Here is a 72,089-nt window from a genome sequence, read left to right on the forward strand (position 1 = left end):
GCTAAATAAAACAAGATAAAGTTTAAAGGGCAGCACAGTGGCTTAGTGGTTCTGCCTCACAGCACTGGGGTCATGAGTTTGATTCCTGACTATGGTCTTATCTGTGGAGTTTATATGTTCTCTCCGTGTTTGCTTGGGTTTCCTCACGGTGCTCCGGTTTCCTCCCACACTCCAAAAACAGACTAGTAGGTTAATTGGCTGCTATTAAATTGACTTAAGGCTATCTCAGCCTGTGTGTATGTATGTTAGGGAATTTAGACTGTAAGCTCCAATGGGGCAGGGACTGATGTGAGTTCTCTGTACAGCGCTGCAGAATTAGTGCCACTATATTAATAGCTGATTATGATGATTCCCCCACTCTGCAAGGGAGCAGTTCTTTTCAAACCCTTCCTTTTTACCCCTTTAGCCCTGTTTTTATTGCAGTGGTTATCTGACTCCGGGCCTCCACTCAATTTGTGCTTTTGCATGTGTTCTAAAACAGGCTCTTGTCTTAGTTATGTAATCGGTACTTATAAACCCTTATCGGATCCTTTGACTACCCTTCCCTTGTCTGTTGAAATGTCAGTACCAGTTCCTTGTTTACATTTTCTACAAAAACAGTTTGAATAAAATAAAAAAATCCTTTCATTAATATATATATCAATTTAAAAGAAACATAGCTAATTTCCCCAGCTTAATCACGCAGTTCAGTTGTACTACTGTATAAAATTGTATAAAAGGTTAGTTAAGAATGACCAAATTACTACTAACACTATCAAGTCACATCTGTATACGCTATCATGGGGCGTGTGCATACACAACTGTATGATGTGTGCCAGCCACAAATGCTACTGTAGTTGAACCGGATGCATCCAGCTCAACATGAATGTGAATACGCTTAGTTTATGTGGATCTTCTGTGTTCAGAGTGATAATGTGTCCTCCCCCTGCCTAAATTAGCCCCTGTATTCTTCTAATGCACAAGTATTTCAACATTAGACATGGAAATCACATGGCTTCAATAAGACTTTCTCATTGCTGTCAGGTAAGCTAGGGACAAGAAGAGGAGCCCTGAATTAGCCAGTTGTATATTATATTAGCTGGCCTGGAGTTACTATTGCATCCAAATTATATAGGACTGCACTGGCAATGGTAGAGACCTACTAAAGTGTCCCGAAAATAAACAGGAACATAAAACCCTACCCTGCTTCTTCCCCATATACTACATCATACGTTTTGTAAACGTATTTGGTGCCTTTACTCAGGAAATCTAAATAATTAAGTGGGGTGTAAATATCTGGGCCTGATCTATGTTTTTAAAAGTAACCTTTGTTAGAATCTCCAAAAAGTATAATTTTTGTCTGTGTTAACCTGTATATTGAACTTAAAATGAAAAGATACGTATTTAATATGAAAGCCATACCCCCCTCCTCCCTAAAAAAAAAATATATAAAATGTGTTGGGTTGATTAAACAATACGTTATTCCCAGTGAACCTTACATCTCACAAACATGTGGAGGTGGAAAACACATCTGGGGGTAAATGTATCAAGGTCCGATTTTGGATTCGAGCAGTGATGAATTACTATTGGGTGAGGATGATAACAGTGTAGATTGTAGCTGCTGGGATCTAGCTGAGTGTTACGGACTTACCTTATCCCCGCCGCTCCGTCCAGCCGCACTTCCGCATTCAGGACCATGTGACCGCACCCGGAGGCGGTCACATGACCACTACCTAGAGGCGGGGATTTTGAATCCCCTTCTGTATAAAAACCTCACTCTGACACTCGCTGAGTGTCAGAGCAACACTTACCTGTTCCTGGCTCCTGCTCTTCGTGGATTGCAGTGTCTTCCTGTTTCCTGTGTCTCCTGTGTGCTGATCTCTGCCTGTTTGACTTCCCTGGCTCTCTATTCCCTGTGTACCGACCCGGCTTGCTGACCATTCTCCTATTCTTGTGACCCGTGTACCGAACCTGGCTTGTTGACTCCGAGTTGCCTTCTGATTCTGCCTGACTCCATTCCTGTGTACCGAACCGGCTTGTTGACTCCGCTACCACCGCTTCACTCCGCTGTACTACATCTTGAGGCGAACCTGGGGACCGCGACCTGCGACTCCTGGCAGCGAAGCCCACCCCGCCTTGCGGCGGTTCTTGGTGAACACCAGGGAGATCGTTAGACTCCGCACCTCAGGTAAGCCAGCGCTAATCAAGATTAGTAATATAGTATCCAGAATCTGTTACAGTTTGCTCTGACCATGGATACCACAGCTAAAGATCTGTTGGAGCATTTAGTAGGAAGGATGGATAAACAAGAAGCTAACCAAGAGCAACTTTTAAAATTCCTCAATAGTCTATCCACTCGCTTGGATGTTGTCCAGAACACCCTAGTGGCTGGTGGATCACCTGGGCCGGCAGTGGCCCCTGTACCTCAGGCCGCAGCAGCAGCTTCTTCCTCGCAGCTACGGTTGCCTAACCCACCTAAGTTCGATGGAGACCCTAAAAATTGCAGAGGTTTTTTAAATCAATGCTCCATACAATTCGAGCTTCTACCTGGGAACTTCCCCTCCGGAAAAACGAAAGTGGCCTATGTGATTTCGTTATTGTCCGGTCAAGCTTTAGCATGGGCTTCCCCCTTGTGGGAGAGGGACGACCCCATTCTACATAACTTCAACCTCTTCTTGTCCACCTTCAAGAAAATATTTGATGAGCCAGGAAGGGTGTCCAATGCCGCTTCCGGCTTACTACGTCTCCGCCAGGGAAACCAGTCTGTGGGGCAGTATGCGGTCCTCTTCAGAACCATGGCCTCTGAACTTCGCTGGAACGATGAGGCTCTAGTAGCTACATTCTGGCAGGGCCTTTCAGACCGAATCAAAGACGAGTTGGTATCCCAGGAACTCCCTACGTCTTTGGACGACATTATCTCCCTCTGTGTCAAAGTTGATTTGCGTTTCAAGGAACGTAATTCTGAGAAGGAACAGTCGCGGCGTAGCATGATTCGCTTGGCCCCCAACTTCCAAACCCCTGTTCTTCCCCCTGAAGAGCCCATGCAACTTGGGAGGACCCGCTTATCAGCCGAAGAGAGGGAGAGGAGATTTCGGAACAAGCTGTGTTTATATTGTGGAGAGAGTGGCCATCTTCTGAGTTCTTGTCCCAAACGCTCGGGAAACGACAGGGCCTAACGAGTTCTGGAGCTGTGTCGTTGGGCCTCTTTTCTCAGTGTCAGTCAGTTCCCAATAGTAATGATTGCCTGTCTATTCCCATTTCCCTTCAGTTAGGACAAAAGACCTTCCCGCAGTCGGCTCTTCTAGATTCCGGAGCCGCAGGAAATTTCATTTCCGCCACAGTAGTTAAACAATTCGCTATTCCCACACAAGCCTTGGAACAACCCATCTCTCTGATGGCCATTGATGGGGGAAGAATCCCTGAGGGGTCCATCCTGGTACGCACTATTCCTCTTCTACTTCAGATAGGAGCACTTCATCGGGAGAAGATTTCTTTTTTAGTAATACAAAGATCTACCAACCCAGTCATCCTAGGACTTCCTTGGTTTCGTGCCCACTCTCCCACCTTGGACTGGAAATCTGGTCACATATTGTCCTGGGGACAGTCCTGCTTCTCTCGCTGCCTACAGAGAGTGGTTCCCCCGAATAGTCCCAGACGTACCCAAGAATTTCCTGTGACTCTCCTGCCTGAGCCATACCAAACCTTCTCTGATGTTTTCTGTCAACAAGAGGCCACTAGACTTCCCCCTCACAGAATCTGGGACTGTGGCATTGATCTGATACCTGGTAAACCCATTCCCAGGGGCCGTGTTTACCCCCTTTCCCTCCCGGAATCTAAGGCTATGGAGGAGTACATCCAAGAAAATCTAAACAGGGGCTTCATCCGCAAGTCTGCCTCCCCAGCTGGGGCTGGCTTCTTCTTCGTAAAAAAGAAAGATGGGGGCCTCCGCCCTTGCATTGATTACAGAGGCCTGAATGCCATTACCGTTAAAAATCGGTATCCACTGCTACTGATTTCTGAACTATTCGACCGGATCAAGGGTGCCACCATCTTTTCTAAACTTGACCTCAGAGGAGCGTATAACCTTATACGCATTAAGGAGGGGGATGAATGGAAGACGGCGTTTAACACCCGAGACGGCCACTTTGAATATCTGGTCATGCCTTTCGGGCTATGCAATGCCCCAGCCATATTTCAGAGCTTTATGAATGAGCTGTTTCAAGACCTCTTGTACCAATCTGTAGTCATCTACTTGGACGACATTCTCATCTTTTCTCAAGATCTAGCATCTCATCGTACTCATGTATTGGAGGTCCTCTCTCGTATCCGAAGAAATCAGTTATTTTGCAAATTGGAGAAATGCACCTTCGAGCAGAGACAAATTCCCTTCCTGGGATATATTATTTCGGGCACCGGTCTACAGATGGATCCCACAAAATTGAAAGCCATACTTGACTGGCCCCAACCTTCAGGCCTTAAAGCCACTCAACGCTTCCTAGGATTCTCCAACTATTATCGTCAATTTATCAAGGGGTACTCCTCTCTCGTGGCTCCCATCACAGCATTGACCCGCAAATCTGCTGATGCTGGTATTTGGTCCTCTGAGGCTATCCAAGCCTTTATATTATTAAAGTCTCTCTTTTCATCCGCACCCATTCTTCAACAGCCAGATTGTTCTCGTCCCTTTGTCCTGGAGGTAGACGCCTCTTCTGTTGGCACAGGAGCCGTACTATCACAGCGAGATCCTTCTGGAAAACTTCATCCCTGCGGATTCTTTTCCCGTCGCTTTTTACCTGCTGAGAGGAATTATGGGATTGGCGACAAAGAGCTCCTGGCCATCAAATTGGCTCTCTCCGAATGGAGACATTTACTAGAAGGAGCGCAATTCCCTATCACCATATATACCGACCATAAGAATTTGCTTTACTTACGCACTGCCCGATGTCTAAATCCTCGTCAAGCAAGGTGGTCCTTATTCTTCTCACGCTTTGATTTCAACATCACTTTTCACTCAGGATCTAAGAACACGAAGGCAGACGCCTTATCTCGCTCTTTTGATCCAGCTGACATGGAATCCTCGGAAGATAAGAAATTCATTGTAAATCCATGTCAAGTATTGGCAGCTACACATCTGAAAAAGGGTTGTCCTCCAGGCAAAACATTCATCTTGCCACATCTACGCACCCGGCTCCTTCACTGGGCTCATCACTCACTCTTCTCTGGGCATGCTGGCATTCGCAAGACCTGGGACTTATTGTCCCGAAGCTACTGGTGGCCTTCCTTGCTGGAGGATGTGAAGAGATTTGTTGCTGCTTGTTCCAAATGTGCTCAACACAAGACCTCTAGGAAGAAGCCTTATGGATGCTTGCTCCCATTACCCATTCCTGATTACCCTTGGTCACAGATCTCCATGGATTTTATCACGGACCTTCCCCCTTCCAAATCCTGTACTGTAGTGCTTGTGGTCACGGATCGCTTCTCTAAAACAGCCCACTTTATTGCTCTCAAAGGCCTTCCTTCTTCCTCCTCCTTAGCCGATATTTTTATTAAAGAAATATTTCGCCTCCATGGCTGTCCTCAACATATTGTCTCCGATAGGGGATCACAATTCATATCAAAATTTTGGCGGTCTTTTTGCAATAAATCCGGGATCAAGCTTGACTTCTCTTCCGCATATCATCCCCAGTCCAATGGGGCTACTGAGAGAACCAACCAAGAATTAGAGAAGTTTCTCAGAATATTTATCTCTAGTAACCAAGACAACTGGGTGGACCTTCTCCCTTGGGCCGAGTTCGCCCATAACAACCATTTTCATGAGGCCATCTCTAACTCCCCCTTTTTTGTTCTGTATGGCTGCCATCCTAGACTACCCACCTTCTCTCAAGTCTCATCTTCTGAAGTTCCAGCAGTGGACTCTCTGGTTCGTAACTTCTCTGATATTTGGGAACAAACCAAGACAAACTTAAAACAAGCAACTACTCGTTCCAAAAAATTCTACGATAAAAGGAGAAGAATGACTCCAAGTTTTGCAGTTGGTGACAGGGTATGGCTATCCACCCAGAACATTCGTTTAAAGGTTCCCAGTAAAAAATTTGCTCCCAAGTTTATTGGCCCATTTGCTATATCTGAGATTATTAATCCCGTAGCCTTTAGATTGAGTCTGCCTCCCTCCTTACGCATACCCAATGTCTTCCATGTCTCCTTGTTAAAACCGATGGTAACCAACAGATTCTCCACCTCATCCAGAACTCCTCCTCCTGCTGTGGATCGGGATCAAGTGGAATACGAGATTAAAACTATCCTAGATTCTCGTAAAGTTCAAGGTGCCATACAGTTCTTGGTGGATTGGAAGGGTTACGGCCCTGAGGAGCGCTCATGGGTAAGAGCCATTGACCTACATGCTCCCCGTCTACTTAAATCCTTCCATAAAAAATTTCCTTTGAAACCCTATTAGGTGTTCGGAGTCCACCTTTATGGCAGGGGGTACTGTTACGGACTTACCTTATCCCCGCCGCTCCGTCCAGCCGCACTTCCGCATTCAGGACCATGTGACCGCACCCGGAGGCGGTCACATGACCACTACCTAGAGGCGGGGATTTTGAATCCCCTTCTGTATAAAAACCTCACTCTGACACTCGCTGAGTGTCAGAGCAACACTTACCTGTTCCTGGCTCCTGCTCTTCGTGGATTGCAGTGTCTTCCTGTTTCCTGTGTCTCCTGTGTGCTGATCTCTGCCTGTTTGACTTCCCTGGCTCTCTATTCCCTGTGTACCGACCCGGCTTGCTGACCATTCTCCTATTCTTGTGACCCGTGTACCGAACCTGGCTTGTTGACTCCGAGTTGCCTTCTGATTCTGCCTGACTCCATTCCTGTGTACCGAACCGGCTTGTTGACTCCGCTACCACCGCTTCACTCCGCTGTACTACATCTTGAGGCGAACCTGGGGACCGCGACCTGCGACTCCTGGCAGCGAAGCCCACCCCGCCTTGCGGCGGTTCTTGGTGAACACCAGGGAGATCGTTAGACTCCGCACCTCAGGTAAGCCAGCGCTAATCAAGATTAGTAATATAGTATCCAGAATCTGTTACACTGAGAGAAGGGAGTTAGGTGATGCTGGTATGCTTGTTAATATTTTGTGTAGAATGCATGTTGGCAATATTATGTTTTTTTACAGTAAAATTTCTCCTTTATTAGACAAGTGTTTTTTCTTTAAAAAGTAAAAGCTTTTTTATTACATTTTTGTTTCCCTGACTTAAAATTACTATGCACTTAAACATAGGCTTTAGCAGATGACGCAGATGGATTAGTATCTTCATGACTGGTGCCAGCACCTGATTTGTGCTCCTTGTCTTTTGTGGACTGATGTGAATCCATATCGATGGCACAGAGCAATGTGACTGGAGAGAGACAAGAACACTGCTACCCTTGTTTCTGTGTGACCAGCTGAACTGAGACTGGAGAGTGACAAGAACAATGTGACTGGAGACTTATAAGAACACTGCCACCCCTCCTGTTTCTGTCTGAGCAACGGAACAGAGCAATGTCACTGGAGAGTGACAAGGACACTGCCCCCGTTCCTGTTTCTGTATGAGCAATGGCATAGAACAATGTGACTGGAGAGTGACAAGGACACTGCCAACTCTCCTGTTTCGGTATAAGTAATGTCACAGAGCAATGTGAATGGAGAGTGACAAGGACACTGCCACCCCTCCTGTTTCTGTATGAGCAATGGGATCCCTCCTGTTTTTGTATAAGCAATGGAACAGAGCAATGTGACTGGAGAGTGACAGGGACACTGCCCCCGTTCCTGTTTCTGTATGAGCAATGGATAGAGCAATGTGACGAGAGTGACAAGGACACTGCCACCCCTCTTGTTTCTGTATGAGCAATGGCATAGAGCAATGTCATTGGATAATTATAAGAACAATACCCCCCCTCCTGTTTCTGTATGAGGAATGGCACAGAGCAATGTCACTAGAGAGGAGACTTTAAGAAGAACAATGCCTTCCCTCCTGTTTCACTGTGAGCTATGGCACACAGCAATGTCACTAGAGACTGCCAGAACACTGCCACCCCTCCTCTTTCTGTTTTAGCTATGACGCTGGCCAACTACACTGGAGACTGCCAAGAACGCTGCTACACATTCTGTGTCTGTCTGTGAAATGTTGCCGGTTCTCCATGGAGGTCGGTACTTATAGAATCCAAAACTCACGAGATCCGATGATGCAACAATGATGTTTTGCCTCGTTTTCAGTTCCGAGGGCACGCGAAAGTTCGGGTGGGCTTGGTTTTCGGAAAACCGAGCCCGAGCATCTCTAGTTTGAGGATGAATTGGACGTTTCTGCGTTCACTGGCATATAGTCCATTTCTGAGCATGCACAGAGCAGTTTTATGCAAAATACAGCATGTATTGGCATTTGTGTTCCTTAATGAATCAGGCCATTGCTGTGTTGCAATATGCAGCGCACATGGTATATTATATTATCTTAAGATAAGCCCATCAATTCTATTGGTAGTATTAGACAGTAATATACAATACACAGTACTTACCCTTTGCCAATGTTTTCTCCTCTTGCTTTTCAAATCTACACCATTCTCTGCCTATAACTCCACCATACATTTAAGATTTATTTTTCACAATACTACCATTGCTTATTCATTCATCCCATGTGTGCTCTTTTATATGTTACCTCCTCTCAACCCCACTTCTCTAGTACCTTCCTCACTGTCCGCCACCCAGTTTATCCATTTCTTCACCATCTCCCTCCTCACAGCGATGTCCCTGTGGCATTCTCTATGACACTGAATTTGACATGTGGATGCTGCCTTCTACTGGTCACAACCAGCGTGACAGTGAGCCTGCAGCTCTCTCCCTACTTCATCACTTGAAAATCATCCACTGAGTTGAAGTAGGTAGAGTAGTAAAATCAATTAAAAAGTGTTAAAGCAATTGCTCAAATATCCAGATCATATTCTAGTACTAGCACAGCAGTTCTGGGATTGTTAATTTTTAATTCAGGTCGGTTAGCAGATATGCCTTTGGTAACAGCAAATATTTTGGAGTTTAGTTGTGCATTAATTTGCATGCATGAATAGAACATCACATGAGTACTTAGTTAAATAAGATCTCATAGTGAAAGACCTTGTGAGTAATATTAATTGTAACCTAATGTATGATGCTAAGTAGGACTATCACTCAACATACAGTTTTTTCTGGCCCTTTAAAACTGATATATTTTACATTTGGAGAGCCACAATTACACTTATAATGCAAGATAGTGTTAATTATGAAATTCAAAAAATGTGTATGATAATTATCCATATAGCTATAGCTCTATACCTAACAAAACGTATTATAATCATATATAGTGCTCATATAGTCCATTCATATTTAACCGTAATAAAAAAAGGTAAGCACAAGCTCTAATTGAGGAGCTAGTTAAGATGGACTTTAAATAATATGATTAGTAAATTTTATTCAAAGTAAAATTCACTGTTTTAACTCTTCCCAATGGGTCAGCTGCTGGGGTCAATTTCAGGGTGTTAAGATGGTGAACTTATGACACCAGTAGACACATTCGTAAAGTGGAAGACTTGGGAACTATGAAAAGGAGATATACAAAACTAGCTTTCAAGAGCCTTAAAGAAAGATGTGCTCACAGGTGCACCGTTCGTGAACAGGTGCAAATATTCAACTGTCTGGAGATCAGAGAGCTCCAATATACTGCGGTGTATCTATATCTAATTCATAACATTTCTCATTAGATGGAAGGTATGTCAAATATTTCCTTTCAGATTCCAAGACAGACTGTACCTACAGCCGTCTACTGGAATATATTATTGAGAACATGATATCCTTTGCAAAAACATATCATTTTATCGCACAACGAAATATATATGCATTTATATGCTATTGGTAGTTTTAGAAATCTTCAAAGTACAGATGTTATTGGGGCACTCCAGGATAGTGTAAAATTAAATTACATTTTAGCATAATTTTATGCAATTTTCATAGTAAAATGATGCCAATACACATACATGTATTGTGGGACTGAGACTGGCTCCTTAATTGGACTGTAATTCCAGAAAATAAAACAAAATAGGACATAAGGGGTTAATTGAAACTCTACTCTGCTACTGGCCGTCAGCTGTTGCAGATCTGGTGAAAGTAACCCTAAAAATATGCACAGACGTTATTGTAGCATAATCCAAAGGAAACTAAATAATGTGATTGATCCAAATGATTCATATTGTCCATAAAATTATTGCTTATCAAAATATTTTCAAAACCTTAAATTAATTCAGTAACCAAACTTAAGAAATATTATAAAATTAAAAAAATTATATAAATAAAAAATAATATACTAGTTCATGAAAATTCTGAGCATTTTTTTATTTGAGGATTAAAATCACCATGGGTCTCAGTAGTATTAAGTCTTGGCCCCCACTAATTATAGTTTTTACATGCTATATCACAGGCAAATACACTAGTTTTTCATGTTCACTTTTCAATTTTTTCTATTAAGAACAGACAGCAAAAGTTAAGGTAGAAAAGGTTTATCAATAAATGCATAAGGCCTCACACTATAGGGGGTAGATTTATCAAACCTTCTAAAAAGAAAAAATTGACGTCCATAGCAATCAACCAAACTCTACCTATCATTTATCTCGTACATTCTAGAAAATTATAGTTAGAATCTGATTGGTTGCTATGGCAACACCTCCATATTTTTTTTTAAACATTTTTTTTTAGAAGGATTGATAAATCTAACCCCAAGTGTTCATATACATCATGAATTTCTCAAGACAGTTCTTTGATAAGTAAAGTAAACCTTCGTCCCAGGCTTACTTTACTTCTAGTCACTGTCATAAACATGTCAACCCAATGCTGACCATACTTCCCAAGTTCCCCAACTTTATTGAGCCAGTCCTAATTTGAGGGCTCTGTCCCACCGTTCCTGCGAGGACGGCTTTATCCACGACAAGCTGGAAGATTAAGAGGTATGTCCCATACACTGTTGCTCTGCATAGCACTGGTGCAAGCACATTCAAAGGGTGTTTTTAGGGAAGGAGAGGGGTTGGCCGGGCAGCCCCGCGCGTAGGAAGTGATGGGCACTCCCACCCTGGGGGCATGACCGCCCCCTTCTTGGGTGTGTGCTGCCACTCCCACATTGACCCAACTCCCTAACATATAAAGTTGTGAGGAATGCCTAAACATCGTAAGTTCGTAGAAGTATCATAATATTGCACTCCTATATAAGCGTGTTATACTGTATGCAGCAACATCTCACACTGTGGTGGGAACTCCTGAGCTAATCCTTTACTACAGGGCGAGCAGTGCTTTCAAAAACTGTTAATAGCTTTGGTCACAGACTTAATTTGTGTGTGTTTTTGGTAGAGTGTGGTATTGGCTCCATTTCACCAATAGTGCTCTTTCTCATAAGCCAATTGCTTCCCTGTTTCAAAATAAATAGGAATTTGCATTCAGTCCATATAAAACAGGACTTATCAGTTTCTACAACATAGGTTCTCATGTTGGATGGAGTGTGCTTGGATGGAGTGTGCAACTCCACCCAAGACAACAGCACTTTTATTACGTGAGCAACAGATCTTTTTAGGCCAACAAACTGCATCATTTCAATTAAGAGTGAAAAATTTGCGTAGCAACAGGGACATTTTTTGTAAGTGTTGGACATTTACAAAAATAAAAATGATTGTGTCTCACTGAAGAATACTAAAGTTACGAGTTCAAAGCAATGCGCCATAGTTGTGATATTCGGTCACTAATTGGTGTCAGGTAAATAAAAATAATGCAAATATGAGGATAGATATAATGTGTTCATTGATAAATAACATTGAATAACTTATTTTACTGAACATTAATTAATGACAAAGATAGCATTACTTCCCTATAAATCTGCCATATTATAAAATCCAAACATTTATTATTAAAGACAGGTATTCTGCTATTTGTAGTTCATTAGACATGATTTTGAAAAAAAAAAATGAATTTCAGGCAGTAGTTGTATATCATCTTTATTTAATATTTATTATACAGTGTAACTTGATTTTAAAAAGCATGTTCTATACAACTGACATAAGAACATGCGATAACATGTACGCTAATTTCTAGTAATACTACCGATCGAATATTATTAAAATAATTAATTGTATACAATAATGAAGGTTCTGATAAAATTCAGATACTTTATAGAATAGTATTACATTAAATAGCAAATAGCAAAGAATTTCAAGATTTGGCAATGAAGCATCTAGACCAGCCAGACCGTTACCTACCAAACACATACCTGCCAACATTTCACATGGCCAAACAGGAGAGAGGAGAGAGAGATAGGAACAGAGGGGGTGGTGAGAGAGAGGGTTAGAGAGATGGGGAGACAGATATCTACTGGAGTGAAAATTATTTTGAAAATAAATCTAGGCTTTAAACTACTTTTAAGATTACATTTGCTATCAAGCACAATAAGTTAAAATGTGGTAACAAATAAATAAGAAAACATTTTAGGGGCCCGCTTTGTTCTTTAACACAACGCGAGCTCTGCATTATTACCGTTACAGAGATAATTATTAGCGGTACTATGGTAATAGCCGCACATTGTTACCGGTACTATGGTAATAGACGTGCATTATTACCATTACTAAGGTAAAAGACGCGCATTATTACTGGTACTACGGTAATAGCCACGCAGGGAATTGAATCTGCCCCTTAGTGTATCTAACTAATAAAGCTAATGTTTGTGCAATGTTTTATACACAACATTGACTATACATTTATTTTATGCAAGAGATTGCAAACCCACAGAAAACAGGGATACACTTGTCACATGAAATGTGTTCAGTAAATAGAATACACAGTGGCGCACGCAGGGGGGGTTTCTGGGTCTCTAGAAACCCCTCCCCTCCGCTAACAAAGTGCTCCTACATACGGCACTGTACTATACAGCAGCCGCGGCGCTGTCAAAGAAGCGTCCGTGGCGGTGCTGTATTGTATACAGCACCGCCGCGGATGCTTCTTTGACAGCGCTGCGGCTGCTGAATAGTACAGTGCTGCCGAAACGGAGCTGCTGCTTATGCATGGGCGCATGCGCAGCAGCTCTCTCGCTGTTTTTTTTTTTCTTTCGGTGGGCCCCTGATACACTCCTTACTCCATAATTGCGCCAGATACAGCCTACAGTTCAGTTAGCTTATTAACACTAATTATGTTATGCAGATTCATCAAGAATCTAAAGTCAATAAAAATTAAATGCAGAAGATTCCAAAGGTAAAATTGGCCATAGTCTCCTGCATACATCAACTAATGAACTGTATTACTGAGTTCAATTCTATACCAAAATATTTGTTACAGATTGTTGGCAAAAAAACACAAAACTTCAAAAACCTATACGAAAAAATACGTTTAGATCTCAAAGCAATAATAAGAATTATTTGGACTATATTGCACTATATCAAATATAAATACGTTCCTAGATTGTATTAGACCATATCAGTTGTGTTTTGTAATGCCTTTAGGAAACTGGAGCACTGGCCAATACAATTCAAAGGAATTTAGAGAAATTGCTTAAGAATCTTCTTACTGGGTGATGAAAAAAATCATTTTGATTACACGTTCCTCATTTCTAGCTGTTTCATGCTATATCCAAGCAAAAAACGATTCTGACATACTCCAATCTTGCATTGACTTTCTCATCACATTACGAATGACTATTCAATCCTGTTTTCAAAATTATTTTAAAAGTCCATATTTTAGTAAAAGTTCCGTAATGACTTTCACGAAATTCATATTATTATATTTAGATTTGTAGAAAAAATAAGTTCATAATTTATTACAGCTCAATGGATTCAACTGGATGTAAATCAAATTCCACTTGGAGGCTTTAGAAGCTTGTAGGCTCCTCCAAATATATCTTCATGATAACGCATTTCATTCTGTAAAACAAGAACAGGGAGCTTCAGATTTCCTGGGATTACTGTATGCTAAATCAACATTGGACAATTGTAAAGTGCATCAGATTCCTATCACATCCATCTTTATAAGGTGAAAGGAACTTTCTTGGTATGGAAGTAGGTGAACTATGTCTCTACAAGTGTAATAAATTAATAGTATCTGTAATGAGTGTAAAAGAGTTGTATTATGTTTTTTTCAGAGGTCAGGTCAGGTTGGGTAAGTATAATATAATGGTATCATTATCATGTCTAGTGGTCAGGTCACTTTGGATAGATGCAGTGCCTTATGTTCATGTCTAAGTGATTAGGTAACGTTGGGTAGATGTAGTGTTCTAGGTCTGTATAGCGAGCAATATATTTGTACTATGATAATATACTTTGGGCAGGTCATGCTGAGTAGGTTAAACAGCCCATGTTTGTATAGTATAATATAATTGTAATAGTAATATGCCCAGTGGGTAGGTCATGTTGGGTAGGGGTATTGTTGTGTCCTATGCCTTTAAATTATATTCATAAGGTCTCACTTTTGGTTACTGAAAGTTCACTCCGTAACATGCAGCATACCTTTAGCTGAGAGAAACAGTCTTCTGCTTTTTCCTCGCTTAACCCTTTCTTCTTTGCAATAATCCATTTCAGTGTTTCTGCCACATCTCTGGCCATATCCAAATTCCCACATACATATAAATGTCCTTCTTCTCGAAATATAGTCTTGTACACTACATCTTCAAGATTCTTTTTCAGAATGTCCTGCACATATGTCTGGATATAAAAGACAGATTGAGAATTCAAAAGAATGCAGTTTAATCGTCTTGTTTCAGTATAGTAACATGTATCTGATGTATTACACTGTATTTCTAAAATACATTAGATTATATATCAAGGAAATATAGGGCTAGATTTACTAAGCTGCGGGTTTGAAAAAGTGGGGATGTTGCCTATAGCAACCAATCAGATATTAGCTTTCATTTATTGAGTACCTTCTACAAAATGACAGAGCTCTATCGCTTACCATCCAGCCAGGTCGCTGCAGTATTTGTCCAAAAGTGTATGAAAATAATATTGTGATCTGTGAGGTGGTTAAAATTGACTGCAAATGACTTGAAATTAGTGTTATTGAGGTTAATAATAATGTAGGAACAAAAAAGAGCAAAAAATATGTGATTTTAGCATATTTTAGGATTTCTTCTAAAAGATCCAAAACCAATACACACGAGGGCGGTTTTGCCAAAACACAAAGCTAATCCAGATTCAAAACCAAAACCAAAACCAGTTCACGGGTGTCAGGGAGCATCTCTAATTCATACATGTAATAGTCATGGGTATGACTTACATCAATTATATAATGGAAGCCTTTACTGGTATTATGAATATAAAAAGCAAAGAGACAGAATGTTTTTTATGATAGTATATTTATCTGTGATATCTAAACATATAATCTACAACAAAAAAAAGGTTTGTTGTACCATACACAATTGCTGGTATGATATAATCATTTTATTTATTGATTCAAGTTTGTGTGTTGACATGGCATGGGTTGAAGTTTGAGAGAAATATACAAGCATCTAGTGAACAAGTTTTATATATCCTTATGCATAGTTGTTCTGGGGAAAAAAAGACAGTACAGTTCACTTTCCTTAATAGTTTCCAATACGACAACTTTTAACCAGTAAACAATGGTCTGTTTCTGTATATTGCACTTGTATTTGCAATGCATTTTCCTAATCTGATTGAAGAACTTGATGTTAAACATGTCTTATCATTGCATTTTGCCTAGCTTCGATTAAATGGGAGATAAGTGGGTGAAATATATGGGTAGATCACTATGTCCTTAGTAAGATGGGCTATGAATTTCTCCTAGTTTAGTTGTGCTTTAAGAATAATTGAGCAAGTCATGATATATAGTAAATTTGCTGTTGCTCTATTACTTAGTACCCAGCAGGACTGGTGAAAGGCATTCAGCTGAAACACATACATTATATAATTTACTTCTCACCTTTGCTTGTCCTGGCTGCCGGGAATAAGCAGTGAATACATCTTTAAAAACTCCTTTGCTTTTCATGTACTCCTTCTCCTCTTTGTAGATTTCATCCACTTCTGATTGTTGGCAACCAGATAGCAATATCATAGAACCAACCTTTGTGCCTATAATGAAATCATTATTATTAACAAGCAATTTATATGAGGGAAGAGTCTATGTCATTCATATAACTTGTCCATATGGCACTAACTTTTTTTTTTTAGTAACATTATGCAATAGCCTGCAAAGTCTATGTCTAATAATTTAATTATCAGATAGAGCAGACAAGGAGGAATTTCCATCAATGTGTAAAAACTTGGGTACAGTTCCTGGGCGTTAAACCTTGGCAGCGCAACCACTTTTCTTAAGATTTTGTGTAGCATTCAGTACAATAAAGGTAGTTCCATCTGTCCTTTGCAACATGTGAAACTATTTTATGGTTGTACTGCTGAAAGTGTGTGAGACAGTTGTGACCTCTAAGGATTTTTTTTGTAGTCCCCAACTTTTTAAAATATTACCATTATTGATACAGGTGGTTCAAAGTAGTAGGAGGTTGGACTTTTCGTACAGTGCACCTCGTCAGATATTTCCACTTCTCTAGAAACTTGTAATAATTATGTATTATGCCTAATCACTGATTGTTATTTTCCCCTTAAATTCATGAAAGACAATGTATATATTGTATGTAACCTTTCAAAGTGTGCTTTGCCTACTGACCTAGGTGAGCTGTGCAATTGACAAAGAGTCTTTTGAAATTAGCCAGGCCGAGGGACAGATAAGCATCTCTTAGGAGTTTGTGTATACCTAGGATATGGACCTGACCAGCCGGGCAGAACAAGCAGATGTGAGAATCATGCCCTCCGAGATGCCAGACATATATTTCGGGGACAGATATCTCACTTCGAAAGCCCTGTGTCATTCTGGGAATCAACCTGTCCTGACATTGACAGATTAGAATAAATTCCAAAGGTGGGGGTGAGAGCAGTGTGAGAAGTTAAATCAGTTGCGTTACCTAGTAAAATTGTTAATTTTGGTTTAGGAGATCTATCTAGATTGAAGTGTGCCATCTTTCCCAAAGTGTACTCCTCTCATGCCAAGTCATAAACTAGTAAGTAAGTTAGTGACTATGGTTTTATTTCCTATTTTATTTATGAAACTTATTTGTGCAACTTATTTTATATGTCTTGTTATTAACTGTTTTGTAATTAAGCCTTGTAAACATTTTTGGGATTAAATACATTTAATCTAGCATATTCTCTGTGATTCTTTGTGAACTTACAAAGCCAAGTGAGGCTCATGCTACATGTGTATGTGATTTAATTGTGTAATATTAAGTGGTTTTGGTGAATGTAAGGACTCCATAGTAAATACTTTGTGTTGGCAGAAAAGGTATATTCATTGGTATGTTACCAAGGTAACTCCAGTCACGGCCAGCTGTTTCAGATTGCTGTATCTGAGACAGGCTGGGCATTTGTGACAAAGCCTATCCAAGTTTTTAGTCTGTGGGAGAGTACTGAGAGAAGAGGATAGATCATGCACCAGCTAGGTCAGTGATGAGCAACTGGTGGCCCGAGTGTTGCATGTGGCTCCCTGAGGTTTTATCTGGGCCCTCAGCATCTTTCTGCCTTGATGTCAGGTTTGTTTGCTATAAATTGTGACACTTCTTGAAAATACTTTCTGATAATTTATTACAGACATGTGTCTCTTTATTTCATTAAATGTATTGTTTTAACTTATTACTGAGATTAAGGGTAACGTGTGGCCCTTTTGTAGGATAAAGCACCACCTATGAGGCCCCTCAAGTGTATCAGGATGTCCATCAGTGATCTAGGTACATAAGGTGCTCTTTGCAAATTAGGTCTACTAACATGTGTTTATCTGTTATATTCTTTCTTGCTGTATGAATGACTGTGTTTAAATGGTTCTTGGCAATGACCAAGCATTGACTCCTTTTCAATCTAATAGTCAAATTCACAGAGAGCATCCCTCAATGTTTCCCCTTTGTACAATCCAGGAACAATCAGGGTACGATGCAAGTTCTTTTGCGTGTCGTATCTTGTGTGAAATAGCTGTGTGCACGATCAGAAGCTAACCATATGTCAGTGAAGCAATTGCATGTAAATTATGTCTGACAGCCTGCGACTTGAAAGGTTGAACAGTGGAGGGAAGAGGTGGATGTAGGCGGTGTACAGTAAGGACATGCCCAGGGTGTGCAGACTCAGATATGACTGATTCAAGGTCTGGGTTTAAGTACATTTTTTTAACCATATCATTTGCACCAGCTACAATTCAGGTGTAATTGCCAACTGATTGTGATGACTGTCATGGCATAGTCTTTGTATTACAAATTACACGCATGCAAAGAAAATGTATATGCAAGGAAGATAGATTATATAAACGCATTGTATGTAAAGTATGCATTAAGGACATCCTGATTTATATATTTAATGAAAAAAAATATTTTAAATCACCTATTTTTATTAATGATTATAGTATTATGAGTTGGTCATTTCTTTTATAAATTTTATTTTTTCATGCATTCTGGCTTTATATTGCATATATGTATGTGTATACCTGTCTGTACGACAAGTACTGTTTAGGAAGAGTGTACTTATACCCAGATTCAAATTGCATTCAAAGATGATTCAGGCCCGGACTGTCCAAGGGTTTGCATGCTCCATTTATAAGGCTAGAGACATTTTATATTTGCTGATTGGCTTCTCTATGTTCCATATATTGTGATTTGCCTGTTTCTACAAGGTGCATTATTCAGGATTTTGTGCTGTGGATTGATTTTTGAATCCCTGAAGTTAGGTTGAATTTTAAAATCTGATGAATCAAGTGACTATCTCTACTGTAAACTTGACATTATACTGTATATCACAAGTGGGCTGGAGATAATACTAATAATAGTAATTAGTATTTCTGTTGTTTTTGTTCATGTTAGGTCTACCACTGTTTGTATGCCCCCAGAGAACTAATTTCCACCTGAAATAACACATATTTCTGAATTCTTCATGTTTAGTTCCTAAAAAAAATAAATCACTGTGGCACACTATAAGAACAATGCTGGTATTTACAATGTTTCCTTGGTTTTTTTCTACAGGCTGCTATTAATTGTTCATAATTCTGCACAGTGTCATGGACTACAATGGCAACCACAGTCACGTGATTTAGTGAGCAGAGAGGTTTTGGAATGGCACTCTGAGCTTTGTCTGCTCTATGTACTGTAAAAGCCTCCCTTTCTTACACCTCCCTCTTCCTTCACATGCTGAAAGCTGTGGGCCTGTATATGTGTAACTGGAAGCCATATTTTCAACCTTCAGACATGTTTTGAAAAGGAGATAATGATTTGTAGAAGGACAGCTAAGAAAACATATAAGCATGCTTGTAATAAAGAGTTAATGTGAGATAATCAATTTCTCTGACACATACTGTACAATGCATTTTGCTATTTGGCTCTTTTATCTGTACTGTTAAGATTACAAATCACATAATATTTCAAATATTATAAGAGGGTAAATAGAAACACCTTTCTTGTTCACATATACTGGCCAAAAAATGAAACATAAAACATTGTTTTACATACAAAATCCACGAGCCAAGCAAAGCCCTATGATGAAGTACTGTACAATGTTTAGTGAGATAATGTACAAAACCCCCCATAAATATACAGTATTGCTAGATCAATATAGTGGTAAAGTGTGTACTCCTCACAGAATCAAATACAATATAAGCTTAACGTGGAAGGAAATATCATAAAACATGATGCAGTAAAAAAGTAAACATTGTATTGTCTTGCTGTTCCTTGAATGACATTGCTATGAAAGTCCATCCCACAATCCACTTAGCTCAATAAATATACTGCCCTGTTATGCAACTTCATCTATTTTTGTTTCCCTTCTCTGTAAATTTAGCATGCTAGAAAAAACTAAATTAGAACATATCAATGATCAGAGAATTGTCACTATAGTATATATAGCAGTTGTACTCCACCCTTACTAAGTGTCAGAATGCATTGTTCTTGGATCCAACTATCAGTGTGCAATGTTTCCAGGAACCCATAATAAGTGGTTCCCGATAAAAATCTGTGGTACATCTGACAACCAGGGGACACAAAATAGACTATGGGACCCCATGTGGGTTCTTGACCTGCATGATGTGCACCTGGACTGTAAAATAGATTTATGTCAATAGAAAATACCCATTTACCACTTTTATATAAGAGCAGCTAGATGACACTTACATTCAACTTTAAAAATATACTTGATACTTGTCCATCAAATGGGTATTTATCTACACATTGCATTATGTTATGGTAATAGATTTCATTCAGTACACATTTTTCATACCTTTTTTTTCTATGTCATGTAATCTTTGTTGCCAGAATGCTCTATATGGTGAAATTCCTGTTCCAGTGCCAATCAGAACGCATGGTGTTAGCGGGTTCTCTGGGAGATGGAATGTGTTTGTGCTGAAAAATAGATACACATACAGTTCACAGCTTGCTCCCATTAATAAACACTGGTATAATTAGTAAAATAGCAAATGTTTACAATGTAATAAAAATGTTCCCTTGCGCCGCCCCCCCCCCCTCGCTCTCAGCTACCATTAGCCAAATTTGGTCATATTACAGAATGGAAAGCATTACAGCTGTTCTTAAAGATAAACCAGAAAATTTCCAATACATGGTCTCCTTGGACGAGCCATTTCAATGCTGAACCCCCATTAACCACCGTCTGACACTAACCGGCTCCCATAAACTATGATTATTGGAGGCTTGGAACGCCTTACACTTTTAAATGGTAGTCATAGACAGTCTGATTATACCTCCTTATTGCCAAGTATGTCACTATTTTTCCTCTTCACCATCTGATAAAAGGAATGATGGGTGATAAACTCTTCTCCCCCCCCCCCTCTTTTTCTTCCCTAAATCCCCCTTCCCCCATTGTTTGTCTTCCCCCCTCCCCCCAAAACAACAAAAATAAGAAAAACAACATTTTTGTTTCTTTACAGTAACATGCCAATTTACTATGTACCGTTATGAGTTTTCTCTAATATGCATCTCTGTTACTTAAAGTGAAATGTTTCACACATATGTTATATGATGTCTCACTTTCACACCTATGTTGTTTTGAAAAACTTTAATAAAAATTTACTTTTCAAAAAAAAATAAAAAAATGTTCCCTTGCTTTCTATGGGTAACATCACATGGGTGATTTTTCAGCTGCTGTTTTTTAAAACAGTAGGTTGTGGACTGTGGGAGGAAACTGGAGCACCTGCAGGAAACCCACACAAACACAGGGAGGGAATACAAATCCCACAGATAGGGCAATGATTGGAATCAAACTCCTGACCCCAGTACTGTGAGGCAGCAGTGCAAACGACCAGTCCTCTCAATCACTAGCACACTCTCTGAAATGTCATGACATAAAACAGTAAAAAGCTGTAGGGTTGAAGATCATTTACAGATTATTTATCAATATTCTGTTCATACCTCCGAATAAAACAGGGAACCATATCATTGACGCTGATACTGTTAAGCCATGCACTGCACACTCCATGGTGAAGTGGACCACGACCCCCTAAAAGAAACAAATTATTAATTAAACAGAAACAAATTGATACACAGAGGATAATAACACGCCCTATACATGTCAAACATATTTAAAATTATCAGTTATAAAGCTTTAGGTGTTCCTGATAATAGGCTCAACCAAGGAAATCTTGCATGAAGATTGAGGTAATTGAACAAAGGATTTCAAGTACAATATATAATAGATCTACATTGGTTATATAATCAAAATTCAAGCCTTCATATTTTTAGAGGTTCCAAATATTCCTGATATACAGTAGTAGGAGGTATGTACAGCTATGTACAAAAACCTGCTAATTAGGCAAACCACACCGTCATATACTCTTAGGATGGTGGACCCATACCGGTACAGCCATTCACTATCAGTGCTGAGAGAAGAGATCTGTCCATTGGGTTTGGTCCAGCAGAACTAACAGCTCTCTTCTCTCTCTCTCACAGTTACACCCCACAACAATGTTAAGTAATACTAACAATACATAATACTAAGAATTGCATTTAACGGAAAACAAGAGAAGTGATATTGTGCAGGTCTAGGAATACATTTTCAAAGCCAGGATCATCCCTGTAAATTATGGACACTTGGAAACGATGAATGTGCTAAGGTTTCGAACCTAAATCAAAACATTGCTGGCTCAAACAACCCAAATCAGTTTTTAAAGAGAAACGATTATGTTGTTTGAAACAACTTATTCCGATTCGTTTAGAATGCAAAGGACGGACATGTTGTACCGACAGGCATAGCTGAAAGCAATTGCTCATACCTAGCAACTTAAGATACATTTTGAAGTGAAGTGGTGCCGAAAACAACAGTATTAGTCCTATTTGGATTGGACTCTGCTGATGCGTTTGTCGTTTAAGGGCCACCAACTCCAAAATGCACACTCTGAAAAGACCACTACTAACCTTTAGTCTTGTAGTTTACAACAGCGACTGTCAGGTGAATCTCCCCGGGTGTCATGTCCTTTGAGGAACTTATAGAGTAGTACCTTGCCTTTAGTGGAGGCAGCTGAGTTAAAAGAAATGTAGCAGTCACTTCTAGAGATTTAAACTCTTCCAGTACCTCGAGGAACGATGGATAATTGTAAGACTTCCATGTACGGAATTGTTCTGTATTCTAGAAAATGGTCCAAAAATGTACTTAATGGTAAACAGAGTATATCATATGTACAATTAATTGTTAAGAAATTTGTTTTATATAAATGAGAATATTATTAAAGATGCTGGTAAAAAAATAATGTTTGTAATGGTCACTCAAGTTTTTAACTGTTTGAAAGAGAAATTAAGCATCTGACTTCAGTTCGGCAGAACCACAAAATGCTATTTGGTAACGGACAGCTACAACAAAGTAAAAAATAATTAAACTAATATAAAGTACATTATAAGATTAGTTCTGCATAATAACCAGTAATGAGTATTTTTTAGTGTATTGTAACAACATGAAAACTTCTATATTGATGCAGATTCTGGTGACCGGTGTTTACATGTTTTTGTAATAAACTGATTTATTAGAGCGTAACCATTGGAAATGTGCAGTTGCCTTAAAACGGTTTCCGTTTTCCTAATTGCATTCACCGTTGAGTTTTAAGCTGTGCCCAAAATACATATTCAATATAAAGCAAGATGCCAAAAATAGAAGTACTACACTGTGCTTTAAACTAAGGGACAATGTTAGGTGCAGAGTAAGTGGATTTCGTACGTACTTTGCTCAAGTCTTCCAGTCTCTGTTTATCTTTTACGTCAGCAGCCAGCAGAGACATTTTTTTCAGAAGTAGCTGAGTAGGTGGAGTAGTTATGTCTAGGAAGTAAGTCAATGCCTGGGACAGTGAGCAAGGAGGGATTTTCTCACTGACTGTCCAGAAATTACCTGAAAGTACAGGAAGGAGAGGAAATCTATCAGTATAAGATCCAAAGTGTTCCTGACATAGTATCTAATGTAGAAAAGTGTTGGGGATTTTTTCTAACAAAGAAATAATTGTGGTATCCAGTAAAATCTCGCTGACGTGAAATTGGACAGCTTTATATATCCTTCCTTCATATCCTAAACAGATGGTTCAACTTGCACTACAAATAAACGTTTTTTAAATATCTACCTGACATTATTTAGTATAATAGATACTGACTAATATAGTAGTATTCTGGATAAGCAGGTTAGAAACATAGAAACACCTTTAACGCTGGTTGCAGAAATCTTGGTTAAAATGACCGTATTAACAGCAATAGATTTATCGCCGCGTTACTTACGACAGAATTGAATTATCCCCTATAAGTAGTAAATAATCCACTGTGGGTTATAATGTTTATCAGTTTCTTGTCCTGCAAATATTTCTTGTTGTATTATAAACAAATTAATTTTTTCATTTATTTTAAAAATTTGGTTTTCAGTTGGCATGAAAGCATATACAGCCATACATGGTTTAACTGTTGATTACATAGCAAAAGGAAAGAAGACAAAAGAAAGATGTTTGATTATGATCTTTCCATGTAAATAATATAATGTACCTTGAAATAAATACTGACTATACAATCAGAGTTTCTTTAATATCAATTTCAGAATCACCTATTTAAATGAACTGCTTTCAGTGAAATAAGACTGCAGAGCAGATTTGAAAACACTTAGGGGTATATTCACTAAGCTGCGGGTTTGAAAAAGTGGAGATGTTGCCTATAGCAACCTATTCTAGTTATCATTTATTTAGTACATTCAACAAAATGACAGCCAATGGTGACCATAGTCCCAATCATAGTTACTTTCAATGCTCAAAGCCATCACATTTTAAATACACTAGTTACTGATAAGGGCTGTATTTAAAAATATAAATCTCGTTCAATCCCTAAAAGTACCCTCAGCCATAACCATCTAACTCTATTTAAAATGATATTCCCCGTGTTTGCATGGATTTCCTCTGGGTGCTCCGGTTTCCTCCCACACTCCAAATACTAGTAGGTTAATTGGCTGCTATTAAATTGTTCCTAGTCTCTCTCTGTGTGTGTGTGTGTGTGTGTTAGGGAATTCAGACTGTAATCCCCATTGGGGCAGGGACTGATGTGAGTGAGTTCTCTGTACAGTGCTGCGGAATTACTGGCGCTATATAAATAGCTGATAATGATGATGATGATTTCCTCTTAAAAGTCAAAGAACTAGGCCATGGAACTACCTGTCTTATGTGTACATGGAGCTGGCGTATGATGTGCACAGACTTGTGTGCCATCTTTTCTTTAACATCGTATTACTCTTGACTGTTATGAATCATTCATTAGTCCTGACTGTGATGGAGCAGTGAAGAATAATGAATGATGAAACCAAGTAAGTGTCTAACATACCCTGCAACTATGAGACAGCGTCTAGTGTACCATGCTTTTCTGCTGTGCAGTAATCTGCTGCCAAGCCCTCTTGGCTTTACATTCTGCTTTATTATTTTTTTTGCTCTATGATATTATATACTGCACTGTGAAGTTTAATGCCACACTACGCTGTTGGGATGGGAGCCGTACAGCTAAACTAGGTGCAGGGTGGAGACAAATTTCTTTTTCATACAAGGAGATCCATAACTTTGAACCACAGTCGGGAAGTCGTTATATCAAAGAGACAGCACAATTATCCAGCATTATTTAGACAATGATGCAACAGTTATCTGAATATACCAAGAAGGAAATCAAGGCGTTCACCAAAACAAAACAGATTCTTACCCTGTTCGCTGCGTGTCTCCAGTCGGATATCCTGATTGCTGGGGGGAGCATCCTTCAGAAGCTTAATTATGCTTGTAACTAGCTCTGGCTGGTTGCCAGGAAAAACACCAACATGTTCTCCTGGCAGATACTGAACTTCCTGGTAATTCTCACTGGAAAGTTTCACTAGGAGGGTGGCACGACTGAAAACAACAAGTAGGAACTCTTAATAGGACCAATTACGTATACAGGATTTCCTTTTTCTCAACAGAATAAACAAATGTTTTTACGGAGGGTCTCAACTGTACCATTAAACACATTATCTTTGTATTCACTAATTAACAGTTGCCCATTTCTATCATATTTGTTAAATATTCAAATAGTATGAATTTATTGAAGAATGTTAATCGCTTCATGATATGTCTTACATATAATTATTACTACCCCAATATATTGGTGTTATTATCCTTTAAAATTCAAAGCTAAAAAGAATATACACCCTACTTACTGAGTTTAAGTGAGGGTTTCCGTAGCAGAATTCCAAATGTAGAATATTTAATGGAATAGGAATTAATGTTGGTCTGTATACATATTATACATACTAGTATGGCACATGTAAGCAGCACAGTGGCTTAGTGGTTAGCGCTGCTGCCTTACAGCACTGGGGTCATGAGTTTAATTCCCGACCATGGCATTATCTGTGTGGAGTTTGTATGTTCTCCCCGTGTTTGTGTGAGCTTCCTCCGAGTGCTCCGGTTTCCTCACAAACTCCAAAAACATACTGGTAGGTTAATTGGCTTCTATCAAACTGACCCTAGTCTGTGTGTGTGTGTGTATATTAGGGAATTTAGACTGTAAACCCCAATGGGGCAGGGATTGATGTGAGTGAGTTCTCTGTACAGCGCTGTGGAATTAGTGGCGCTATATAAATAATGATGATGATCATGATGTTAATGTTGCTATAGCATTGTGCACAAGTTCTGAGCAGAAACATAAAACATTCAGTAGCAAAACTATTTATTTGCATATATTTATATGATTTGGACCTTTTATTTTACTTTCCCTGCAAAAACAAAATTAAAATTAAAGATCATCCTAGATACCAATAGAACAGTGCCACCCAGTGTCTAATTGTTCATAAACAAACCAATGCTGTAGAACGCTTGTTAGACTACATTCTCTTGTCCTCCTGATACCTGCAGACATCCCTCTTATGTGCAGCCCTGGTTAAATGCATGAGTCCATTCATGTAACTTACTCAGATTTAGAGTTTTGCAAATTCTGTTTTGATTTTAGTGTCATTTTCAGGATGCTCCTTGAATGCAGTTTTGAAAGTGCTGCAAGAAATTAAAGAAAACATTACAATACTAAATGGCAATGAATGTATAGATTAAGAAGGTTTCTATTAGATAACTGGCACAATGAGCACCAGTCACATGTTGTGCTGATTGCATTGTTAGCCTCTCACCATGCCCCCTACCATTGAAGCATAACGGAGTGAGGTTATTGTGGCGGGATCTGGTGTGTCATCCTTGCTTCGCAGGTCATTAGTTATTGGACTAATAGAAACATGCTTTAGTACATTATAAGATTTATTTATAATAAATTTATTTTCTGGTACTGACTGGTATAATTTTTATTTTATTTATAGAGCATTATATTTTTCACAAGAGGGTTCCCATATTTTGTAGACACAATCATTTCTACTGCCTAAACAAGAGCAACAGTGAGATTTAAACCTAGGTCTACAGCAAATCTCTCATTTGCATTATCATTTCCCATAACCTAACTACTGAGCTAATTTGCAAATTTTCTCCATAATATGTCATTCAAAAGTATACTTCTCAGTATTCAGTGATTTGTAGTCACACCAGCATGGAGTGCAATTTGGATTTCATGTGCCACCAAACACAATAGCCGCAAAGGATTTTACATATATATAATATATATATATATATATATATATACATATATATATATATATATATATATATATATATATATATATATATATATATATATATATATATTATACACTGATGATGACAGTTGCCAGCACTAGCTAGCTGCTTCTGATTGGCTGATTGTCTGATGCTTGCTTATTACTTAATTATTTCCTGTTGCTCATACCTAAATTATATGTTTTTGTTGGCGTATTTAGAATACATTTTTTGCTACTTTCACCTATCCATGAGACGGAACATTAGATCTCGTTAACATTCTTCTGACCCGACACGATTTTTCTGTGCATCTATTGAAGCTTTTTTTTATGCATATGCATCCCCCTCATCACCTGCCCCTTTGTGTGTAATCGCAAGAGACATTTAATGTCCCAGGTGTCTACATAAATTCTCTTGATTTAATATGGGCTAGAACAGATAACAGGTTTCTATTGTGGAATTCCACCCAGCATTATAAATCTGCTTCTATATCTTCTATTGTTTGTGTCTACATTGTTGAGTACTGCAGAATGTTTAGGTCTAGCTGCTAGTTATCTCTCTTTTATATATTGACTTTTTCATTCTTTATATTTATATACTAGTTATATTACTTTTCTTTGTATACTGTCTACATGGGCTGCGATGAAATACATGGCACAAATGTGAGATATTGATGTCTATAATCCACAGCCTTTTATTAGCCTTTAATTAGACCCTTAAATAACAAATGCATCCCTTATGGGTGAGGATGAAGTATTTCCTCTCCTCAGCGTTTAATGTGCGTATCATTTTGCAGCCTGTTTCCTTAGTACACAGAGACCACACCTTTTCCTGCTTTCCACTACACAGATGTTGGGCAACAATGAGCCAAGTGAGATGCATAAAGAATGGGCTGACCAGGAACTATAGGGTAGATGGAAACATGTACGCTGGATTTCCTAACATTATGATATTATCATGTTAGAACAGTAAGGCAGCAGGTGCAATGCCCTGGGAAACAGGAGCTGCAAAGCACATGTTCCTTTATCTGTTCCTTCACTAGAATGAAAAGCAAATTGTCCTGCACACTGATTACAGTAAATGGATGGGCGCACATTGAATAATCTCCTTTCCCTATCACTAACTACTGGTTCAAATAAATCTTCTGTTTCCTTGTTTCATATCAGATTGCCTTGATGAGAGGTCTGCTGAAAAATCATTAAGTTTTTAATGAACGCATTGACTCAGGGTTACCCAAGTCTTCTAATAAATTTTCTTGCACGTTTAAACATGAAATCAGAGATTGACAAATACCTTTGATGTGGTCTAAAGGTTGAGTTTCATTCACAAGACGATAATTTTCTGGTTTCCAACCTACTGTTGCGGTATATGATTTTGGCAATATAATTTTCTGTGAGTCTCTAACCTTGAATACTTCACAGGCAGTCTACAAAAGATACAAACTTGTTATCAGTTGTTAACGATAGTTATTATTTTATAAAGTTAACGAATATATGAATGATGGGATATGCTGATATCATATATGGGGTAACATTGGGAATATTGGATAAGATTAGTTAAAATAGACCTATCAATAAGATACTATGTACTATCCGACACTGTTGCTTATTTCTGTTGCCCTTTTAAACATCACTAACATTTTCTCTGAATACAGTCATATCCACTGCAGAGATCAGAGCACAAACATGGACAATGAAATAATTCTGCATATGGATTAAATGGCTGAAAAGTACACAATGATGTCAAAAAGTTAAAGCAATGTATTTAGTAACAATTGCAGAATGGCATGTTCTAGCCAACAAATGAAAGTCATCAGGTGCTGGTCCACACCTAGAAAGGATTGCTTTATTGTTATGCCCCCACAGTGTTTGGAACATTTATATTGGACATGTACCTTAAATGTGTGGACAGCCCATGTTAAAAAGGCCTCTTCTTGTCCGCTGAGCTCATCTCCTTCACCGGTAAGGCTGATCTGAGAGGCACCAAGCTGCGCCAACTTCTGGTCCAGGGTATGAGCAAAGGCACAAAACTTTGGGTATATGCTGGAGCCAAGGCCAAAAACGGCATATTTGCTGTAATAATTAGGATGTGTGAGACATACGTGATAGACACACGCTTTACATCAAAATAGTAACATAACGGATGTAACACTATAAAAAATTAGTAAAGTTTGTCACGTGAATGACTGAATGAAATTTATTTGAGCCCAGATCATGTGCTGCAAACCTCATGTCATAATAAACTGTTCTGTGAAACAATTTACTCCATTGACATGCCATGTACAAAAATGCCCTGCTACATACTAGTTGAACAAGGGAATATTTTTAAACCGGGTTCCTAAAAAATTAAGTTACTCCATCCCTTCACATATGTAAGGGTCTATGGCAGGTTTTGGAGACATGTGGCTTTCCAGCAGTTGTGGAACTATAAGTGCCAGCATGCCAAGAACTCCACAACAGCTTGAGACCCTCAGGTTGCCTATAGATGGGCTGCGGTCACAGAGATAGAAATGAGGAACTTTGAAATTATTGAAACATAAATATAAAGCCAGCAGAGGTCATTTAAAAAGTACAACTTCATTGTGCAGGAGCACCTGCGGACGTGCCGCGGGCCTCAGTTTGCACCGTTTAAACATGCAGAAGGGAGGAGTTGGGAGGAATGAATGCGCTGCTAGTATGGATATTGCACTGCGGTTTGCCTCATTATGGCGAATTTGTGGAACTAGACTAATGTAATGAGATAAAGGAAGCAGCCTCTGTACACTGGTGGGAATAAAATTAGCTCGGTTTTTGAAATATTGGGTTTCAGATGGCGATGATGAAATGGCAGCTAAAAATATATATATATATATATATATATATATATATATATATATATATATATATAAAATATATAATGAATACTGAAGCAATTACATCAATAGACACTGTACTACATTGTCCTGAAATATTGCCTGCTTAAGTACAGGGTTGTTCATTATCAGTCTTTGATTACAAATATAATATAATGTACTGTACTTTATTCTACAGTCATTCATACCTTACTGTTCCATCCAGTTTTTTCAAATTAAAGATTGATTTCTTGAATTTCTATTGAATAAGGAAAACGTGATTATATAGAGTATATAACATGCAAAGCAACATTACTACCACAGTGTACATAGTGATCAGAAATACTTTTCAAGTAATGAGTTTCCTTAATTTCTGCCTTTGTGGACTTGTTTTATTTAAATAGACATATTATACCCAAACACAATTTTTTTGCATTTTCATTGGTTAGATACACACTCTAATAGAGTATATGTAAAGTGTGAAGGCTCTACTCTTAAATGTACGCTAATGATTCAGTCTTATTAGACCTAGTAGACCCCTAAAGACCAAAAAGGTTTAAGAAAGATATGTGTCCCATAAAGGGAGAAGAGGAAATATGTATATAACTGATGAGGAGGGTGTGGGATGCTTTGTTCTAGAATCTGCTGGATAATCTGTTTTGCAAACTCCATGGACATATGTACTTTATTTAACATTTTTTTGCTCTTTAATATGCAATTGTATTTGTGTAACTGTATAATCACAATATTTGAAGTATTATCTCTGTCCAGTCATGATTTCTTGGTGGTCTATTTATTTATTTATTTATGATAACAAGATTTTCTGTCGCATTGGTAGAAAATCTTTTATCAGGCATTTTAACAAAACAAAGTCACAGGACAGCTGAGTGATTCTCAGTTCCCCCGGCCTCACTGGCCAGCAGCCATAAGGGGAGTCTTACCACTTGGCAGACCAGTGTTTGACCTTCCAGTTTCAGATTAACAAAAAAACAAAAAAAAAAAATAAAAAAAAAAAATGGATAAAAAATAAAATAACTTTCATTAAAAAAAAATAAGCTGTGATTTACACAGACTGGGCACCTTAGACGCAGTGATGGTGTTAATCTTTAAGGGAACATTCAAAGAGGAGCGGATCACTTCACTATAGGTCAGGATATTGTCCTCCCTCAATCACTATGTGCCAGGGGCTATCAAAAGATTTTTCCTTGTATAGGCATTCAGGAAGTACATACAGTAGTTGTTTTTTACTATGATTATATTTAATGATTTTCACATCATCATCAACCTTTATTTATATAGCGCCAGATGATTATGTAGCGCTTTACAATTTGGAACAAAGAGTAATAAAACAATACTGGGTAATACATACATAGGTAGAGGTAAGAAGACCCTGCTCGCAAGCTTACAATCATCTCACTACTATAGCCAGCATTACCTTCACAATATGTGCATAATCAATCTGTGTTTCAGGATGCAATTCCTGAGGCCCCCTTAAGGGGCAGCAGCAGGTCAATTAAATTTGGCAGGGAACTGGGAATGCTGCTTCAAGCTGGTGAGTTTCCTGATGTACAGTATGTATAGGTATTAAGATAGAACCTACCTCTCCGTTACTAGGGCAGTCACCATTTCCAAATGTGCTGGTAACAACCAGTAGAAGTGTTTCTTTAGCCAAATTGCAGATTTTATAATCTTCCATACAGATGACCTAAGAAGAAAGTACAGGCACGTCCCTCAGTGGTCAGTATAAATGGAAAAAGGTTTACAAAGAATAAAAAGTTATCTACCATGTTTGGTTGTCGAAAGATCTACTTCAATATTTCACTTTAAAGAGAAAGTGACACCACTAACACGGGAGTCACTTTGACACAGTCATGTGACTGGTTTCTAGTGAATTACTATCCTGCATTCTCATACAATGGCTCACTGCACTCTGTGTAGACAACTGGTAGACTTTAAACGTTTCATTACCTCAGTGTTGAACGCATAGTTAAATAATGTTTGCAGTTTTTTTGCAAATGTCTCAGATTTTCCAGTTTCTGTTGCGTAGAGGATAGTTGCCTTTGTTCTGGCAGCCATGGATTTTCTTAGAAGTGTTGAAGCAAAAAGAACAGCCCTGAAAGAGTAAGTATGAGTATGTAACATCAATAACTGGCAAAACATATCAGATCAATGCACCAACTATTTCTGTAAAGTGATTAAACGTTTATTTCCTATGTCCAGTAAAATATTATTCCACAATACATGTCTGTCAGCCAAGTGGAGGCTGAGATTTATCTCAATTCGACAGCCTGCTTATTCTATTATTGCAGTGTTAAAAACTCCCTAAACATCTCTATTGACTTGTCAGAGAGGATTAATGTGACTCTGCCATTTACTGCCACTGCATGTACAAAAACTTAGTTCCCAGTCAAGATTTTCAAAGCAGATATCTATTTTCTTACTTTGCAATAACAACAAGCTTGAAGTTTTTCTTCTTTGATTTGCGGCTCTCATCGCGCCACACGTGAGTTTTCCAGGCATCAACCTAAAATGATATTTTAGAAAACTGATTTAATAAAGTAATTCATACAACTGGCCAAGTGCAGACATGGTCACACTTTTCTTGCTGAGCAAGTAATGCTTCAGATTTTATTCATTTGACATCTAGCACAGCTGATTTTTTTGAGGACTTGTTCTGTCCTTTCTCTGCTCTTCCCTTTCTCTGCTCTGCCAGTCACCCAGGGCCGGCACTGCTATTAGACAAATCCAGGCGATTGCCTAGGGCACCGATGATTAAGGGGCACCTAAAACACTGAGTGAGTGACATAATGTAACTCATCTAGTGATTTCAATGCCCCTGCGGCACCCCAACATGGAGCGCTTGCCACTGACGTGAAGGAAAAGCCGCCAGCAGTTTCTTACATGTGAAGCTGCTGGCTGCTCTTTCTCCATGTCAGTGTGATGCTGGGAATGTGATACTCGGTTATGATGCCACAGCCTAGCGCCACACTCCTAGTCTGAGGAGCCGAAGATGCTGTCCCCACCAAAGGACTACCAAGGTAGGAGGCAGCTCCTTATCCAAGTGTGTGAGGGGTGGGTGCCGCCCAAGACCCCCCCCCTCCGTGGTTGCACCGGCTCTCTACGTGTTCCTCTGATATTTACCCCTCTTATAAGCTCATCCAATACAGGACTGCAAGACCTCTCCCATGCAGATCCCCCTTCATTGAACTCTCTATTACCCGTATCAGATTCTCCTAACCCTATAAATCTATAAATGGTCCCTGCAGATTCATTTATTTAAAGAAGAAGCTCTGCCTCTTATCCATAATCACAGTTTTTACTCCAATTGTACCTTACAGTAGCCAATCACACTTTACTCAGCAACAACTATAACTGTTATTCCACTACCTTATATATCAAGGACCTGAGTCATTAAGGAGAGCAAAGCAAAAAAAGTAGTAAATTTGATCCGGGATAAACCATGTTACAATGTAAGGGGTGCAAATTAGTTTATTATTTTGTACATAAAGAAAATACTATCTTTTTTGTCATGTAGCACTCAAATATTTAATAACTTTACTTTTACATTGAAATTTAAAATTGATCTAGGACATGCCCCATCCCAACTATATATCTGTCCCCACATTTTAATGTTACCTCCTCCATAAAAGCAACATGGTTTTGCCCAGGTGCAAAGTTAACCCCCTTTTTTGTATTTGCTCTCCTTAATAACTCAGCAACCAAATGTTCCCAATACCTCTTAAGTTCCAAGCTCATTTGGGCCAGTTTTACTTTGTGCTTCATGTCTTTGTTGATGCTGGTAATAAGTGTATGAGTCTTCCTGTGACACTTCTTCTGATAAAGAACAGTTTGATTATGTGATGTGTGTTGCTTTTAGTGGTCATGTTCTGGATTTAGCAATCTTGTTCTGGACTTAGTGATCATGTTCTGGATTTAGTGATCATGTACTGGATTTAGTGATCATGATCTGGATTTAGCGATCTTGTTCTGGATTTAGCAATCATGTTCTGGATTTAGTGATCATGTTCTGTAATCAGTGGTAACGTTCTGGATTTAGTGATCATGTTCTGGATTTAGCAATCTTGTTCTGGACTTAGTGATCATGTTCTGGATTTAGTGTTCATGTTCTGGATTTAGCGATCTTGTTCTGGAGTTAGTGATCATGTTCTGAAATCAGTGGTGATGCTCTGGATTTAGTGATCATGTTCTGGATTTAGTAATCATGTTCTAGATTTAGCAATCTTGTTCTGGTATTAGTGATCATGTTCTGGACATAGAGAGCATGTTCTGGAGTTAGTGACATGTTCTGGATTTAGCGATCTTGTTCTGGATTTAGTGATCATGTTCTGGATTTAGCGATCTTGTTCTGGACTTAGCAATCTTGTTCTGGACTTAGTGACCATGTTCTGGATAGAACCCATTGTTATAGAAGAGATGTTACATTTGCACACACCTACAGAGAATACATTTGAATAGTAGACCATGATTTGGTGCTCGTCTCACCTGATAGTAATAAAAAGGGCTCAGAATGTAGTTGAGCATTTCCTGGTGAAACACTGAACTGATGCTTCCTGAGATTGGTGCAACAAGCCAAATCCAATCCGCTGGGCAGCCTCCCCTTAGCCTATATTCATTCTCCATATGTTTCATGAAGGACTCAGCTGCAGAATAGTGATCCATTATAGTAACATTTTGTTTCTGAAACAAAGAAATGAATAAAAATAAGATTATTCTGATTATCTACAAAATCTGCTATTGTCTGCATTTTTTCCCTTGATGAACCGTTTTGCAAAGACATCCATGTTAAAGTTTAGAATGGCGGCATTCTCATTTTCTAACATTACTAGAGATTAAAATATAAGTGTCATAATTTATTTTGCATTACATAACAGGATAAATTAGAGTGTTGTAGTCTACTGTACTGTATGTCTTCATCTGATCTGATCTTCTCAGTGGGTTTATTTACAATCAGAGGTGCATTTGTAGAGCCCCACAGGTGTTGTAGTGTCATGAAAGTGTATTTTTGATCCACAATTTTTCTTTTTATCAGAATTGGGGTTTTTTTTTTGGGGGGGGGTACAAAAGAGAGGATTTATGAAGCGCAAAACAGCTTTGGACATGCTGTGTGATTCAATTTGTGCAAACGTGCTTACATTTATGCTGCGGTGCATAGGTTTGTGGAGCAAAAGGGCCTCATTTGCACAGGAGAAGACGTTTGCACAGGAGAAGACGTTTGCACAGGCAAAGGGGAGGAGTTGGGCAAATTAAGTCTTTTCCACTGAAGTACAGTAGTGTTGCACCAGTGCACTGTTTGTAAGGAGTAGGTGAATCATTTTTATGGGGAAGGTAGGTTCCCATTTAGACTAAAAATGGATTAAGATAAAATAAAATAATTTACAGGTACTTCTATTGGTGTAATGGACAGGTTCCTACATTTAGTATAATGGACAGGGATCTTCACATGTTATATAGGGACCCCCCATAGGATGGTAAGTTCATTACACAGGTTCCCACAGCGCAGAGCTTGGGAAAGCCCCAGCTCTTTTCAATTGAAAGAGGTGATGCATAAGGGAGGTTGGGCTTTCATGCAACATTTACATTTCACCTCCTATTTTCTCTGCACATTGAGGTGCACTTAAATTTGCAGAGAGTGGAGAAGAAAAGTGGACCTCTATGTGTCCTGGGCAGACCATCGATGTGCCCTGTGCAGACCATCGATGTGCCCTGTGCAGACCATCGATGTGCCCTGTGCAGACCATTGATGTGCCCTGGGCAGACCATCGATATGTCCCGGGCAGACCATCGATGTGCCCTGTGCAGACCATCGATGTGCCCTGTGCAGACCATCGATGTGCTCTAGACAGACCATCGATGTTCCCTGGGCAGAACATCAATGTGCCCTGGGCAGACCATCGATTTGCCCTGGGCAGACCATGGATGTGCCCTGGGCAGACCATGGATGTGCCCTGGGCAGACCATGGATGTGCCTTGGGCAGACCATGGATGTGTCCTGGGCAGACCATCTATGTGCCCTGGGCAGACCATCGATGTGCCCTGGGCAGACCATCGTTGTGCAGTGGTGCAAAGTTAAGGTGTTTTCCTGTGTGCATCTAGTCTGCTTCCTAAAGGACCCCCAGAGTGATGAAGGGTATTTCTCATCACTGAAAAATAAGCACAATGATTCGCTGGACTACAGAGTGTATACATAAGCACATGGAAAGCAATGTGTTTGCAAAAAATTCAATCAACTATTTCTCACTTGAAATAAAGGCAGCCCAGGTGTCCCCCTTTCAGGAAGTTAAATTAAAAAAAAATCAAACTCTTTGTAAATTGTGCCAATTGATATGATTTACAGTATAAGACACATATAAGGTCGATAATTGAAGACTATGTCCACTTTGCAAGTCCACAAGTCATCTAATCATCAGGAAGCAGAGAGTAAAGAACTAAATGTTATTATTTGGAGAATATGTCTTAATACAATATTTACCATGTTTTATTATATCCCATACTGCTTATTTATACATCCGAGTTATTAACTGATTGCATTTCCTATTGCATAATCAGAATCTTTCTGAAATGTCGCAATTACTGTAATTGTCATATAAATATATGCCACTTTTTCTCATAAGGAAGTACACATCCACTACTATTCCTTTATAACTATTTACCTGCTGACTGATCAGACATACAAAACCAGTTATTAAAAGCAAGGCTCATGTTAATATATATGCTTAAATATATAATTGTATTTGTTACTACAACACTAATTAGCTTTTGTGTTGTTTTTAATTGTTCTCATTCACGAGTCATGTAAAGTAAACAGCATATAATACTATACAGGAAGATCTGCTTTCATTTATAGTTTTTAAACTAAATAACAGCTAATAATATGGAAATATCTGGTTTCATTTATAAGTCATGTACAGTAAACAACATCTCACACTCTGCTGGGAGGATAATTATAAGTCATTTAAAATATCTGGACTTTTAATTATTAAGAAACTTGCCATATACTGGAAGTCTGTTGTATGCTAGTGTTTTAAACACATTGCCATCTAGAGCCTTTAATTGTACAATGCATTCTTGGCAATCAGTTTTGAACAGTAAGCCAATTTGAGGAATATATAATAGCCACCAATGTTTTCCAAGTGAGAAGAGCCACACAAAACATGTGTTAATTTCTATATATAGCTAACAATGTCGCAGCTCATACAATCAGTCTGTCCAGACAATGGACACAAGCCCCATTCAATGTAAAAGTTAACTAATCCCGGTAGTGGCAGAGTACAAGAAGAAGCTACTTGGTACAAGCTGTAGAAGGAATGGTTTGGTGTAAAAATAATAAGAGCTGAGATCTCCTTTGACATATAATTTATGGCATCACATAAATAGTGCACTATCAACAGGGCCGGATTAACCATAGGGCTAACTGGGCTACAGTCCAGGGGCCTCGGGCATCCAGGGGGCCCTTGAAAATGCTCAGCAGCATTATTGATCGGTTGGGGGCGGGGGCTCCCCCGGCCCGATCAGTGCTGCTGAGCACTTTCAGTGCGGTCCTTCCCCGACGCGCTGTAGTCTCCTTACTGAGGAGATCTCGAGAGTCTCACTCTCACGAGATCTCCTCAGTAAAGAGCGTACAGCATGCCAGGGAAGGAGGTAAGTGCCTTGGGGGTGGCTCGGATCACGGGGGCGACTCGGATCACGGGGGGGGCCCATTCCCTTAATCCGGCCCTGACTATCAATAAATGTGCTATTTTTGCAGAGAAAAACACAACCTGTGGTGTCATTTATAAATAATTAATGTATTGATTGTAACTTGCACATGACAGCAGAACTTACCTGGAAGCTGTGAAGAACAGCCACGTTGATTTCAAAAACTGCCTGGTCTTTCCACAGAGACGCCACCTTGTGAGTGTCTAAGCCCATCCTTCTTCCAACTTCCTAAGGATTTACAGGTAATGGGAAATGTGTAAATGCACAGGTATGGGATCTTTTAATCAGAAATCCCTTATCAGCAAAGTTCAGAAATACGGAAAGGAAAAAAAAAAAAAGGAAGTTAGTAATGCTTTTTTATTTTGATTTGATTGAGTTGATTTTTGTTGATTTTGTCACCAGACATAAGCACCAAGTATTGTTTCATAGAATTACTACTAACTACTGTTCTCAACAATTTAATGAGGGCAGCGTGGGGGTAGAATTCATAAATGTGTTTTAGCAGATTTTAGGCATGGAGCTCCAAATTATAGAAAATCCCAGAGAATTCCAAATACAAATTCCTATACCTGTATTTGATAACACAATGTTACATTGGTGTAATGTATCTTTAATACTGTCTCCACTATCAACACAAATGATTCCTGGTTGTACATCTTTCTTTATTGTTACTCCCAGAATATTTTTAAATACTCTCCATTCCTTTTTATTGCTTTTAGGCTTAATTCAAAAATAATCTCAAGTCACTCATCAATTATACTTACAACATTTGGAGATCTATAGTTCTCCACTCGCACTCATTCATAGTGGGTTGTTGGCTTCATTCGGTTACTGCCTATTGCTTGCACCATAAATAATACATTACTACAGGGACACCGCAAATGGCTGACCTGACACTTCCTCAGCTGGTGGTAAACAAACTGTGGGTCACAGAACCTCTCCAGGAATAAAACCTAACCAGGGTCCCTCCCAATCTCACAGAAATATATACAGTATATGTCTCTAACCTTTTAGCTCCATCTCAACCTGGACAACCACATAAGCATCATCCCCTTAACCGCTGCAACAATTTTAACCTAAAATTGGCCTCTGCTCTCAAGCCACTCGATGGCCCTCTCCACTGTGTTTTGTATGTGTAAATTAAATATATTTAAGCCAATGGACTTCATCCAGCATGTATAACCCAGCTGTTCTGTCCTCCAGTTCTGATGGTAAATCATTTCTGAAAAACTGGACACTTACTTATTTGCCTTATTTAAGGCTCCGGTTCACTACCTTCATGTTAGTGGTCTGTCTCCACAGCAAACATTAGACCATTTTAGATCACATTAAATATGCAGCAACATTTCCATAAACTGGACTAGGTCACAACATATAACATCCTCTATAGCTAAAGCCTTTATATCACATATGTCATTAGCACCTGCATGCACAATAATCACATCTAGGTTCGGCCTTCGTTCGCAGAATTTTGCAGATGTAGGGATAACATGGGCGGACCACAAGCCTTTTCCTCCAAACCACATCAGCACTGATTGCTTAAAGCCAAGACCCAGGTTCTACACACCTGGTTTCCTCAGTCCCCACATATCCATACCTTGGTGGAACGTGCATCTTCAAAACACAGCCACATTATTCCACATGCATAAGTAACCACACATTGTGCACACCATCCCTAGCGCCAACGCTCTCTTGAAGTTGAAGCATGATGGATGTATTGGGATTAATCTGAATGCTGTCTCTATCTCTCCCTTCATCATCAGAGCTCCCTTTATACATCTGGCCTTTTATAAAACATTATCAGCAGATGTACATGCAAACTTGCACAAAAAGGGTCAATTGCATAAACAGACCTACCTCCCTAGTATGAAAGGTAATGGATCATCCTGAATACCACTGGCTCTTTTCATGGCACCACACCCAGCCGTGACACCCTTGGGTGCTAGATAGGTAGGTTGTCAAAGGGCGCCCACTATTCTTCATAATGCTACGTCCTTTACTAATTTTTCACACACTACTTAATTATGTTCCATTACTAAACGCTAATTTATTCTTCTCCCTGGACTGCTTAGAGTCCCACTAGAATCTTAAATCTACATTCAAACCCTTCCGTAAGTAGATGTGCTGCATCCTTGTTAAATTAGCCAAGTCTCCATCCTTTCCACTTGTACTGGTATTGAGATCTTGCCTCTAAAACCCTTGGCCTGCCCTCGACTCAGTGGCATTTTGTTTCTATTTGAAATATCTAAATGCCCACTGCAGGCCAACCAGTCCTGCCCCTTTCTTACATTGATCATCTTAAATACTCAGCAGCTACCCTGTCCTGCAGCTGCAGTCTAGGTGCCTTGAAAACTAATGGTCAGCTACTGAAAGGGAGACGTTGCCTATAGCAACCAATCAGATTCTAGCTGTCATTTTGTAGAATGTACTAGATAAATGACAACTAGAATCTGATTGGTTGCTATAGGCAACATCTCCACATTTTCAAACCCGCAGTTTAGTAAATATATCCCCATTTCTTGCAACTGCACGGCAATGCCGGATGCAACGTCTTCCTCTGTCTAAGAACCTCATCATAATCACCAAGCTAGCCCCCCATAATACCTGTATGCTTGCAAAATGGTATGAATGCACTTAAACAGGGATGCACCGTATAGCAGATTTTTTCAGCTTTAATACTACTCATTGTTACAACGTTCTGCACCCAATTACCAAACATATTTGAGATTTGGCTCCTGGCCCATTACCGGTCCATTCTTAATATCTACTGTCATTCCTCCGATCAGACTTTGCTGACAGATCTTAAAAAGTGGGCAACAGCATGTCTATGTCTATGTATTCTTTTATTTTGTACCCACATCACCTGTTGCCCAGCTTATACTTGTGCGCATGACATGATCCTTCACTACACTGTGTTGATTACGTAATATCAATAAATCATTCATCAGTGAGTTTGTGTTGCTACCTGATGTGAGCTGCAGCCTCTCATCCCGGCCACCAGTTGACCCAGGTGTATGGGACTCCCAGACAGCTATCATTCAAGGTACCACTGTCCTTTCTTCACTGCCTCTGCCTATGACCCATTTACTCCCTCTAGGGATGTTGGCTACCTCTGTATCCACTAATATTGGAGACACTTCAACTACTCTCATTCTCGTCTGCATAAATGATACCCTCTTGTTTGTCAGATTGTGATTAGGCCCCTAAGTCTGTATAATAATATATTCATTTAATATAAAGAGTAAGGATAGCAGTAATAGCAAGCATGCATTGGGATTAGTCATATACTATGTTCTGTTTAGAAACACCAATATTGATATGTTTCAAATCATTTTCTTTTTGCAAAAGTAAATTCTTCAGTGATCAATTACCGAATGCTTTATAGTCGGTGTAAATTCTTAAATAAGCATTTTTATTTTCAAGCCAATTCAAAAAAAGAAACTATCTATATCATGCTAGCAGATAGCTGTTTTGTCTACAGATGCTTCATAATGTGTATTTTTCTGTCTGTTTGTTATTTTATTTCTTTTTCCACTCTTCTTTGCTAAAAGCATCTCCCTAATGTTTAATCTCCCTGATGAAGTCAACAATCATTCATCATTCAACACAGAAGGGTATTTGTTTCTCAGAATTAGAGCAAGTTGATTAAAATGAAAACCCAGAAACTACTCATTTTGCTGCATTTATAAGTTCAGAGAATAATGACGGTTACACATGAAACTAGCTTGAGGTATTCACAGCTCACAAGAAATGGGTGTGCAGCTTGTCAGTTCCTGTCAGACAATTTTCCCATGCTACTGCTCAGTCATCTCTGCTGTATAAACAATCTTGTACCATTCAATTCCAGTTATCCAAATCCTAATACAACCAAACTGATGTAGATATCGCTCTCTCTCGCTCTATACTGTATATAGGTGTGTGTTTGTGTTATATAAAGTACAAAACAATAAAAATATATTACAGACCTGTCAGTTCTCTGTGCACTATAAATTACATTATAATAGTACATATTGCAGCATATAAGTGAATACATAGCATGTACTGTAAAAATGTTTGCAGTATGGTGGAAATGACCATTTGCATAGCGTATCTTGCGTGATAATAAACGCAACTGAGTTCAATTCATGTCTGAAAACAAAAAAAATTATCTTTAAAATAAGGGAGCTTAGGGAGCCGAGAGTACAAATCCAGCGCTGAAATTACTGTATTAATGGTAAGTATGCGCAGTTTAACCGTATTAATGGTAAAACTGCTAACGCCATGTTATTCGTGGCAGAATTGAACCGGCCCCTAAGGGTGTGCCAAGATTGAGTGCACGCAAATTGGTCCGATACGTGATTTTTAGATGTATCACTTGCACCAGTTACAGGGCAGGTGTAAGTGCCGATTGATAGTGATAACGGGCTCATTTGCATGCTACAACATGTGTTTACAATTAAAAGCAACTGTAAGAATGCATTTTATGTAGGTATTAATAATCCTGATAAATGTATTTCATGTAAAAAAAAAAAATATAAAAATATATATTTTTAAATGTATTTTTATTAATGATTATAGTATTAAAGATTTTTTTATGGACAATTGACATAAGATGAAGAGATCTTTCTTAAAATTGGGAAAGAATTTGTAGCTCTCTAAATAATAAGTAACTTTGAAAGCACATTTCTAATCTGAATTTATAAAATCCTGTCTTAAATTTTACAAGTATCTCCTCAATATGAATTCACCAACTATTTAGATTTAAAAATTGCATTCAAAACAATGCACCTTCAATCTAATTTGCAAAAAAATGGCAGTATATGTGTCAGCGATGTAATTTTGCAAATTAACTTTTACTAAATTTATATTTGTAAATTTGTATGATTTTAAAAATGCCTGCTAAATATGTATGAAGGAGGAAAATAAATTAAAATTCTGAAGATTATGCCAAAGATTTGCTTTCAAAGCAAATAACGTCTTTACAAATACTCAAAAGGGGTAAACAACTTTTTTTAAAAAAATTCTGTAATATCAGAAATAGCAACATAAAATAATCAGAATATTTCAGTTAGTATGCTGATCATAGGTATTCGCAGCCCATATAATTAGGATGTACACCCAGGTACTCTAGAAAGGCATACTCTGCGGCATGGCGCACCAGCAGAGTGGCGTGTCTAGCACCCCTTATGGGTACCATGATACCATGCCAATGTAAAACAGTACCTAGTGGATTTTAAGGAGGCCCTTTGGAACGTCTTAAAGCAAAGCACTCGCTCAAGTTTTTTTTTTCAAGTGAAATTAACTTACCAAATGAAAATGTGAGCTGCCCCCTACTTTTCTGCTTTTTCCATTTCATATTATGCCACCCAGTAGTGCTCCCAGTTCATATTATGCGACAGGGAAGTCCTCCCAGTTCATATTATGCCACAGAGAAGTGCCCCCAGTTCATATTATGCCACAGTGAAGTCCCCCCAGTTCATATTATGCCACAGAGAAGTGCCCCCATTTCATATTATGCCACACAGTAGTGCCCCCAGTTCATATTATGCCACAGGGAAGTGCCCCCAGTTCATATTATGCCACAGAGAAGTGCCCCCGGGTCATATTATGCCACAGGAAAGTGCCCCCAGTTCATATTATGCCACAGGGAAGTGCCCCCAGTTCATACTATGCCACAGAGTAGTGCCCCCAGTTCATACTATGCCACAGAGAAGTGCCCCCGGGTCATATTATGCCACAGAGAAGTGCCCCCGGGTCATATTATGCCACAGAGAAGTGCCCCCAGTTCATATTATGTCACAGAGAAGTGTCCCCGGGTCATATTATGCCACAGGGAAGTGCCCCCAGTTCATATCATGCCACAGAGAAGTTCCCCCAGGACATTTTATTTTATATAGCACATATACAACTCGCTGCACTTCTGCATCCTCAGCTCCTCTGGGGCGGAGATAATTAGAGTGAGAAGTGAAGGGGAAAGCGCAGCTGAACCGCTGCATATTTTGAGTCACTGAGTGACTCCATCACTGACAGTGTCAGCTCATTGGAATACCAGAGCCGTAACTTAGAATTCTAGTGCCCTGGGCGAGAAAGACAAATGCCGCCCCCCTAGCCCTCAATTTTAACCAAATTAACCTAAAATATTCCTAAATTGCGCCCCCTTCAGCGTTGCGCCCTGGGCAGTCGCCCCTGTCGCACAGCCCTAGTTACGGCCCTGGGAATAGCAGCTGCACTGGTCATTTTGCTGACAAACACAGAGATGACGCCCAGCATTAGGTGTGCACACCCATAACACCCTGTGCACACTCCTGTGGTGCTGATGTGGTGGGGGCCAGTGACCTGATATTATGCTAATGAGGACTGTTCTGCATGTGAATGGACAGTATGCAAGTAAGAACCCACAGACTTAAAGCTCGTTAGTGTAAGGAGCAGGGTCTTCATTAGCACAGAATAGTGATGTGAAGCTTTTTTCACACTGATGCAGGAAAATGGTAAAAAACAAAATGTAAAAACAATAAAATGGGTAGAAACACAACTGGCCATCGAAATTACCTCCAGAACGTTGTAACGCTGAACATCACAAAAGTCTCGAACACCAATTTCTGTCCCCATGTACCAGCCATTAAAGGGACATGCCGTAAATTCGATACCTCCAACTTCAAGAAGCATGTTTGCAACTGCAGGTAATGTGTACCACCTCAAGTTGAGGTCCTTAAACCACTCAAACCTTTGAAAAAAGAAAGTGACACAGAGAGGGGTTAGATTTTCTATATCAGTTATTCCAACGTGTATATAATTGTTTGTGCTTTTTTTTAACCAGAGGAAATCAATGACATTCATCTCTTTAATATCCAAGGTATTTGGTACTTTTTATATCAATACAAGTTATTTGGAACTGTACATCAATTTTGAAGACATGCTGTTATCTAAGGTTTATATGGTTAAGTTACATTGTCTGTTAAAGTAGGCAGCACTGTGGCACAGTGGTTAGCATTGCTGCCTCACAGCACTGGGGTGATTGATTCAGTGCTGACCAGAGCCCTATATGTGTGCAGTTTGTATGTCTTGCCCGTGTTTGCGTCGGTTAGCTCACGTGCTTCAAAGACATACTGATAGACTAATGGGTCCATTTAACAAGAGCTTGGTAAATAGGGAGAAGCCCTTCTCTTGTAAAAACACCCATTTTCACTGGATTTAGGGCTTTTCCACCTATGATAAATAGACTCACCCAGTTTACATACATTTTGCATATTGTCTAAAATTACAAGCTATATCTTTTTCAAACAGCTCTTATCAAGACATAGGGGTATATTTACTAAACTGTGGGTTTTAAAAAGTGGAAATGTTGCCTATAGCAACCAATCAGATTCTAGCTGTCATTTTGTGGAATGCACTAAATAAATGAAATCTAGCATTTGATTGGTTGCTATAGGCAACATCTCCACTTTTTCAAACCCCATAATGTCCACTTATAACACTGTAAATATATACTGATGGCAAACTCTCTGTACAGAACAGGGATGCAAATTATGTATATGTTTTCTTTAAATATCTCACAAACAGGAATAATACATATAATACATTGCACCTAGTCGCACACAGTAACTAGAGTAAAGATGAATACACACTGTTGCATTTTACTTCAGATGCGATTTCTGTAATGATTTTACCAATGACTGAAAGTCCTGATGAGCATGCAGATTAATGTGTATACACCTACATGATTTACCTTCAGATCTGTGATCTTCATCTGTCATAACCATCTGCTGAAAAGATCATGACTCTGTGCACACTCTACAGATATCTGCCTACACTGCTGGTCATGAGTGCATACACACTTCCACATTTGCCCGACATCGTCCCATCGTTGATCGTGAATTTTAGGAAGTTTAGAAAACCAAATCAAGAGATGCAATGTGTTTTGGCACAATTAAAACATAATTATGGGAGCATACACACTTTTGCAATATCTGACCAAGCTGTCATTTATCGTGTGATCTGCACAATATTTGCTTCAGTGTTTACTCAGTTTTACTTAGAATTATCAGTGCTGGAGTTGGTCTGGTTTAGAATGACTGTAAATTATAATGGCAACTTACTTTGGGTGTTCCATTATGACTTCAAATACAAGATCTTTTGGTATTTCAAATAATTCAGGGTCTTCACCATTTGCCTGCAGCACCAAAGGAAGAATCTGAAATTGGTCGTATTTTGGCTTCCATCCAAGCTGTATACATAGCTAGAAAGTCAAGTTCACATAGCATTAGTAATCTATGAGACTATTCAACTATAACATTTCCTATAATTAATATTTAACACTTTCTTATTAACTTTACATGCAAGTACAAATGAGATATTTTTAGTTCATTATTGTGATTTGAAATTAATACGGTACTCATTCACATTATACTAGTTCCTAGTGAACTGATAAGCTGCATTGTTAAGAACATTGTCTGAGCACACAAAATGGCTGCATCTACTATGTGTAGGCAACAAGTCCATTTTTAAGTAATATATTGCTGAAAACGTATTTATAACTGTACATTCCACTTTTGTCATATTGTTTATAATTTAACAAGTCGTCCATGATGGAATTTATAGCTGAACTAGTGGAGGTAAATAAACAGAGAAAAAAATGTTTGTCTGACAGGATTCTTTTTACATAAACATTTACAAAATAATTGTAAATTAATTGAAATCTTGTTTTTAGATTGCCATCGTTACAGTTTCATGGTTGTAAGATTGTAGCGCTCATCCCCCATTTTGACATATACAGTCTCTTTAGCGCCTGCCCATCTCTACCTTTTAATGTATACAGTGATCTCTTTAGCATCAATCACTTCCTGTTCATGCATACAGTGGAACTAACTGTGAAATGGTGGTATAAGAATATTTGTTTTCTTCAGGGAAGGTACAACTGCAATGAAGGCTTTACTAAGAACAATTACAATTTCTGTTTACTGGACTATAACATAACATTCAGTGCGTACTTTAACCGCCTCTGCGGTAAGGCTTGATTCATGGTGGCAAGACTGAAAATTAAAATAATGACTACTAATGCAATTCACTAATGCAATTTTCAGATAAATCACATACCTCTGTAAACTCTGTACTGGCAGGATCCCCAATGATTGACCCATCTGGCATTCCAAACCCTGCGTAACGAATCAGCTGGCTGTTCCACACTCTGAAGTCATGTTTTCCATCAGTCCTCTGAGGAAATATGGTAATTGTGGACCTGAGAGAAGGACAATAAAGCTTTGTATGTAGCTTTGCAATAAAAGACACATTCAGAATTTAGAGGGAAAATAAATGTATGTTTAACTTTAAGCTTCAGCAAAATGAAACGAAAGGTTGAAAGAGTTTTGTAGCACTCATATAGTAAGTATATACGACAATAAGGCTTATTTACAAAGTAATGTGGCCACACACTTGTCCATCTAGTGCATTTCATTCTGCACTCCCATATCCCAGCCTTTGTAAGTACCACATAAAATCAATTTTGTCTAGATTACTGGGTTGTCAGAAACTCCAGATAATGCGCATAGTGGAAACAGTAAAAACATTAAAACCCAATTTACACTTTTAGATAATCTCCTTCTTTAATTGCAACATTTAAATATTTGCTTAAAATCCTGCTCATTTATGTCTTAAATTAATCCTGAGCAATAAAGGACATTGGGGCTGCCTTTATTGCACATGTCACTTGTGTTTGGATGTTTGTGCTACATTGATCTAAGGGCACCTTAAAATTAGATTATTTTTTTTTTAAAAAGGCAACTCAAATGTGCAAATCGCATGCTCATAAAAGTATAGGGATGAGACTGGGTTTCTGGCACCTTATGTGGTAGGAAAAGTTGTGCGCCTACCCGTAAACCTGGGAACACTTTGCCAAAAACGTCCCTTCAACACGTCTGCCGGTGCATTTACATAATCCCAACCAGAAGACTGAAATCACTTTTTCCACTTAAGTGCAAAACTTGACAAAGAAGATGCAACTTCTTCACCCACCCCACTCCTTACTGAAGCCACAATCTTGGCACATGTATCCAAAGCAGTTTGTACTGTTATTTCACATAGTGGGCCTTATTCATTAAGGAAAGTAAAGCAAAAAGAAAGGAGTAACTTTGCACCTTGGCAAAACCATGTTGCATTGGAGGGGGAGGTAAATTTAAAATGTGGGGACAGATTTATAGTTGGGGTAGGGCATGTCCTAGATTAACTTAAATTTCAGTGTAAAAATAAAGCTATCAAGTATCTGTGTGCTACATGAAAAAACAGCCAGTATTTTTCTTATGTGCAAAATAATAAACTAATTTCCACCCCTTGCATTGTAACATGGATTGTCCGGGAGCAAACTTACTCCTTTTTATGCCATACTCTGCTTAAAGACTCAGGCCCTGTTACTACAGTCATTAAGGGTAATTTACAGTCTCTTTGTTCTGCCATTTTCAACAGGAGTTTAATTTACAAGTACAGCAACTATGAAGTGAAAAAAATATTGAATTGCAGTCAGACATAAGACATGAGTGTGACATTTGAAAGCTCTCATAATTCATGAATTTCTAACTAATGACAAACTGTGTCTTTCTACAACATTAAGTAGTCTTCCGTTTATATGATATGAGCAAAATGCTCAAAAGTGTTCTGAGAAATGTTCAGCTCATTCCACATTTAGCTGCAGAATTATGCACATTTCTCCGGCAGATTCTGGCCTTAAGTGTTCTGTCCAGAACTCCTCTACCATTGTTGTTCTACCTGGATCTCTCCCTTGTTATGTCACAACCAGAGGTGGAACTAGTGAGCTGGTGGCCCCGGTGCAGGGAAGCAGGGAGGAGGGAACCGGGGCCACAGCTCGCTAGTTCCCTGTGCCGTTGGACTCTTTATCTCCATGGGTCCCGGTTCACTGCACCTCCTGCACCAACGGTGGTGCCACTGATCACAACCACACCACATACAATTAATTTGCCGAATTGCAAAGCATTCTCGGTACGCAAAGATTGTGTTGCTAAAATCTTGCGCCTTTGTTAATCGACTTCTACTATTTGCGGAAAATTTCACCAAATATTCTGTCATCTCTGTTTGGAAGAAACTGCATTTGTTGTTTGCATAACTTCTTATTCTTGCAATATTTCAGAGGTGAATCTATTTTTATCTGTCACCAAAGCATCACAATAAGATCACTTCACAAGCAATTTGAAGAGCTCTGTTTGCAATCTATGTAACTGAATAAATCACACTGAATAAGGGTACATTGTGTGGAACCACAGGAATCTTGCTGCTACTATATGTTATGTTAGCACTGCTGCCTCACAGCGTTTGAGTCGTAGGTTCGTTTACAACCAAGGCCCTATCTGTGTGGATTTTATCTGTTCTCCCCTTGTTTGCGTGGGTTTCCTCTGGGTACACCGGATTACATCCATAGTCCAAAACATACTAGTAGGTTAATTGTACGCTGTTTATGTGGACCCCAGTGTGTGCCTGTGTGGGAATTTAGACTGTACGTTCCAATGGGGCAGGGACTGATGTGAATGATTATATATTCTCTGGTTACTCTAATATAATTGACACTATTTAAATAAACAATAATAATACTACGTTTCTCTGGGTCATTAAGGCCTTGTAAGTTAATTTACCTTATATTCCCACCATTTGAGGCGCACTTTATATGACGACAGATGAGCTCAAACATTTCTTTAGCTGTCTTGCAGTTTCGGGCATCAAGCACCTTGAATATAAGACACTTATTTATCATTGAAAAAATTCAGACTGTTATAGAAGAACACACATTATCTTCAAAGTTACAATATTCCATGACAAAGATGAATTAAGGTTTGTTTTTTTTCAATATTATAATCAAAAAATGTCTTATACTATACTATACATTTGTCCCAGAAATAGTTATTCACTTTTAATTACTCTCTTTCCTTTGCTGTCATGTACCTGTTGTTGTCAGTGGCATCTATGTAAAGCAGAGAGAGGAGACAGACAGAGGGCACAAACAAGCAGAAGATTTATAGGTGGGAGACAAACTGGACATACAGCAAAAACAGCACATAAAAAAATGTGTAATCCAAAAAGAGAACATGGTTTTAGTTTGAGTTTCAGTAAAGTGTCCAACAATAACAACCTGCTAAAGACATATATGTGTCCAGTGGCGCACGCAGGGGGGGTCTCTGAGTCTCTAGAAACCCCCCCCCCTGCGCTAACTAAGTGGCCACTGTCCTATACAGCAGCCGCGGCGCTGTCAAAGAAGCGTCCGCGGCGGTGCTGTATTGTATACAGCACCGCCGCAGACGCTTCTTAGACAGCACCGCGGCTGCTGTATAGGACAGCGCTGGCGAAATGGAGCTGCTGCGGATGTTAAAATGCCTGTATACTGTATTCTAACAGTGTAAAACACAGGGCCATTTAATATACATAGAACAAGACAACATCTTATAAAATTAACTTGGTATCTTTAAAATATTTAATATGACGATGTTATATAATAAATACATGTGTCTACAATAAACAACAAAAATGTTTAAAGAATCAAAACTGTTCATTCGCTCGCCAAAGGTATTCCAAGTCAGATGAGTACATTCACCCAAGAGTGAAAAACATTAAGGGATAGATTTACTAAGCTGTGGGTTTGAAAAAGTGGAGATGTTGCCTATAGCAACCAATCAGATTCTAGCTGTCATTTTGTAGAATGTTCTTAATAAATGGTAACTGGAGTCTGATTGGTTGCTATAGGCAACATCCCCACTTTTTCAAACCCGCAGCTTAGTAAATCTAGCCCCAAGACTTGAAATTATCAATATAAGTTTATAAATATATATTTACCTGTAAATTATTCCACTGGATTCGTCCTATGCACCTGGGGGCATTTCTCCAAGCCTGCTTGCTTGCAAAAACCAGCTCATCATAAGTTAGCTGGTATGTTCCAGTAAGTTCAATATCTTTACTGATTGTCTCCAGCCTGTTTAGATATGTTTCTATCTGGGGCCTATAACAAATAATTAGCTGAGTTTTAAAAGAAAACAAAATAAGTATAAGTTTCAACATTATATTGGTGTGGGGAATGTTTTCTTGGCACACATTAGGCCCAAGCTGTTGACACGAAAATGACAATAAGTTCAGGTGTACCCTAATGACCTCCACTGTCCCCAAATCTCAATCCAGTACAGCACCTTTGGGATGTGGTGGAACGGGAACTCCGCAGCATGAATGTGCAGTGACTGCTTGATGCTATCATGGAACAGAATCTCTAGGGAATGTTTCCAGCACCTTGTTGAATCCATGATACAAAGAATTCAGGCTGATCAGCGAACAAAGGGGGGCTCTACTCAACACTAGAAAGGTGTACTCAATAAAGTGGCCACTGTGTATACTTCTGCGTTATATTGCTACTAACAATGTATTTATTAATCATCAGTGCCAGTGACATGGGATGTGGGAAACACTTTCAAGGAAACATTGCAGCACTGAGCAACTCTTTAGTTTCTACAACATACCAATTGCTTTTCCAGATTTAGTTCTACTTTAAACAGCTTGTATTGAATACTGCCTATGACTAAATTTATATTTACTATCTGTTTCATGTCACTATCTGTTATTTATTTATATAGTGAAACCTTAAATATAAATAAAGGATAATAATAATAATAATAATAATAATAATAATAATAATAATAATACCTAACATCAAGGACAGTGCACTTACTTACTCTTTAAAAGAATTATAATATTGGTTGATGAACTCTATTGCTTGAGGTAGAAGAACATCTTGTGGCACTGGCTTGTCCCTTTGACCTCTGATATAGCACTGAGGGTTCATTACTGATCCATGGCAGACAGTTGATTGGCAGATGTTCTGTAAAAAAAATTGAAACTCGCTGCGTTACTAGGGTCATATATTGAATGCAATTGTGATAGGCAGATATTAAATTAACAAATGCAGACATACATTTTAAAAGGAATTAGACTGACGTATGTAACTTTCAACAGATTTCAGATCTAAGTTCACTTCTATCCTGTACAATTACTTGTGGAAAAAAAAGTTGTGCTATATTACCACACCCGACTGAAAAAGACAGAGGCACGTTTTGATTTGTCAACCTGTAGAAAGTTATATTCTTTTGTAAAGCTCATCAATACATACAAGGCAATTAGACATGATTATAAATTTGGTATATTGATACAACAAACCTGTTTTGCCTTGAGGTGTAAAGTGTCTTGTAAAACTCTCCCATTCTCATAGTTTTTAAGCTTCAAATATCTCGGGCGTGAATGTCCATGGTTTTCCGAAAAACTCTTCTGGAAGAGGTAGATACAGTAGAATATGAGTCAAAACAGCTTTTGTTGCATATTGAAAGTTGCCATACACTATCCATTATACATTTGTCATAGATTCTTATCACTCTACAGTCTCAGGCTTGAGAAATTAGAAGTAGTTTGGGTAGGAAGTGGGTGGGATTTATACTGTCACGATTTTGCTTTTTAAAATATTGGGAGGTAGAGTTGAGCTGCTTAGGCACTTCCCAGCAGTTACATGGTGACAAGGTTGTCATTTACTATGTAATTATTGCACTCCATTTAGCAACGATTAATACAGAAAAAGTTAAATTTCATAAGTTTGATAAAGGTGTATGCTTTTACAACATAGAATTTACAAAATGGTCATTCTATTTATTCTATTCAATGTTAAGTTCACCAAGAGTGATAACAAATTATTCAATAATTCACTTGCTGCTTCTTTGTGTGCTTGTATTACTTTGTGTACTTGTGCGATCATTCAGTACTTACCTTTAATGCTGGTTTAATTTCCGCCATATCTTTTTTCATGCCATTTACCTTGGCTTTCTCTTGTTTCAAAGAACTTTAAAAAAAAGACAGGTGGTTGTAGTGATGATAGTGTACATTTTTCTTTTATTAACAAACAAGATGAAGTCTGTTATTCTGTGTGTCTCTTTATGAACCTATTTTAAATTTGTGCTATTTTTCACATTATTTGTTTAATATTTATGGCCATGCTTTTCCTAAAACTTGTGAAGTGAATTATGCCCTCTGCAAACTCAGTTCAACTTTAAAGCTTAAGTAATTAGAACTTAGCAGACAGTATAATCATTATTAAAAATATTGATTTAAAAAATGAAATATTTTTTCTTATCACTGAATCCATAAAGAAGCTTTTAATGCATACTATACTGTGCTAGGGGCACGCATATGTGTAGTTTCTAAAACTGACAGTCATCAGTCAACTCTTACTCCTGCCCTGTAGCTGGGGCAAATGATACAACTGAAACCAAGCGTACTATGGAGAAGCCAAACTTGCGGCATCTGCGTCAGAACACCCCTGGCTCGCCATTTATGTGCATGGCCTAGTCTGCCCCTTCCCTCCCCTGTTCAATCCCTCAAGTTGTCATTTGTATTTATACATGACTTGCATGTAATTGCTTTCATTGCTATTTCACACAAGATACGCTACGCAAGTGGACGTACGTATTTTTTCTATCATTTGAGCCAAAATAGCCCCATAGTTTCTCTCTGATGCATCTGTTTGCAATCTAAAGTATGGTGCTCCCATTGCCTCACCAGTCTATTATATAACATCTAGGCCCGTAAGTCTTGTAACAGCCTACTAGCCCAAATACACTCCTTAGCTTAGTGGTTAGCACTTCTGCCTCACAGCACTGGGGTCATGAGTTCAATTCCCGAACATGACCTCATCTGTTTGGAGTTTGTATGTTCTCCTTGTGTTTGCGTGGGTTTCCTCTGGGTGCTCCGGTTTCCTCCCACACTCCAAAAAACATACTAGTAGGTCAATTGGCTGCTATTAAAAAAATTGACCCTAGTCTCTCCTTATCTCTCTCTCTCTCTCTCTCTCTCTCTCTCTCTCTCTCTCTGTGTATGGTAGGGAATTTATACTGTAAGCTCCAATGGGGCAGGGACTAATGTGAATGTGTTCTCTGTACAGCGCTGCGGAATCAGTGGTGCTATATAAATAAATGGTGATGATGATGATGATAATTTATTGGCTGGGGACAGTTCCTGGCACCTAGCTGAACCACCATGTAACCAAAATGTGACCATACTTGGAAGACTTCCGAAATAGTGGACTTCAGACCGGACTTCAGAGTCTGACACTCTCCCCGAACCTGGGCCAGCGAAGCAGTGGTGGAGCCATCACGGAGGAAACATTCGGGAGAGGAATGTGGGCCGCATAGTCAGTAGTGCTAAGTTAGACTGTGTGCAAAGGAGCTGGTAAACCCTTGCTCCAGCCTTCTCTGCAACATGTTTGTGTTAGGGAGAAGCGTTAATTTGGATTAAGATCCAGAGCTTCCCTATGACACTCTGTAGGCTAGCCAAGCGTATGGAGTGATTTTTGTTTCGTCTTCTATAAAAATAATATTACATTACATTACATTATATTATATTATATTATATTATATATGAGCATTCAGTGTATACCTCATATGACTGGTTGAGCAGACTCACACCATGGCATTCCTGTGAAGGGTAATGTGCTCCCATTGTATTGAACATGGTCTGGCTTGCATACTGCAATATAGCACATGCTTCCTCCAAAAAAGGCATTAGTGTTCAAAAAAATGGTACTGCAAGTAAATGGGAAAAAAAGTGTGCTGGAGCCTGAATTCCACATCTATATGCCATTTTTTCACAATTTGATTGTGAAGGGCGCCTTATCAGGATTTTTCTAAGGACCACAAAATTATGCTCCATCTGGTAGTGTCACAAAAAGATAGTTTAAATAAAGTTTTTGTTCTGTGTAACCTCCGTGCACGGAGCCCTCTCTTTATAACTACAGTCACACAACCATAAAAGTGTGACACATGATTGTTCCTGCTCTCCCTCATAAAAGACAATATATGTTGCTGAATTCAGGCAACAATTGTTTTCAGAGAAAGAGCAAAACAAACAAAAGAATTATCAGTAAAATTCTTCTTACAGAGACGTCTTTGGTTACAAGCATACCATGAAACGATCACCATAAAGATATGAAATGTAAAATTCCATCACATGGAAAATTTTATTACATTAATAATACATTTCTAAGAAAGAAAAAGTTGGTACTAAGCAATCCCTGAGCAAGGGGATGTGGACCTCTATTCGTCCTCCTCCATCTATTTACAAAGATTGGGGGCAGTCTGTCGGCGGAGAGTAAAGCTGGGTACACACTATGACTGAAAGTTCGGATGAGCACGCAGATTCATGTGTACACACCTACACGATTTACCTTCCGATCTGTGCTATTCATCTGTCATAATCATCGGTTGAAAAGGTCATGACTCTGTACACTCTATAGAGATCTGCCTACAGTGCTGTTTGTGAGTGCATACACACTTCCACATTTTCCCGACATCGTTCCATCGTTGACAGTGATTGTTAGTCAGTTTATAAAATCAAACGATATGATGTGCTTTGGTACGATGAAACATGATCGTGGAGAGTAGACTTTATTGCAATATCGGTTGAAAAACCTGTACTCAGCTTATAAGTCATTCATGGAGAGGACCACGCGTGTGAGTAATGGGTGTGAACTTGTTTATTTGTAAGTGTGTATAGAGGCAGGGTATGGGTTTTCATTTGATGTGTGGTATTGGGGAGTGCATTGTCTATGACCTGCTTCTGCCCACAACATTAAACTCTCCTCAATCTCTGCAACATTACTATATATATAAATGTTAGCAACTATATCCTATGTGCACATATAGGGCCTCATTTAGAGTCGGACGCAATGTGTGTCTAAGACGTGGAGGAGTGGGAGTGTGCCACAGCTTGGTAGGGTATTACGAGTGTTGCATCCCACTTGTAATACCCTACCGAGCTGCGAGCAGTTTGTGCAGCTAGCTAAGTTTACTTGCGCCACCTAATTCCTGACGCAAGCTGTCGCAAGTGTAAATTGCGTACAAGATGCAGGCGGATATGGTGCTTGCTGCACATGCGTGATAGTGGTTTTGTGGTCGATATGCCTAAAACGGACTTTGCGTTTGACTCTTATAAACAGCATTTTCAGTTTCTGTTTGACAAACTGTGAATGAAATGTTAATCATCCTTGAATCCTGTGCTTGCAGCTGAATATCATTTCACAAACCAAATCTTATCTAATCATTGCAACACAACTAAATGGCTATACATAGTCTGATAAAAAAAATATCAGTTGGTATTAGTTAGATTCTTTATATATATATAATTCTATATCCATCTGAGAAGCAGCGAATGGTAGAAACATAAGTAATTTGTAAAGCTATTCTTCAGGAATTGTAAAGAAGATCTATGGGATCTGGGTTTTAAATGTTCACCGGCTATAAAGCTCAGTACACAAAATAAATAAAATGTGCTCTTCTGATAATATTACATCTCATTTTATACAACATAATAAGCATATTATAGTCTATGGTGGACAGTAAGTGCATTAAATTGCAAAGCTACCTTTAGTATATAATTACTTGCATACACTGCATTATTCTATAATACTGTTTAATTAAAAGAAACAACACCAAACAAAAGGAGGCAAAACAATGAAATGTGCTTAGTAACACTGCATATCAATGCAAAGCCAACAAATAAGGCAACACCAATAATACATTACAGTTTTAACGAATAATAATATAGCATGTTAGCAACGTTCTTCATACATGTTGTAATCAAATAATTATATAATTAGGAGGGACAGGGATTCAAGTTATCACTGAAAGTTTTGCAATAGAAAATTAATTGACATGGGAACGTTCTTTCAAACTTCTTCTAGCTAACAAAAACATAGAAAAAAGGCTAGACTGTATAATGCTACAAGAAGTGGAATAGTAATGTAGTGAGATACAGCTACCAAATCACTAGCACTGTAACAAACAAAAATGAATGGAATAAATAAATAAATATTTAAGAAGATCCTTACCTGACATAATGTCCTGTGTCCTTAGGCAGATTGTTGTTTAAGTCTGCTATATCATAAAAGGTTTTACTCTTAGCATTTCCAGATTTCATGTGCAGCTTCCATGGGCACATCATTTTTCAAGTATTAGTGATCTGTTTTACTTTACCCTTGGTGCAACAAAAAAAAAAAAAGTTCTCTACGGGGGCTGGTCTTCAGAATAAACCAACAGAACCTGGTACAAAAAAAAAAAAGCTTTTAATAAATCCAGGAAAGACTTTTCTTTTTTTTACAGTAATACAAAGCAACATCCTCTGCACTTAAAATACATGACCTTAGAGTTTGATTGGGCTGTTGTAAAAAGTATATAACACTAAAGCGATCACAATCAGCACTGGCAATAGCTAATTTAACTAATGTTTTTGTTAATATGTCAACATTGAAAATTAACTAGCTAAGGTTTAATCTAGAAAAAGAATCAGATGGACGAAATTGTCACTGCACCACTGTAAATCAGGATCAGAAGGGCTGTGGCTCTCCAGTTGTTGTATCACTACAAGTCCCAGCATGGTCTGTCAGTCTCCTGGACTTGTAGTTGTAGTTCCACAACAGGAGGGCAACTACCAATGGGGTTTATCAGCTGAAGATTATGTCTAGTGCTAAGAAGTGGATTCAAGGGTATGCTGGGACTTCTAGTTCCACAATATGTTGAAACCCCAGTTTGCCTACGGCTGCTCTAGCTGATTGTTTCACAAATCCATGTGAAGTTCACGTTTATCCCAGGTTTATACGTATTCACTATCATTTTAATTTATTTTGCAGAAATCGGCTGGATAAACATTGATAAATTGTGATTTTACTATCGCTAAAATTGTTGTTTTTTTTATAGCATTTTTTTCAGTGTATTCATTCAAACACAAGTATCCACCTTGTAGGGTTAATGAGTCTGTGAGCTGGACAAAATACACTGCTACAGGAATCAGTGTTCGAAGAGCTAAACTGTTAGTATAAGTTGCAACCTGTCGACTATATACACAGGAACCAAATGATCTACATGAACTGTATACAACTGATGTGTGGATACAAGGAGCAGTGGAACCTAGACAGACTACTGCATCATATACAGATAAGCTTGTGCACATTTTTATTTGGTACACACTGGAGTGGGAAGGGTGTGCACTGTTTTTCTAAAAAGATAAAACACTATCTCTGGTTTATTCTGTTCTATTCTGGGTGTATATCTTGGGACCTAATCTGGATGATCATGAATGTTTGGGAAGGAGGTTCTGAAATGTCCAAAAATTCTATCAGTCTGGTACGCATACATCTATTTAATCTAAAGGATCTTTGAATTATACTATTAAATACTACACTATTGTGCGCCCTTTTCCCTTTTTCTGCATTTCTAGACAAGTATTCACCTATTTACATAACAGCTGTGCCACTTGCATATTCAAATTTATTCTCTTTTATTTAAATATTGAAAAATTAAAATTAAATATAAAAGGGTAGAGAAAGAGGAGAAGGAAGGGTTAAGAGGATAAAGACGGGGCAGGAATAAGGCGAAGGAAAGGATCCTAGATGTGCATTGGGACCGGCACCAGGAAGCAGGGCACCAGCAGGGCCAGCTAAGTTTAAGCTATAATCAGTGTAATGCGGGCTGCAGAGTAGGCGACCTAGGACCCCGGCCCTGTCCAGTGGCCTAGGTCGTCTAACATGTGATCCGACCCTGATACAGAGCATATAAGAATATTATGTTTAATGGATAGTTCATGCATGGAATGCATGAAAACCTGATAAAATAAATTAAAGACAATGACTTTTCCACATGCGCAGGTAAACGGGGGGTTGCTGCATTTCTTGGTGTGCATATACTGTGAATGTACTCATTCACAATGAGCACCACAATACTGGGCAAGTCTGCCTAGAAATGAGCTTCACTGAGGAAGTGCATCTGGACTGTGCATTATGCGTCCCATTGAGAGCATAAGATGTCTCCTGATCTCCACCATCTCTGAGCTGGTGCATAGATGTGTTCCTGCTGAGTGAAAATAGGTGTGTGCCCTTCCATGAAGCAAGGGACACATCTAAATATGTGCCATCTCCAACGCTTACCCTCAATTCGGCAATTTCACTCCACAAAATGAAATCTCATTTCTGCACTGCTCCACAAAACTAGACACACTGCGGCCTCGTTTAGAGTTAACCAGCTGAAGGTGCAATTTTGCACCTTGGCTAAACCATTTTGTGCCGCTGAAGGGAGGGAACATTTTAAATGTGCACAGATTTAGAGTTGGGAAGGAGATATGTCCTAGCTCAATGCTGAATCACAGTGTAAACATTAAGCTGCCCAGTATGCTTGTGCTGCATGCAAAAACAGGCAGTATTTGCACCCCTTGCATTTCAACATGGATTATATAGGTGCAATTGTGCACTATTACCTAGATTTTCTCCTATCTCTACATGAGGCCCACTGGTATGCACACTCTTGGCCATATTTTAGAGAGAGTGTCACTATGTCATGAAGCAAATAATGCAAATGTTATCTCTTTAAGCTTTATTTTTACATTACGATTTAAAGTTGAGCTAGGATCCACTCTGTCCACATATTTTATTCCCATCCCCCTACCCCATGGATGATTTGCAGAGGTGCACCTTGTAGCTGGATTTACTCCTAACTCTAAATTAGGCCCTCTGTTCTTGGAAGTACCACCACTGATGCAGGTCAGGGACCTGCCTACCTAACATTACCTTTTCTTTTGCAAACTTACCTGGAAAACTTAAATATCGGCATGAAAAAAATAAATTTTTATTCATTTTACTTCATTTTTTATACATGAAACTGACCCATCATGGGACCTATTTATCAACCTATAATCCCCCCAAAGTGCAGTTGTTGGGTGATTAAAACAGAAATAGTCACAATGCTATTTATTAATAGAGGACCGCAACATATATCTCTGATATCCACTGAGGTCCCATCCTCTTCAATCGCAAATTCAGTTCCCATAGGTGTCTATGGGGACTGCGATTTTGCCCTAATGATCAAGCTCTGAAATTAGGAGCTTGATGTTACAATGCAAGGTGTGCAAATTAGTTTTCTGTTTTGCACATAAGTTAAATACTGATTGTTTTTTCATGCAGCACACAAATATCAACTTTACATTTCAGTGTACAAATAAGCTATCAAGTATTTGTGTGCTACATAAAAAAAACAGTCAGTATTTAACTTATGTGCAAAACAGAATACTAATTTGCACCCCTTGCATTGTGACATGGTTTTGTCCAGGAGACTTAAATAAGAAGTTTCTCAAGTTAAGATCCTTAATGAATCAGGCCCCGTGTTCTCCCCATCGCAAATTCAGCCATGCCATAGAAACCTATAAGTAAAGTGATCGCAATTGCAATCACTTTACTATAGATTATTCGCTGAGACAGGCTTCTATCGGAGCCATTGTCCCAGAAAATCAATCTTAAGAAATTGACACATTAATTCATTTCTTATCATTGCGATAAGAAATGAAAATTAACGTGAGCAATTTAAGTCATAAATAGACCCCCATGTAAGATATTGTTTATTAACAGCTAGTATTACAAAATGTACCAATTCCTTTAGTCTATGGATTGATGGAAAAGAAACCCACAATCCACATAAGTTATCCAGCAAATATTATAGTAATATACAGCAATTTCTAAACTGCCATTACACTATTTGGTTTTAACTTGTATAGCTGGTATAACTGAAATACATATGTTAAAGCTACACTGCCAACTAAGAAAACACATTTCTAAGGTGGCTCTGAATAAGGGTTTATGAATTAGTCATCCCAGGCTAACTTGTAGCACCCTCTCGCATTCCACGCCAGGTTTATACACGGTGAGTAAAAACAAATGTATCCTTAATTTAAAATCTCACTCCCCACTTGGAGCATTTCATTGTCATTAAAATGAGAACTTTATAGCAGAATGGCTGTCATGTCTGTGCCTGTCGCTATTCCTGCTCTCCTACTCGCTTGTCCTCAAGCATCCGCCCATGGGTATACATCAAGATTAAGACCTTACTACAATTTTCCTTCATGTTTTTTTTTTTTACTTTGGTGAACAACTACTCTCTTATATATTGAAATTAATTTCAGTTTATACCTCTCCCTTTCACATTTTTGCCCCCCCAAAATTTCACCCCCCCAAAAAAAACATTACGCCCTAGGCTGTAGCCTAATCAGCGTATTGGTTAATATGTATTGGAGGCCCTGCCCTCCCCCTAGTCTGAGTTGCGAGGGCTGCTATATGCAGCTGTTTTTCTTGAGGCTCTGCCAACATTAAATGGCAACGAACGACGGGTGTGAACTGGAGGGCTAATCACAAGCCGTACTCAAGAGATGGTTGTCCCGCTTACACAAGCGCCAGTTTCGTCCAGGGCTGTGAGAGAAAGGGAGGATACCTGGGGGCCGCTAGGGGGAGTGTCTACCTTAGGCAAACACTTTCTTAGGTGGTATTGCAGCTTTAATGAAATTTTAGCTACAAATCTACCAATATAAAACTAACTGCAAGCACATGTATTCACAAATGGATTTTGCACTTTAAATTAGAATGTACAGGTGATCAGTAACCAAATTGTGTTATTGGTAGTCATAAATATTATTAATAATTGTAATAGTGCTTTTAAATAATTTTATCTGTATATTTTGTGTTTAGGTTTACTATGTAGATCTTTATAAAACATTTACAGTGCATGAAGAAAATATACACAATTACAACAAATGGCAGAATTCTTACACAAATAGGACGAGGAAACTTCTGCCCTTAAGAGTTACAATCTAAGTAATGGTTGGCACATAGACATTGGTATGATTTACTTTCATTTACTTTGACCTATACATTTTGACAGGTTAGCAAATCTGCGTTTGCCTTCATACTGTACACTCACTTATGGAAAAAGTGAAACAATTGATATGACAGGATGAAGACAAACACAGATCCACCAACATGTCAAACATTAGTGATTTAGTAAAATCACCACTTACTAATAGACGGAAAGTACATTCTAGTCCATTTGGAAAGTGCAAACATTAAACTACAATTACAGTGCAAACTGCTATTGCAGAAAGTTAGATTGCTAGTTTTATTAGCGACAAAAGACAAAAATAAAAAGAGCTTGTTTATACAGAAATAGAAACATGAACTTACCCCCTTAGAGCAATGGTAAATTTGCAAAAACAATTACATATATTCTTTGTGTAGAAATTTCCTGAAGCTGTACAAGTATAAGTCAATATTAAATGTGCTTTAAATTACATTAGCAGCTAGAAAGCTGTCAGGAAAAAATATGGTCGTTGTCCAATCATTGTTCAGTCTTCAAAAATCCTCTTCAACTATCAGAGTTTAGCTGTAGCCCACTTTAACAGTGGGATTTTTCATATTTCTGCTCACAGACAGGCAGATAATGATAAGCATGAAAATATCCCAGTCCCTGTGTCCAGACTATTAACTATGTGGCACAGGTGGATCTATAAACACTGTCTTGTTCCTGCTTCATTATCAGTCCAATCAGCAGAAAAAATGGAATGTTATCATAACTCTGCAGTGCCCAGGTTCTACTGTCTCAGAAGTACACATGGCACGAATGAAGCTACAAGACTTACATCACAAGTATATAATGCTATTGAAGGCATAAAATACTTTCTTTCTATGGATATGTCGCTTTTGTCTAGTGTAAAAAAAAATTGCAAAGTGTTATTACATCTAAATTAAATTCAAATTATAATTTAATATGCTATGTATTGTAGGGCTGATTACAATTATGGCACACCTATTACTGGGGGATGCTAATTTAAAAGCTAGAGACAGATATTTATACATTTTATTGATGAATTGTATCATCTACTGGTGTTACTGTTGCTATAAGTACTTTGGAAAAGTTTTTAATTCACCCCATAAATGGCAACATAAAAAAAATTTTTTTTTCATTTATAGTGAACTACGTTGCAAAGTTTACTTTTTTATGTAACAAATATGATAATAATTAGTGATTAGTGAAAAAGATTAGTGCGTAAGTATGTCTGTCATACAGAGATTGTGCTATTTGATAATCTAGGGCCTGATTCATTAAGAAACTTCTTCATTTAGTCTCCTGTACAAAACCATGTTACAATGCAAGGGGTGCAAGTTAGAATTCTGTTTTGCACATAAGTTAAATACTGACTGTTTTTTCATGTAGCACACAAATACTTGATAGCTTATTTGTACACTGAAATTTAAAGTTGATATTTGTGTGCTACATGAAAAAACAGTCAGTATTTAACTTATGTGCAAAAAAGAATGCTAATTTGCACACCTTGCATTGTAACATGGTTTTGTCCAGGAGACTGAAATATGAAGTTTCTTAAGTTAAGATTCTTAATGAATCAGGCCCCTAGTGCTTAAAATGTACCACAAGTAACTATTTGCATAAGGAGACTCATCAGATGTAAGCAACATATACATAAAACCAGGGTATTCCCATCTGACAGATACTTCTGAACATGCCACGGTCTATACTTGTAGTGGGTTAATTTAATATTGTCTATGTATAGCTACTTGCCCGCAAACAAGATGTAGATGTTTATTGAACCACTGAAATGTAATTGTCATAACTTCCCCATAAACATCTGACAGCAAGGAAACACAAACACTTTAACATTTGTCAATGAGATAGTAGTATGATAAACAAGTTCTGCTTGGACTGAATATGCATAGCTCAAAACACCAAAAAGATCTTGTAAAAGAAAAGTATTTCATAGTATTCTATAGTCATGTTCATGTTCTATGTCTTATGTGTAGTTTACATTTATTAGTAAGCAGTGAATTTATGGTGAAAATTGTTTATAAATATGAGATGTTATCCCTTCCCCACATTTCTGATGTTATATTATATTATTATATTAGTTTAAAATAATACAATTATTTACTTAGAATGCTCACAACATATCAAACAATACATGATTTTCTGGTCTAACTATTGGATATCTATCATGAGAGTATGGATGGTACTGAAAGTAATTGGTATTGACAAAATCCATGGAGCTACATGCAAAAATACAAATGGATATTAACTCTATTTGCTGTATGATTTGACATATTTAAAGAAAAATCTTTAAATATTAGATTTTATTTTCAAAAGGTATGTTTTATTCCTAGTTTATCAAACATCAGCCTCAGTGACACTTCAAAGCAAGTCAGTTTCATTGTACATTGTGATGCTATAAGTTTTAAGTCTAAGTTTTGAAACTGGAGATTTAAAACTACACATCGACAGTTTATAAATATTGTAAACTTCAAAGGATTAAAATGTTGGCTACATGAACACAATAATTCCAGCAACACTGTTCTTTGTACTTTCTGCTTACCTGGTTGTATCCTCAGTCTGCGTTTCAAAGGGTGGCTTGGATAAATTGTAAAGTGAAACCTTTATATATACTCTAGTCTTGAACATGTAAAAGAGGGATTACCCCTAGAAGTGATAGGGACTGAACTATTGTACTTACACAACTTCTGGGAAAACCCTTCAAATAGTAATTTATATACTCCTTCCTCTTGAAGAAGTTAAATTTAGACTTTATATTGCAGACACCTGATTCATTTAGTCACCATAGAGATTAAATGACATCTGTAGAAGCTGTAAACACATGATGATTTAGATGTTATGATAACTAATTGTCCAATTTTGTGGCCAATAGCTACATTGGTTACTATGTGCAAAGTTGTGGGTATTATGTACCTATTAAATTATCCTAGACTTATTCTGTCTGTGCAATAGTTCATACTGCATTTGATAAATGCTTTCGCATCACCACTAGATGGCATCAGCTTACCTATTGAAAATGAAGATTGGCTGTATAATAAATTTATTATTTTTGCCACCTTTTGTAATTGACTCATTTGACAATGGGATGCAATAGTAACTAATGATAATGAACTTTGAGTTTGGTAGTATTTTAATGAATTACACTACTATTTTAAGATGCTTGTGTAACAAATGTGCAAATTTGGATATCTAAGAACATCTAAGCATGAATTACATGGCAAGAGAGTCGCTGACTATACAGTAATTTCGTATTGAAAAGAGCCGCCATTACATTAGGAAGTAGAAAGGAAATATCATATAAAATGTAACTTTTAATCTATGTCTCTTTAAAAAGATTTTTTGTTCCATTGTTTATTGAATGTTTCCACAAAATATTATAAAGTGTTTAAAATTGGTCGTAGTCTGTGAAACTCATCAGTCTCCTTACATCTGATATTTATCTGCAAAAGTATGTGCTTACTTAGTATCTATTGTTGCTTACTGAAACGTACCTGATGTTTATTTGTTTGAAAAAAGTCACCATTACGGGCAAATGTATTAAGCAACTGATTCTGCAAGTCGCTGATATTCGGCGACTTGCAGGGAAAATTTAAAATGGCAATGGCTTTCAAGGCAAGTTTTGGTTTTCACCGCTCCTCTTCTACCTCCCCTGTCTGTCTTGCTTTACACTGGCTCCCTTTCCCCTACAGAATCCTTTTCAAACTCCTCACCCTCACTTACAAGGCCCTCTCCCACTCAACTGCCCCTTATATCTCCAACCTCCTCTCTATTCACACTCCCTCCTACTCCCTGTGCTCGGGAGTAGGAGGGAGTGTGAATGTGATCACCTCATTCTATTCCCGAATCCAAGATTTCTCCCGAGCTGCCCCCCCCCCTTTATTGGAACGACCTTCCATGCTCCATCCGACTGTCCCCAGGGCCCGTGCTAGGGTCCTTGGCGCCCTAGGCACACTGTCAAAATCGGCACCCTCCTCCCTCCTCCCCCCTCCCCACGTCTTTCCTTACCTTGCCTCCATAAAGCTGCTCCTCTCTGCTCCGTCTCCTCCCCTCCACTCATTGACACTGTCTGCCGTGATGATGATGTCACGCCCGACAGTCAGTGAGTGGAGGGACGGAGCAGAGAGGCGGCGGTGTTGATCCATAGCCCCTTCCCCCCCTCCCCGTGGTTTTATCTGAACGCTGTTCGGCGGCCGTGAAAGGCATGGTCAGCGGTCGCCGCAGTTTTAAAGTAATTTTATTTCTGAGGCGCCCTCCAGAGCCCGGCGCCCTAGGCAACTGCCTAACCTTGCCTAATGGGAGCGCCGGGCCTGACTGTCCCCTAACTTGTGCTCCTTCAAGCAGGCACTTAACACTCAGCTCTTCCTCAAAGCCTACAAGTCATCCACCTAACCTTCTCTCCATGCACGTCTCTTCATCTCTCTCTTTCCATCCCCTTACTTGCTCCTCCTGCGCTTGATCCTCTGACTCCCCTATGTGCCTGCTGTCTGTTTGCCCTCCCCTTAGAATGTAAGCTCTCATGAGCAGGGCCCTCCTCCCTCCTGTCTCTATACCATTTCTTCTGCTCAAACTTCACTATAATTGTTATGCCTGGAGCATCTGGAGTATTGGTATTACTTCTTTGTTGTTCTGTACTGTATTACCCTGTTTCGTCCACTGTTTGTATTGTGTACGGCACCGTGGAAACCATGTGGCGCCCTATAAATAAATAATAATAATCTATTATGTACATAGTTTTAATGAAAAATGTGTATATTCCAAATCCTATGGATGCTTGAATACAGGTACTCCTCACTTAACGACCGAGTTCCGTTCCTACGACTAGGTCGTTAAGCGAATTGGTCGCTAAGTGAGTACAGTACTGTTATATGCACCTACATGTATTGTAATCATTTTTATTGATTCTGAATGAAGAAATAGACTAAAGAAAACTGTATTTTGTTAGTTTGCTTTACATTACATAACACTGCATAACAGAAAATAAACATGTGTACAGTAAAGCTCTACAAACAGCAGCAATTATAACAATGAGGACCCAGGGAGAACCTGGTTGTAACTCCGAGCGGTCATTAAATGGGTAGGTTGTTAAGTGAGGAGTACCTGTATATCGATGCTGCAAAATATTTAAATAGTATCTGGGTTTACAATTATTTACAGAGTTAGTTCTAAAAATAAAATACCCTTCACATACGGATAGGGCAGCATAGTGACAAGTTAGTTACTAACAGGAAAAAAAACCTCTCAATAAGAGACATTTGTGTCTTTTGCTCTGTAATATAGCTATTGAAAATCTACAAGAAAATGTGTTTCTTAGTGCAGATTTGTATTTTAACCTAATGAACTAAATTGCTAACAGAAGTACACAGTGTAATTACAGTGTTAGATATTGCTGTTAGAGTCACAGTACATAAGTCAAAAGCAATAATGTATTAGTACACAAGGTGAAAGGTGGGTTTAAAAGTGTCAGTTGTTAATAGTGCAGAAACAGTACACAAGTCAAGTCATAAGCAATAATGTATTACACATGGGAAAAAAGTTATTTAAAAAGATGTTTACAAATGTTTTAATGGTAATTGCACAAGTCATACCCACTGTTACTGTAGAATGAGCCTATTTGCACACAATATGATGTAAGGAAGCGTCATATGATCGACCCCCCAAGCTCCGGTCACTGGCTGTGCTCTGAAACTGCAGAAAAAATAGGGATGAAAACATATCACCAGCATCCTGCTTAACTTAATGCCTTTATTTTTTCAACCCACTTCCTCCACACTTCTCCCTCTATGCTCCCTGAACCCACCTCACTCACTGACCTACACAAGCAGAAACTAACTGACATATTTACTGACAATACGTAAAATGTCCTAATAAACCATATAAACAAATTTGTGATGTTAGAGTAACGATAATAAAGGCTCAATCCGCAAATGCAGAACTTTTTTCTCCTAACTTGATACCAACTTAAACTCAGTTCAATAGATAAATGGTATCGTCCTCTAAGTATTCAAGGCATTCAAGGCAATGAAGATATATTGATTTCTCCTTAAGTAGGGTCTGCGTTATTAGCTGGTTCCAATATCAGCCTGCTTGTATACTTTTGACAGCAGCCGGCAGAAACTGACTCACGTTCCAACAGAATGTTAATCACACTGTTAGTAACTTCAAATCAGATCGTGCCAAAAATGAATTAGACAAAGTTATTTACCACCTGGTAGCCACCGGAGACTGGAAGCAAAACAGTGCTTTTTATTACTCCAATATCTGCAGAAACCAAACTATAACCAGTAAAGAGCAACTGTTTCTTTTGACACATTTAACTCAGTCAATCTTTCTCAAAGAAGTTAAAGCAGTTGGAGATGAAAAGATCATGACTGGATTTCAATTTGTTACAGACAGATCTAGAATTCCAAAGAGCGCAGGAGAAAGAGAGAAGTGGCAAAATGAGGATAAGATTGGAAGGGTGCATGTATGCGAGGAGGTTGCACATTTTGGAACGAAGGAGGTAAAAGAGTAGATTCTGGGTATAAGGAGAACCCACGGTTGAGACAGATCTCTCCAGTGGTCAGAAATTGAGAGGAGTGGAGGACCTGGGAGTAATATTTATGGGTGATGGTTTTGTTGTGGTGAGAGGAGGGGAGTGGGGAAGAATGTATCATGGAAAATGGGGTAGGGGAAGACAAACATAAATGGGGTACCTGAGGGGGAGATTGAATAAGAGGGAATGTTGAAAGAAGTAGAGGAAGTGGAGAAGGGGAACAGCTGTTGAGGAGTGGATGGAGCAGGGGGTGATTAGTTAAGTGATATGAGGAGGAAATGTATAGAGGTAGCAAGCAAGGTCAAAAAGTCACAGGTACAAGGAGGTACAAGGAGGGGGAGTAAATGTAGAGAAGGGACATCTAAGGTAATCACCTGAATAGAACAGAGAGGGGTAAACAAGGCACAGAAAGTTGGTAAGGGACAGAGCAGGATCTAGGCATGTTAGATTAAAAACATTGAGTAGCATATAGTAGTTGAGTGAGCCATAAGTAGGCAAAATAGTGATGCATCCCCATTACCTCTCTGCTACCTTTAGCTCCCTCTGGTCCCATCCCTCGACCTCTTCTCTCTAACAGTCTATTTTTGACACCCACAAAATTGACACATATGTCATGAAATGTTCTACTAGGCCCCACCCACTTAGCTCGCATCCTCCCCAAATTCACCATCTTTTTCTTCCCCATATGTTGGGATGACGTTTATGCTTTTCTGTCATCTTCTCCCCCTGTACTGGCACCTGGTTCCATCGCATTTCACCTTCTCTGTTCTCTCTTTCTCTGATGTCTGGCTGCACTTAAGCCAGCTCTTCAACTTGTCCCTCTCTACTGGCTACATCCAGTCATCCTGTAAACACACTCTCATCTCATCTATGTTCAAAAAAGTTTCTCTTGATCCTGCCACTCTAACTACTGCCTATTTTCTCTTCTTCCATTTATTCCAAGCTACTCAAGCTCTAACTGCCTCACAAGCTTTCTTCTCTAACTCCCACCTTGACCCTCTGTAGTTGGGTTTCCATCCACTTCCCTTCACTAAAGTCATCAAGATCTTCTCTCTCTCTGATAAGTTGAGTGGTCACTTTTCCATGCTCATCCTTCTGATCTTCTCTTTCAACACCATTGACATCCCTTTCCTTCTTCATACAATTTACTACATTGGCCTTTGTGGCACTGTTCTCTCTTGGTTAATTTTCCATCTCTCCATCCCTTCCTTTTCTGCTTCTACATCCAGGTCCTCCTCTCCTCCTCATTTTACCCATTGGGATTCTACAAGGCTCTGTCCTCAGCCCTCTACTTTCTTGCTGTACAAATCCTCCATTGGTAAACAAATCAACTTCTTCAATCTTCAGTACCACCTCTACACAGATGACACTCAAATCTACCTCTTCTCCTCTGACTGTTATGAGCTGTGGCAGTGCCCATAGCTGTCGCAACTCTCTCTGCCCAATTATTGCGTCCTGTCCGTCTTCATGACGACCGGGGTGTCACATACGGTTTTCGCCCCGGCCGTTGCTAAGGCAATGGTCGGGATGCTCTTATGTATATCGCTGCGTTCCGGCATTAGGAATAGTCGGGCGCGTGCGCAATAATTATCAGCTGCCTGTGGCTTATTACTGGGTTGGGCCTAAGGGTTTTTTTTTGTGATTGGCTGATCCATCTATTTAAGGCAGGGAGGGCTTATCCTCCCTGCCGGTTATAGTTTTCAGTTCCTGGCTACTGACCTGCTACTGCCCTGTTGTGCTCATTCCTGGAGTTGTTTTCTATGTATGACCTTTGGCTTGATTTCCTGGACTTTCTATTATTGCTCATGGCCCTGACCTTTTGCTTGTGACTCAGATTCCCTTGTTTGCTGCCAGATCTGATCTTTGCCTGAACCTGACCTCGCTGCTTGCTCCTGTCTTTGGATCATGGCTTGTTCCTGACCATGGATGTAGGTTCACTCTGGTCTACTAGATCAGACACTGAAGGATGCGTACAATACGTATGTGGAATATGAAATCTCAAAAGAACGCACAGAAAAAAAAAGGAATCAATTAATGTTACCTGTCAATAATATAGTCATTTATGATTAGAAATGGAAATTGTATAAAAAAAAAAGAAAAGTTTCCTTTGAAAAACATTTATTAGGTTGTCCTTAATGTCTACTGTACATAAAATACATTTTTACAGTTGCTCCTGATTGTAGACACATGTTATAGCTGCATACGCTACTGACCCAGGACTTAGACTAGACCCTTAGTTGGTGCAAGAGATACGGCAGAAAAACAAGAAACTTTCACAAACGCAGAGCCTCATTTTGATGTGGCTGCATTTTCTTCAGTTTGGCACGCCCACATTGTGCATCGAGTACGGGCACACGCCCATTCCCCGCCCTGTTCACTTTGCGAAATCGTGGGCCATCGTAAATGTCATTTGCATGGGCATACATAGTTGACAGCCGAGTGTCCTCGTTCTGGGCATGCGCAGAAGGGAATAGCGTACGTTACGCACAAGAAAAAGAGATACGTCCCTTAATGACTCAGGCCCATTATCTCCTGCTTTGACTCCTTTAACATCCTCTGCTCTCATCCTTCTCGCTCCCTACTTAAATCCATCCTCAATGCTGTGGCAAGACTGATTTTCCTTTCCCGCCACTTTAGTTTCACCTCATTTATGTACAAAAATTTACACTGACGCACTTTCACCTACAAAGCCCTCACCGACTCCCCTCCTACATATCTGGCCTAATCTCACTCAACATTCCCTCCCGCTGTATCCGATTTGCTTGTGAAGGGTGCCTTAATTTCTCAATGATAACTACAAATCACTCCTTCAAGACTTCTCCCATGCAACTCTTTATCTATGGAATACACTTCAATGACAATTGGACACTCCACCAGCCTCTAAAACTGCAAACGCTCCTTAAAAACTCACCAATTCATCAACGCTTACTAGTTTACCATCTAATTCAACTCTTACTGGCTCAGCCTGCCTCTGTCCAAATTCAACTTCATGTCACCCCCACTGTCTCAGCCTCACCGCTCATCATCAGATTTTCATGTTATGTATTATGATTGATTTGTTCTTATTATTGCATCTATGCTTCTTCAGTATTCTGTACTTAGCCTTTGCTTGTGCTGGCATTTTGCTTGCTGGTCATCTACTTTTTTATACTATGGTCTATTTTCTCACTGTATGATGCTGCGTAGCATTATGTTAATAATTGGTAATAATTATAATACTGGGGGTGTGGTGTTAGGCAGTGTTAACATAGTAGCAGCAAGACAGGGAGAATACTTCCTCTCCTGCTGACACTGTGTTAATGCAGCCTGTCACCACAACACCAGTACAATAATTGCAGGAAGGAAAGTTCTTATAATCCCTCTTGCTTGATTTATCTCTGTATACTGACTATGTCCTGAATTATGGCTGCCCTGAATACATGCCTGGATACTGACCACTGAAACTTCCCTCCTACCCTGACCTTGGCCTCCCACCTGACCTCCTTCATCAACATTCATCAACATTTATTTATATAGTGCCAGCGAATTCCGTAGCGCTTTACAATTGGGAACAAACATTAATAAAACAATACTGGGTAATACATACAGACAGAGAGGTAAGTGAACCCTGCTCGCAAGCTTACAATCTATAGGACAATGGGAGTTTGAAACACAAAGGCATGTGCTACATCATATTGCACATTGGACCAGCTAGAATGCAAAGGTAAAAGTATTGAGTGGGTTGTGTGTGTTGCAATGTTGATCAGAGGGTTGTTGTCTTGTGTTAGCTGTGTAGAGGGTGGTAATAGGGTAATCTAAGGAGATTAAGATGGTGATTGAGGAATATCATAAGCTTGCCTGAAGAGGTGGGTTTTCAGAGACCGCTTGAAGGTTTGAAGACTACAGGAAATTCTTACTATGTGAGGGAGGGAATTCCACCAAGGGTGCAGCCCGAAAAAAGTCCTGTAAGCGAGTATGGGAGGATGTGATGAGAGTGGAAGAGAGACACAGATCTTGTGCAGAACGGAGGTGTCGAATTGGGAGATATTTTGAGACAAGTGAGGAAATGTATGTCAGTGCAATTTTGTTGACAGCCTTGTATGTTAGAATAAATTTATATTGTATTTGTTGAAATCATCATCATCACCATTCGTTTATATAGCGCCACTG

The 72,089-nt window shown here is 38.9% G+C and overlaps 1 protein-coding gene across 1 annotated transcript; it reads right to left on the reverse strand.

Moving 5' to 3' along the window:
* Window positions 1-13,057: 13,057 nt before the first annotated feature.
* NOS2 (nitric oxide synthase 2) lies at window positions 13,058-56,799 on the reverse strand. Its single transcript, XM_075196752.1, has 26 exons — window positions 56,590-56,799; window positions 52,476-52,548; window positions 51,879-51,986; window positions 51,398-51,543; window positions 50,514-50,676; window positions 49,322-49,413; window positions 46,782-46,923; window positions 45,785-45,924; window positions 44,238-44,412; window positions 37,836-37,937; window positions 34,497-34,691; window positions 32,435-32,517; window positions 31,962-32,106; window positions 31,594-31,698; window positions 30,203-30,252; window positions 29,058-29,235; window positions 28,457-28,589; window positions 26,482-26,560; window positions 25,245-25,426; window positions 23,258-23,421; window positions 22,461-22,671; window positions 21,459-21,546; window positions 20,314-20,435; window positions 15,938-16,086; window positions 14,509-14,703; window positions 13,058-13,926 (listed from the first exon to the last, which is right to left on the reverse strand). Exons 1-26 carry the CDS (start codon window positions 56,700-56,702, stop codon window positions 13,855-13,857), a joined length of 3,405 nt encoding a protein of 1,134 aa, XP_075052853.1. The 5' UTR covers window positions 56,703-56,799; the 3' UTR covers window positions 13,058-13,854.
* Window positions 56,800-72,089: the final 15,290 nt, after the last annotated feature.

Source organism: Mixophyes fleayi, chromosome 2 (genome assembly GCF_038048845.1).
Source record: "Mixophyes fleayi isolate aMixFle1 chromosome 2, aMixFle1.hap1, whole genome shotgun sequence".
In the NCBI taxonomy this organism is placed as follows: Eukaryota; Metazoa; Chordata; class Amphibia; order Anura; family Limnodynastidae; genus Mixophyes; species Mixophyes fleayi.

Excerpts from the sequence above, each read along its gene's own strand:
- NOS2 (XM_075196752.1), bottom strand. The coding sequence starts at position 56,702 with ATGATGTGCCCATGGAAGCTGCACATGAAATCTGGAAATGCTAAGAGT. Across the intron at positions 29,236-30,202 it reads AAACTGGATGGAACAGTAAG|CAAATATGCCGTTTTTGGCC; the intron begins GTATGAATGACT and ends TAATTATTACAG. Across the intron at positions 21,547-22,460 it reads TGTAAACTACAAGACTAAAG|GGGGTCGTGGTCCACTTCAC; the intron begins GTTAGTAGTGGT and ends TGTTTCTTTTAG.